At 41.9% G+C, this 72,089-nt stretch overlaps 3 long non-coding RNA genes across 4 annotated transcripts; 1 reads left to right on the top strand and 2 right to left on the bottom strand.

Moving 5' to 3' along the window:
* Nucleotides 1-18,860: 18,860 nt before the first annotated feature.
* LOC120881443 lies at nucleotides 18,861-48,651 on the bottom strand. The gene is made up of 3 exons (XR_005725309.1): nucleotides 48,607-48,651; nucleotides 36,305-36,388; nucleotides 18,861-18,897 (listed from the first exon to the last, which is right to left on the bottom strand). It is a non-coding gene; the product is annotated as an uncharacterized LOC120881443 (long non-coding RNA).
* On the top strand, nucleotides 46,625-54,299 carry LOC120881442. The gene is made up of 2 exons (XR_005725308.1): nucleotides 46,625-46,709; nucleotides 54,103-54,299. It is a non-coding gene; the product is annotated as an uncharacterized LOC120881442 (long non-coding RNA).
* On the bottom strand, nucleotides 50,127-65,660 carry LOC120881441. 2 transcript variants are annotated; one of them, XR_005725307.1, is made up of 4 exons: nucleotides 65,584-65,660; nucleotides 64,968-64,991; nucleotides 64,432-64,744; nucleotides 50,127-50,244 (listed from the first exon to the last, which is right to left on the bottom strand). It is a non-coding gene; the product is annotated as an uncharacterized LOC120881441 (long non-coding RNA). The 2 variants fall into 2 exon arrangements; XR_005725306.1 differs by having other exon boundaries at nucleotides 64,432-64,991.
* Between the last annotated feature and the right edge of the window lie 6,429 nt (nucleotides 65,661-72,089).

Below are 72,089 nucleotides of genomic sequence, written 5' to 3'. Positions count from 1 at the left end.
CTACCCTTAGGAAGTTCCAGGTAAGGTTGGAAACTCTTGGCATCATTTGTATTCAATAAGAGTGTTAATCATACACATGCTCAGAATGCAGATTTTCTGGCCAACATCAATACACTTTATGATTGCTCTACTCTATGAGCTACAGAGCAGAATAAAATCCTTCACTTTAGGACCAACTGTTTGGAGGAAATAGCCTTTGGAGGAAAATGAAGATGACAGCTGTATGCTCATTCTGTACAACTTGGAATGGTATGTTGCCCATTCTCCAAATAGTAATTAAAAACTCTAAGCAGGAAATTCAGTTCAACCTAGCAAATCTGGAACAAACGCCAAGTATAGCATGTGGCGGCTCCAGTTACGACTGCCATATTCTCTCTCCCTGTCTTAAGAAAACACATCTGTGGCTCCATCACAGTTCTCTTAAGAATTGGTAAGGGAATCTCACCTTTCTCTCTTGTGAAAGAGAAACCTTTCAGTACACACCCCACCCATTGCTTGCCCCTTGGGCACAGAAGCACAGAACATGCCATTTTGGAAAGGTTGCAGGCCTGTGCTCTTTTTCTTTGCAATTACTTTAATTCCCCCAAATAATCCTTTGACTTTCCAATTCTCAGAAGAGAAACTGAAAAGATGAGAGGGCAGAAACATCTAACCACACTGTCTCATACTATGCTTACGACCTCAAGCCCATATCTTCACAAAGTGAAGCTTTTGCAGAATTCATAATTGAGGGCCTTAAACAGGCTTTGAGAGAGTTTTAAAGCACTTCTTAAAATTCCCAGAAATAGGATTTACCAAATGTTCAAAAATAATTATGATGAATCACAATCGTGAAGAAACAGTTTTCCATCTTTATTACAAAGTTATTTTTAAAGTGTTTCTTCATGAATCATACAAAATAACTGATTGCAACACAAATTGTCATCTTCATAACTATTTCTGAGAGGGGGAAACTCTGGTTTAAAAAAAAAGGCAACCAATATTTTAATTGAAAAAACTAATTCTGAACCATAAAAAGTGTTACAGTAATGAAACAATGGACTCAAGTGTAAATTATCTCATTATTTAATGTTACTATTCTTAAATTTTGATGCAATTCTAATCCAGAGTAAATCACTAAACTCTCTTGGTAAAAAGGCAAATTCTTCCAGATTATTCAATTCTTTCAGGATCAGAGCAATACTGTATGTTAGTTTTTGAAACGGGAACTGTAAACAGAGAGATATATTGATGATAGTCTATGAATTCTCTGTCCAGACAGGTTTCTATTCGGAGTGAAGGGATGAGCACTAAATACTTTCACAGGGACTGACACTGCAAACCATTCTTTTGTGGGTTTTTTTTGTTTTGTTTTAAAAAAAAGGGGGAAGCATTTTAGTAAAAAGTGTGATCTCTACTCTTAGGTCCTTCTGTTCTCATCACTACTATGAATATCAAGCATCTGGTTGTACTGACACTCTTATTCTCAGGACACAATGTTCTGAATGAAGTGGAGGGTGTTCGGCGCTTATAGAACTGTACTGAGATGTTCTCCCTACTAGAGCCCTCTTCGTGTCAGCTGTTCCTCCCATCATGACCACTGGCATTTCTGAGAGCACCCATCAAATTTTATTATGACATAAATTATACATTGTATTTCCTATTAGACTGTGAACTTCCTGAAGGTAGGGATATGTCTTTTAAGTATTACCTTAAGTGTTTTCTAACACAATGCCTCAAACATTGTTATGATGATAATAACTCATTGTGCCCTTACTATGTGTTGTTGTTCAGCTGCTAAGTTGTGTCCAACTCTTTGTGACCCCATGGACTGCAGCACACCAGGCTCCTTTGTCCATCACTATCTCCCAGAGTCTGCTCAAACTCATGTCCATTGAGTTGATGATGCCATCCAACCATCTTATCCTCTGTCACCCACTGCTCCTCTTGCCCTCAATCTTTCCCAGCATCAGAATCTTTTCCAATGAGTCAGTTCTTTGCATCAAGTGGCCAAAGTATTGGAGCTTCAGCTTCAGCATCAGTTCTTCCAATGAATATTCAGGGTTGATTTCCTTTAGGATTCACTGGTTTGATCTCCTTGCTGTCCAAGGAACTCTCAAGAGTCTTCTCCAACACTACAATTCAAAAGCATTGATTCTTCAGTGTTCAGCCTTCTTTATGGTCAAACTCTCACATCCATACATGACTGACTACTGGAAAAACCATAGCTTTAACAAGACAGACCTTTGTCGTCAAAGTGATGTCTCTGCTTTTTAATATGCTGTCAAGGTTTGTCATAGCTTTTCTTCAAAGGAGTAAGTGTCTTTTAATTTTGTGGCTGCAGTCACCATCCGCAGTGATTTTGGAGCACAAGAAAATAAGCCCTTATTATGTACCAGGTCCTGCATTCTAAGCACTTTATGTGCTTAGATTAACTCAACTGATTTGTCACAGTGACCCTATGTGGGAAGGACTATCCTGATTTTACAAATGAGGAAACAACAGGTTGAGTAACTTGTCTAAGACTATACAGGTAACTTAGGTACAGACACAGGATTAGAACCCAAGCAGTCCAGCTCCAGAGTAATGCTCTTAACATCTAAATAGCATACTCTGCTCCCTAGAGTAGATGTTCAATAATTTTCAAGAGAAATATTTGAGTTTTCTCTAAACACATTTTCAACTCAAACATATAAATGAACTAGTCTTTCAAAGATACTGCCCTGGGACGCTTCTATTGCTCAAAACCTTTTGTAATTCCTTCTTTGGAATTGTTTTCAAAGCCAGTTTATGAATTTCAGAAGAAAAGTAATCAATACATTGTGATTACAGGTCATTTTAACTAAAGACAGTGTCATTCAGTATGATGAATACCTTATTTTCCCAACAAATAACACTGATCTAAGCAGGACTTGCTCTATTCTTGAGGCTTACCTGCCCTTAAAAACCAAACAACCCCAGGATCACACAAAACTGTCCTCAGAGAGAAAAAAGGGGGCTTAGGAGGTGGGTAAGTACTGCTCACCATGGGTGGGCTCAGTGCTTAAAGAAGATGAGAGATGGAGGAAAGTGCTATGGATACCCAAGTCACATGCCGAGGCAAGAGTCTGAAGGCTCTTTTCTCTGTAATGCTCATTGGCCAGGTGGCCTAACCCTAATTGTGTGAAACCTTTGAAGAATGCAAGATAAGGGACACATAATGAGGAAGCTCAGGTGAGGTATGCGATGCTGCCTAGGAAGAACAGGCCTTTCTGGGATTTGAGAGTGAAACCATCATGAGTCAGAGGACACAACAGGCACTCAGGAGACAGGACCACCTGCTCAGCAAAGGGCACCAAAGGCAAACTTGATCTGTTTCACAGGTCTGTCCAGAGCTGGGCCCAGTGAGCTCAAAGAGTAAGGGGCAAGAGATGGTAGGATGGAAAAAATATTTGCTCATGTACCATTTATTTATCCATTGAGCACATGAAATGTTTAAAGAACTGTGAGAGACAGCTGGAGGAGCTACAGAAAAGAAAGTAATACAGTTCCTGCCCTCAAGCAGTCTGTGATCCCAAGGGACTCCAGGGCTGTGCAGACCTTCTGTCTTGTTGCTAAGATATAGAACAGTGAGAGATGTCTTCTCTAGACTTGCCACATCCTCTCCCTAGCACTACCATCCCTGGGGCTGGAAGGTGAGAGAAATCTTCTCTGGAAAGTTCCCTCTCAGTCTTACAACTCTACTTAAGAGGCTGAGAATCAGTGGGGTTTTTTGGTGGCTTTTGTTTGTTTGTTTTGGCCGTACCACACTTCTTGCAAGATCTTAGTTCCCCAGCCCAGGATTGAACCCATGCCTTAGGCAGTGAAAGTACACAGTCCTAACCACTGGATCACCAGGGAATTCCCAGAACCTGCATTTTCAAGCATGGCCTCAGAATCCTTTAGATTTTACAAAGGATGTAGGAATAGTCTTTCAAAAGATTTCCCTATGTGTTCCTAGTTCATTGGAAAATTTATTATTTTTTTAAATATAAATTTATTTATTTTAATTGGAGGCTAGTTACTTTACAATATTGTATTGGTTTTGCCATACATCAACATGAATCAACTTACTGTGATGATTTAATTTATGTGTCAACTTGACTGACCTAAGGGGTGCTCAGATTAAACATCATTTCTGGGTGTGTCTATGAGGGTGTTTCTGGATGAGATTAACATTTGAATTGGTGGACTCAGGAAAGGAGACTGACCTCCCCAATGTGGGCATCATCAAATCCATCAAGGGCCTGAATAGAACACCAGGTAGAAGGAGGCACTCATCCCTTTTGCTTCTTGTATGCTTGACTGAGCTGGGACATTGATCTTCTGCCCTTGTACTGAGATTTACAGCACTGGCTTCCCTGGTTCTCAGGCCTTCGGACTTGGACTGGAATTCATCCATTCTCTAAGAATTACACCATTGGCTTTCCTGAGCCTCCAGTTTGCAGACAGCAGATCTTGTGACTTCTTACTTCCATAATATTGTGAACCAATTCCTCATTATATTATACACACACACATATCTATCTATCTATCTTATTGGTTCTATTTTTCTGGACTAATAGAATTTGCCTGACTAATACATTTGCCTATTGTATAAGGTAGTGTCATTCAAACTTTTTTTTCTTATTAGGAGTTGAATTCATTTTGTAAACACATTTCACAGAGAAAATCTACATTTAAAACATAAAACGGAACAACTCTGACTAAGGTAGGGTGAGGTCTAAAGCCTCTACTTCTCAGCTCTTTCATCTATTACTGATAATAACTCTCAGCAAGCTAGGAATACAAAGGAACTTCATCAACCTGATAAAGAGCATCTGTGAAGAACCTATACCTACCATCATACTTAATATTGAAAGACTGAGTTCTTCCCCTATAAGAAGATCAGTAATAAATCAAGATGTCCAGTCTCACTGTTTGTATTGGCACTGATTAGAGGTTCTGGTCAAAGCATTTGGGCAAGAAAAGATGTGCAAAACTTGTATGCTGAAAACGATAAAGGTTTGCTGGGAGAAACTAAAGAAAATCTAAAAAGTGCTTTATACCTTATTTATGGGTTAGAAGACTCAGTATTGTTCAGACAACAATTCTTCCCATATTGATTTATAGATTTAATACAATCCCTTTCAAATTCCCAATAGGAACTTTTATAGAAAATGACAAGTTGATTTGAAAATTCACATGTAAATGGAAATGACTAAGAACTGTCAAAGCAACTTTGAGGAAAGAACACATTCAGACGGTTTACACTACCTGAATTTAAAGTGTATTACAGGGACTTCCTAGAGTTTACTCAAACTCGTGTCCATTGAGTCAATGATGCCATCCAACCATCTCATCTTCTGTCACCCCCTTTTCCTCCTGCTTCAACCTTTCTTTTATGGACATCCATAGGCAAAGGTATTAAATATAATAATAAAACTAGACCTAAACCTCATACCTTACATATAAATTGACTCAAACTGGATCACAGATTTAAATATAAAATTATAAAATTTTAGAAGAAAACATAGCAGAAAATATTCACGACCTAGGGTTAGGCGAAGAGTTCTTACACATGACACTAAAAGCACAACCCATAAAAGAAAAAAAAGCAATAAATTGAACTTCCTCAAAATGAAAAACTTTTGCTCTGTGAAATACCCTGTTAGGAAGATAAAAAGACAAGCTATGGACTGGGAAAATATATTTGTAAATCACATCTCGAACAAAGGATTTGTATACAGAATATGTCAAGAACTCTTAAAACTCAACTGTGCCTTCACAAGAAATTGCAAAAAAAGCCAGAAAATACTACAGAGAGGTTGCATGTACTGACCATCTAGCGTCCCTCATCAGTGATATTTTCCATAATTAGAGTCATTGTCAAAACAAGACAATTAACTGGCACAATACAATTAAGTAGAGGCACAGTTATTTCCAAACAAAAATTAAAAATTGATACTCAATTAAATTGTTAGAAAACTTTGACATATGTTTGGAACAACTTGATTTGGTGTATATTTTCAACTGTAAATTTTATGAAATCTAAGTATAGATCAAATATTCCTGGTGAAATTTATCCTCCACATTGAAATCTGCTGTAAGTGTAAAAGACACACCAGATTTCAAAGACTTCATATAAAAATATCTCATTAATTTTACAGTGATCATATACTGAAATGAAAGCAGATTAGACTGATATACACGATACATCATTAAAACTAATTTCACCATTTTAAAAACTTTTAAACGTGGCTACTAGAAAATTAAAAACTAGTATTCACATTATATTTCTATTGGATAGTGTTTCTCTAAGGTATCACAAAGGTAAAAACTGCAGGGAGCAGCTATCACCCTGGAGCTTTGGGGGTGTGGGAAGAGAAGAGTTTGTAATTACTAGAACTTGGGAGAGAGGCTCCCTGGAGCTAAACCTCAGGATTCTGAAAAGGGGGTACTTGCCAACTGGTGCCAAGATGTCTGAGTTTGGAGGAAGGTGCCTGTGTTGCTGGAACCAAGACTTCTGAAGAGGGGGGACAGATTGTTGGTAGTGTCTCTGAGAAGACATGATGAGGCAGATTCTTCCAAGTGTTGGAAAAACTGCAACCAGATACAGCTGACGCTACAGGAAGGCACTGCTGTTTGCAGGGTGAAACACACAAGGCTGCAGTGAATCCATGGTAAGCAAATAGGCAGGAAGTTTCTACCTTCTCCAGCTTTGCGGTCTCCTTCTACTGCCCCCTATTGGCAGAACCTAACAAAGCTAAGAAATCAAGGAAAACAACAGAATGGGAAAGACTAGAGATCTCTTCAAGAAAATTAGAGATACCAAGGGAACATTTCATGCAAAGATGGGCTCGATAAAGGACAGAAATGGTATGGACCTAACAGAAGCAGAAGATATTAAGAAGAGGTGGCAAGAATACACAGAACAACTGTACAAAAAGATCTTCATGACCCAGATAATCATGATGATGTGATCACTAATCAAGAGCCAGACATCTTGGAATGTGAAGTCAAGTGGGCCTTAGAAAGCATCACTATAAACAAAGCTAGTGGACGTGATGGAATTCCAGTTGAGCTATTTCAAATCCTGAAAGATGATGCTGTGAAAGTGCTGTACTCAATATGCCAGCAAATTTGGAAAACTCAGCAGTGGCCACAGGACTGGAAAAGGTCAGTTTTCATTCCAATCCCTAAGAAAGGCAATGCCAAAGGATGCTCAAACTACCACACAATTGCACTCATCTCACATGCTAGTAAAGTAATGCTCAAAATTCTCCAAGCCAGGCTTCAGCAATACGTGAACCGTGAACTCCCTGATGTTCAAGCTGGTTTTAGAAAAGGCAGAGGAACCAGAGATCAAATTGCCAACATCCTCTGGATCATGGAAAAGGCAAGAGAGTTCCAGAAAAACATCTATTTCTGCTTTATTGACTATGCCAAAGCCTTTACCTGTGTGGATCACAATGAACTGTGGAAAATTCTGAGAGAGATGGGAATACCAGACCACCTAACCTGCCTCTTGAGAAATCTGTATGCAGGTCAGGAAGCAACAGTTAGAACTGGACATGGAACAACAGACTGGTTCCAAATAGGAAAAGGAGTACGTCAAGGCTGTATATTGTCACCCTGCTTATTTAACTTATATGCAGAGTACATCATGAGAAATGCTGGGCCGGAAGAAGCACAATCTGGAATCAGGATTGCCGGGAGAAATATCAATAACCTCAGATATGCAGATGACACCACCCTTATGGCAGAAAGTGAAGAGGAGCTAAAAAGCCTCTTGATGAAAGTGAAAGAGGAGAGTGAAAAAGTTGGCTTAAAGCTCAACATTCAGAAAACGAAGATCATGGCATCCGGTCCATTCACTTCACGGAAAATAGATGGGGAAACAGTGGAAACAGTGTCAGACTTTATTTTGGGGGGCTCCAAAATCACTGCAGATGGTGACTGCAGCCATGAAATTAAAAGACGCTTACTCCTTGGAAGAAAAGTTATGACCAACCTAGATAGCATATTCAAAAGCAGAGACATTACTTTGCTGACTAAGGTCCGTCTAGTCAAGGCTATGATTTTTCATGTGGTCATGTATGGATGTGAGAGCTGAGCGCCAAAGAATTGACGCTTTTGAACTGTGGTGCTGGAGAAGACTCTTGAGAGTCCCTTGGACTGCAAGGAGATCCAACCAGTCCATTCTGAAGGAGATCAACCCTGGGATTTCTTTGGAAGGAATGATGCTGAAGCTGAAACTCCAGTACTTTGGCCACCTCATGAGAAGAGTTGACTCATTAGAAAAGACTCTGATGCTGGGAGGGATTGGGGGCAGGAGGAGAAAGGGACGACCAAGGATGAGATGGCTGGATGGCATCACGGACTCGATGGACATGAGTCTGAGTGAACTCCGGGAGATGGTGATGGACAGGGAGGCCTGGCGTGCTGCAATTCATGGGGTAGCAAAGAGTCGGACACAACTGAGTGACTGAACTGAACTGAACTGAACTGAACTGAACAAAGCTACAGTTTTTCCAGTAGTCAAGAAGGGATGTGAGAGTTGGACCATAAAGAAGACTGAGAGCTAAAGAATTGATGGTTTTGAACTGTGGTGTTGGAGAAGACTCTTGAGAGTCCCTTGGACTGCAAGGAGGTCCAATCTGAAGGAGATCAGTCCTGTATAGTCATTGGAAGGACTGATGCTCAAGCTGAAGCTCCAATACTTTGGCCACCTGATGCAAAGAGCTGACTCATTTGAAAAGACCCTGATGCTGGGAAAGACTGAGGGCAGGAGGAGAAGCGGGCAACAGAGGATGAGATGGTTGGATGGCATCACTGACTCAATGGGCATGAATTTAAACAAACTCTGGGAGATAGTGATGGACAAGGAAGCCTGGCATCCATGAGGTCTCAAAGAGTCAGACACAACTGAGCAACTGAACAACAACATAGAGTTGGCCAACAAAGCAGAAATGTGGCTTGTAGTGCCTTACTGCTGGCATTACAAAGCAGAGTTTGAAGTTGAGATAAGAACTTGGTTACTACCATAGTACAACTTCGACAAAGTCACTTAGCTAGCCTCCAAATATCTGTATTGTCCTTCCATCATTCCTGAGATGTGACTGGGAAGTGACTCCACAGACAAGAACTACCATTTCTCAGTTCCCTTTGCATTTAGGTGGGGCCTTCCTGACAAGTCCTTGCCAATGGAATGCTGGTGGAAAGGGTGTGGGTGACAATTAGGCCAATCCAAAAAGCTCACCTCCCTTCTCTACTCTCTGTTTTTCCCATCTATTGGCTGGTTGTCAGCATCCAGGGTGACCTTGGATGTTGTATGTTGAAACGACAAAGTTAATGTTACCTTCAGTCGCTCAGTTCAGTCGCTCAGTCATGTCAGACTCTTTGTGACCCCATGAATCGCAGCACGCCAGGCCTCCCTGTCCATCACCAACTCACAGAGTTCACTCAAACTTACATGCATCGAGTCAGTGATGCCATCCAGCCATCTCATCCTCTGTCGTCCTCTTCTCCTCCTGCCCCCAATCCCTCCCAGCATTAGGGTCTTTTCCAATGAGTCAACTCTTCGCATGAGGTGACCAAAGTACTGGAGTTTCAGCTTTAGCATCAGTCCTTCCAATGAACACCTAGGGCTGATCTCCTTTAGAATGGACTGGTTGGATCTCCTTGCAGTCCAAGGGATGCTCAAGAGTCTTCTCCAATACCACAGTTCAAAAGCATTAATTCTTTGGCGCTCAGCTTTCTTCACAGTCCAACTCTCACATCCATACATGACCACTGGAAAAACCATAGCCTTGTTACCTTAATGGATACATAATTCTGCAGACACTCTTACTTTGGCACTAGGTAGAAATGGGCATAGTATCCCTAGTTGCCATGAAGTCACCAAGGAGGCATTTTAAAAAATCTTTAATTAGGGGATAAGTGCTTTACAATGTTGTGTTAGTTTCTGCTATACAACACCGTGAATCAGCTATAAGTATACATATATCCCCTCCCTCCTCAGCCTCCCTCCTACCCACCCCCCATCCCACCCCTCTAGGTCATCACAGAGCACTGAGCTGAGCTTGCCAAGGAGGTTTTTAAATCTACCAGCATGGAATTCACAAATGCTTATCAAAACTCTATTCCCATATATATCCCATTTCCATATAAGAAGAAATATTTCTTTTATCTTTTGAACTTAAAGATTGTTTAGCTGGGAAAATGCATACTCTTCTCAAGAGTTTTAGAGAATTTATTCATGTATTCTAAATTGGAGAGTACTTAGCATTGATAATGCTTCTGGTATTATATTGCAATTATGTTATAACAGCATACTATTAAACTTGTTAGAAAATCTGAGTAATTTTATGTAAAATGCACATTCAGGATGAGGGGATGAGGGTGAATTCTAGCACCTTTCTTCACCACAACAATAGTGTTTTGTTTTTCAAATGATTCATATGCCAAATTATTAACAAGGGGTCATCTTCAGTCTCTGATTAAAGTCATATGTTAACATGCATTTGAACTCCCACCAACCCTTTCATTTAACCCAGGTGTAAAAGGTGGGATTTTGCTATGGGAATGGCCCTTGGGCACCAGTGTTATGGTGCACCAGTGCTGTTGTGGCTCAGTCCCTAAGTTGTGTCCTACTTTTGCGACCCCATGGACTGCAGCACGCCAGGCCTCCCTGTCCATCACCAACTCCCGGAGCTTACTCAGACTCATGTCCATTGAGTTGGTGATGCCATCCAACCATCTCATTCTCTGTGGTCCCCTTCTCCTCTCACCCTCAATCTTTCCCAGCATCAAGATCTTTTCCAATGAATCAGTTCTTCACATCAGGTGGCCAATGTATTGGAGCTTCAACTTCAGCATCAGTCCTTCCAGTGAATATTCAGGGTTGATTTCCTTTAGGATTGACTGGTTTGATCTTGTTGTCCAAAGCACTCTCAAGAGTCTTCTCCAGCAACACAATTCGAAAGCATCAATTCTTTGGTGCTCAACCTTCTTTATGGCCCAACTCTCACATCTGTACATGACTACTGGAAAAACCATAGCTTTGATTACACCGACTTTTGTCAGCAAAGTGATGTCTCTGCTTTCTAATACCTTGCCTAGCGATCTCATAGCTTTCCTTCCAAGGGAGCAAGCATCGTTTAATTTCATGGCTGCGGTCACTGTCTGCAGTGATTGGAGCCCAACAAAATCTGTCACTGCTTCCACCTTTTCCCCTTCTATTTGTCATGAAGTGACGGGAGCAGATGCCGGTGTCACGTAAACTATAATCAGGATTCTCTCAGATATGCAGACTAGATTCAAGGAGATGGAGAAGGACTTCCTGGTGGTGCAGCAGGTGCAGGTTCAATCCCTAGATGGGGAGTGAAGATCCCACATGCCTTCCATCCTTAGGGCCTTTGTATTTGCTATTGCTATTGTCATGATATACCCATGACTGGCTTATATTTTCACTGCCAGTTCCTCTGGACTTTCCCAATCTTTTTTTTTTTAAGATAATTAATTAATTTTTATTTTTGATTGCACTAGGTTTTCATTGCTGTGCTCAGGCTTTCTCTAGTTGTGGTGAGCAGGGGCTGCTTTTTATTGTGGTGCTCAGGAAGACTATAAAAATGGTCCACATAAAAAAAAATCTTAAAAAACAGGAGATGGAGGAAGAGAACTTTTTGAGCTAGTCAAAGAGAACAGTTGCTTTAAAACCTTCCATGCATTACAAGAGGAAGCCTGGAACCTCCACAACAATGTCATAAGATTGCCCTAAATTCCTTTTTAGATGGTTATAAAGTTTAGAATTTCTACTTTCAGATTTTGAAATAACATGAAGAAACTGGTTAAATATGATTCTAGAAAGACAATCAGCAACCTCTCATGATATTCATGTTGAGTGTTGGCTAAAGAGGCCAGAGAAAATGGAAAGAGGATCTATACCAGTGTTTTCATGGAGTGGCCCAAAGGTCTTCCAGAACTGTACAACTCTGTTTTGGAAGATAATGAAAATGTCTCTGTCTTTCTCCCTCTCATCACTAGTGCCATGGACAGGCTCTCTTGTATAGACCTGAATTCCCACTCTGCTCATTGACCCACTGGAGTGCGGATCTTCTCCACGCCAGCTCACTTTCCTTTCACTTGCCTTCTCTCTGCCGAGACCTCACTTCAGAAATACTTACTGATTTAAAGGGATATTGCCACTTTTTTCAGTGTTATCAACTCCCAGTTCCTTCTTCCAAGTGAGGCTGAAAAGGAGTGATACATATTTCATACGTACTGCTGCTGCTACTAAGTCCCTTCAGTTGTGTCCGACTGTGTGTGACCCCATAGACGGCAGCTCACAAGGCTCCTCTGTCCCTGGGATTCTTCAGGCAAGAACACTGGAGTGGGTTGCCACTTCCTTCTCCAATGCATGAAAGTGAAAAGTGAAAGTGAAGTCCCTCAGTCGTGTCCCACTCTTTACGACCGATGGACTGCAGCCTACCAGGCTCCTCTGCCCATGGGATTTTCCAGGCAAGAGTACTGGAGTGGGGTGCCACTGCCTTCTCCGTCATACGTACTAGAGATCTATGAACCTCTAGTTCTAGGGGTCAGAGTGGATTAAGGCACACAAAAAGATTAAGCTACCTGTATCTGAGATCAGCTGCCAACCTCCAAAATACTGCCCTCACTAGTTCTCCACTATTCCTGAAATTCTCACCAATTCTCCCTCTTAAAGGGCCTGCCAAAGGAATCCAACTAGGTTTTCAGGCTCTGAAAACAAAGCAGTGAAGTAGTTCACTTTTGGCTTTAGCACAGTTCCTGCTCAATAACCGAGGAGTGATTTAACCTCTCTGAACTTTGGTTTCTTCATTTGTTAAAAAGAATTATTTCTCTTCAGTGCACCTGACACCTATTTCTTGGAGTCTCTGAGCAGCTGGCATTTATTATTCAATAACATGCAAGATGGCAAGGCTGAAAGTGGTCTCTCTTCCTGTGGTATCTACATTTTCATAGTAATATCTCAGTAACTTATATCTGATGGATATTTGTAAGTTTCCACTGAATCCTCCACCAGCTCTATTGTGATAGTCTGATTACATATCTATCTCTAATTAACTGTCAAGGAAATGGTCTAAAATGGGTTTATATGACCTGCCCACCATTACGGGACAAACTGGTGGTAGAAGCAGAATGAGAGACCATATCTCCTCATGTCTGGCCCAGTGCACTTTTCTAGAGATGAACATTTCTGATCTCTGTGTTTCTGGACCCTCCAGGATTTATTTCTGATCATTTGGACAGAAAAAGAGAGGGGAATCCCAGGTTTTGCTCTAAGCATAAAACTTCTAGCCTCCCCTCTAGTTTATTACATGCTCTGTGGTCTCTGACTCATGCCCAATGCCTTTTCCTCAACTTGGGAAGCCCCTGCCATCAGAAATCTACCAACCCTTCACCATCTGCCTGGAGACCTTCTTTGGGCAGGCTGCCGTGATCAAACCCACACTCCAGGCATTATTCCCTTAGCACCTAAGAATCCAGAATCCTCAGTTAGTTGCACATTTTTTGTGTTAATGGGTGAGGTTCTTCTAAAAAAGAGAAAAATGATAGTGTAACAATCAGAGATTTAATCAAACTGTAAGATTTTAGGTTATGACCAGGATTAATACTGATGAAATAAAAATTCACATTTTAAGGCAAATCAAGAAAAGCATAAACATAAAATTTTTCTCCGCCTTCTGACCTCCTCCCTCACATCTAGTGCATTATGCACCAACCAGATCTCCCCAGTGGCAGAAATACCTGTTCAACTGTAAAGAACAATGTTCTCCTGGTGTGGGCAAGATCACTTCTTAGGAGACCAGCATTCCTTCTTAATCTTGTAAGGGGTCATGATGACATATTACTTGATAACTCCTTTAGGAGATAATATTCCTTCTTAATGCTGGCAAAATCACTTTTTAGGAGACCAACATTCCTTCTTAATCTTGTAAGGGGTCATGATGACATATTACTCGATAACTCCTTTAGGGGATAATATTCCTTCTTAACACTGTAAGTGGTCACAGTAACCCAGTACTTAATAGGTACACATCCGAATTATGTAAACCATCAATACATCTGATGTATAACCCTTTGTCTCAAAAATGGATACAATTGTTCTTTGACCTCTAATGGGCAGAACAGTTCTCAGAGTTCTCTGAGAGAGATTGTCTCCCAGGTTATAATCCTCAGGTTGGCTTAAAATTTTCCATTCTGTTCATAGATTGACTATTGGATTTTTTCATCAACAATTCAAATCTCCGGGATACTGGGAAGGAAATTTACATAGGAATTTCAGAAGCCAAAAAGGTCAGAGATTTGACAAGAATGGATAGCCCTGGGAAGTTCTGAATCTCTTGGTCTTTTTCATTTTAATTTTTTAGCTGTACTGGGTTTTCATTGCTGCACACGAGCTTTCTCTAGTTGCCGTAAGGGCTACTCTCTAGTTGTGGTGTGCAGGCTTCTCATTGCGGTGGCTTCTCTTGTTACTGAACACAGGCTCTAGAGCATGCAGGCCTCACTAGTTGTAGTGCTTGGGCTTAGCTGCCCTGCAGCATGTGGGATCTTCCAGGACCAGAGATCAAATCCATATGCCCTGCATTGGCAGGCAGATTCTTATCTACTTGACCATCAGGGAACTCCTGAAGCCTTTTCTAAGAAAAGGAAATGAAATGGAGTTCTCTTTTCAGTTTGAAAGATGATGAGATGACTTAGGATAACAAGACTCACTTCAAGGTGATGAGCTATCCTATTTGAGCTTTAGCTACAATAAAACTGATGGTTGCAAGGACCAGAATGATATGCTTGTTCATTATATGACTGGAGAGTTCCAGGGCTATCTATCCTTTGGAGGTAAAACTCATAAGTTCCCTAGCAAAGTGAGATGGCACATTCTGTTTTAACTACAGGGGAGCAATTCTGAAGTCGTACACACAAGATATACTTCAGATATCTATGTCAGTCTACTGATTTCCATAATAGTTCAGTTCAACAAATATTTCTTAAATGTTTATTTTTCAGGCACTGTGCCAGTTGCTAGAGATGCAGAGATAATAACTATTTGTAATAGTTAAGCATTACCAAAAGTTTTTCTTTTTTTTTTTTTAAGCTATGTCAGACCCTGTGCTAGGTGCTTTAGAGATATCATCTCATTTCAATTTTTCCATTGCCCCGTGAGGTATTCTTATTCTCAATTTACAGATAAGGAAAAGGAAGCATAGAAAGGTTGAGTAAGGTTAGACAACTTAGTACAGAGCAGAGGTGGGACTCAACCCCAGGTATGGCTAATTCCAAACTTCATGATCTAACCCTACACCATACTTCAGAGACTATTAAGCTTTAAGGTCCTGATGGCAAAGCTGCAGGCACATACTCAAAGAAAGAACATCAAACTACTATGCTAAATGCTGAGATAGAGGTATGTATATGGTGCTATGAAAATACAGAGCATCGCTTATGGATTTCTACACACACAGACTCTGGAGCCAGACACCCTGGATTTGAAGTGTGACTTGCCACTCATCAATTATGTGAACTTGGACAAGTTAAACCTTCATCTGCCTCAGTTTCCTTATCTAAAAGGAGAGATAATAATAGAACCTAATTCACAGAGTTGTTTTGAGGTTGAAAAGTGCTTAGAATAGTTCCTGGCATATATAAGTGCTATTCAAATGTTAAATGCATGTGTGCATGCCAAGTCACTTCAGTTGTGTCCGGCTCTGTGCTTAACTCCATTAGGTTCCAGGGAAGACTTCTTATAAGGGCTAATTGCCTGAATTGAGTCATAGAGGATGAGTGAGAATTAGCCAGGTGAAGGAAGTGCGAAGGTGGGCTAGGCAGGTGGGGAGAGCATCATGGGTGGGGCTTCACTACAAGTGGCTTGGTAATTCTAGACTAGAGTGTAAAGTACAGAAAAGAAAGTGGTAGAGGGTTGTCTGGCAAGGCCTTGCATGTCTCTTGAAAGAGTTTGGACTTGATTTTATAGGCAACAGGGAACCATGAAAGGGAAGGGTTTTATGCAGGGGAACAATATGGACAGATGTCCACGGGAGGATAGATTTGTTATATAGCCTGAAATTTACCTTGAAAAAACTCAGCACAGGGACTTCCCTGGTGATCCAGAGGTTAAGACCACACTTCCACTGCAGGGGCTGTAGGTTTGATCCCTGGTTGGCGAAATAAGATCCCACATGCCATGCAGCCAAAAAACAAAACAAACAAAACAACAACAACAAAAACCTCAGCACAGACAATGCAAGATACACACACACCTATACATATACATCAACATATAGATAAACTCTAGGGACAGTTACTGTCTGAAGCACCTCAAAGAGGAACACATTCTAGCAGTGCTTAGTTTGCATCTGAAGGACTCTAATTATGAGTTCATGCTCCAGAAGCAGCTACTGAAAAGCTTCAACCACTCTACCTAAATCTACACTAGAGGGTTTGCTCATTACATACAGGATGGTGGAAATAAACTTTCACTTGTTAAATAAATAGTGTTTCAGATTTATGGACTGTTGCTTTTGTCTGCCCTTGCATCAAGGGGGCCTAAAACACTGGTACTTCCAGAGTAGCATTCTAGGTCTAGAAATCCATTCGGTCCTGGCTCCTGACACTTGATGGATGAGTCTGCTGCCTGATTTGACCAGAAGTTTAGCTAAAATGCTATTGCTGGAGAATTGCTCAATGTGCTTCAAATGAACCTTTCCTGCGTGGGGCTTCCTGGAGCTTATGAGGACAGGTTGCAGGGCTATGCCCAACTGCTAATAAATGTATGCTTGGCAGAATTGGGTCGAAGTCCTGTTTTCAGTGGAACATACCACCTGGTATGGAGGCTCTGGGGGATGAAGACTACAACCCACAGATAATTCTAGACATTGGAAACTACTGATATTCACTGAAAAGTACCTGATGGTGCTAGAGGCTAAACTGGCCTAGATCAATTTGCAATAGAATTAAATGAGGGCAAGAATGGAGGCAGGGAGACAAGTTAGGAGAAGGCTGCTGCAAGTGGTTCAATCAACAGATGATGAAGATCTCAACTAGGGCAGTGACAGTGAGTAAGAAGAAAAGAGAATGGAGTTTAGAAATATTTCAGAGGTAAAATCTGGAAGTCTTGGTGAGCCATTGGATGGTTAAGTTCCAGGAACAATTTGTGATAACCTCCAAGTTTCTTTGTTAATATTATTATTAAAGGATAATTGCTTTACAATGTTGTGTTAGTTTATGCCTTACAACAAAGTAAATCAGCTATTAGTATACATATATCCCCTACTTCTTAAGTCTCCATCCCACCTACCCCTTCCCACCCCTCTACAGGTTTCTTGTTTGAGTTATTGGGTAGACATTAGTGACATTCACTGATGAAGTGGCAGTATAATAACCAGAGGAAGAGAAAGTCTGGGTAAGGGCAGGGGCAAGCATTTTAATTATGCTCTGCATACAGTGAGCTTAACATCCACATGGAGATGTCCAGCAAGCATTTGGATAATATAAGCCTGAAGCTCAAGGGAAAGTGAGGGCTGGAAATATAGATGGGAAGTCATCAGCACACAAGGCCTAGAGAATACTTCAAGAGTGGATGGATCTTCAGCTACCATAACACAAAATCAGTAAATGATGTTTAAAAAGTGTTTGATAAGAAAACAGTAAAATGTGGAAAACAACACAGTGCTCCTCAGAAAAGCAAACACTGAATTACCATATGATCCAATAATTCCATTTCTGGAGATATGTATATATCGCAAAGAAATGCCAGCAGAGGCTCAAACGGATATTATACACTTGAGTTCATAGCAGCACATTTGTAATAGCCAAAGATGGAAATAGATCAAATGTCCATCAATGAATGAAAAGATAAATAAAATATGATGTTGTATGTATACAAAATAGAATATGTTTCAACCTTTAAAAAGGAATGAAATTCTGATATATATACTACAACATAGACAACCCTGGAAGACATTTTCTAAGTGAAATAAGTGTGACAACAGAGGACAAATATTGTATGATTCCATTTATATGATGTACCTAGAATAAAATTTATAGTGACATGACCTAGAAGAGTCATTACCAGGGGCTGGGCAGGAAGGGAATGAGAAGTTACTGTTTATTGGCTACAGAAGTTCAGTTTGAGAGAATGAAAAACTTCTGTAGATGGCTTGTGGTGATGACTGTACCACAACGCAACTGTACTTCATGCCACTGTACATATAAATTAGTCGAAATGGTAAATCTGTGCAATGTATATTTTACTGGAATAAAAATAAAGAAACAGTGGGATAATCATATTCTTTTCAATGACTGAGGTAAACACCATAAGGAATACTTCAAAGAGATATTGCTTTTGGGAAGCATGAAAGGGGTGGGCATAGGGTCTTCTGCTTATCACTTTGTATAAGCCTTTTGTATAAGCCTTTGGTATGCTTTTTTTTAAAAAAAAACTATATGCATTGAATAAAAACATTTTAAACTGAAAAAAGAGTGGAGGAGATCACTCAGTGTGAGGTTGAGGAAGTGGTGGAAGAGATTGTTGTTGTTGTTCAATTCCTAAGTCATGTCTGATTCTTTGAGACCTCATGGATCCCAGCACGCCAGGCTCCTCTATCCTCCGCTATCTCCCGGAGTTTGTCCAAGTTCATGCCCATTGAATCGGTGCTGCCATCCAACCATTTCATCCTCTGTGGTCCCCTTCTCCTCCTGCCTTCAATCTTTCCCAGCATCAGGGTCTTTTCCAGTGAGTCGGCTCTTCACATCAGGTGGCCAAAGTATTGAAGCTTCAGCTTCAGCTTCAGGATCAGTCCTTCCAATGAATATTCAGGGTTGATTTCCTTTAGGATTGACTGATTTGATCTCCTTGCAGTCCAAGGGACTCTCAAGAGTCTTCTCCAGCACCACAAAAGAAGAGGTACCTTAGGATAAAAGTGGCAAGAAACAAAACCCCACTAAAATAAGGTAGTGAAAAGAGAGAATCATTACAAGGATCCAGGGAGTCACATGGAAATGTAGTGCAGCCAGCACCACAGCCCCTCACGGAGAGTCAGAACTCCCCTGGGTGCCCTCTCCCACGTTTCCTCTCCTCACTCCCATCTCCCTCCTATTCCTGTCACCATGCTTCCCCTCTCTGCTCCTCTGCACCCCTTCCTGTTTCAGGATCTCTTCCCTGTTTCTAGGGCAGCGTTGCCTTTATTTCTCATGCTGCCTCCTCTGCCCAGAAGTGTCTTCTAGTCACTCATCCACTCACACAATCACAACCGTAGGGTCAGCCTCTGAGTCAGTGTGATCCCTCAGCTGAGCTCCCTACTGTCTGCTTCCTCTATCTCACCGCATTCTGGGGGAGAGACAATGGACTCCCACAGGTTCGGTATCCACCTCCCATTAGAGAGCCATCACTAGACCTATTGACTGTGTCGGGGGCTTTACCATCCCTTCCTGAGAGATGATGGCTTGGGAAGTACTGCAGTAAAGGAGATGTAAGCTGGGTGTGAACCCAAGATGTAACTACTATCGATTAAGACCCTTGAGGGACAGAGGAGTAGAAGAATCCAGAGAAGAAAAGTCAGAAAAAAGAGTTTCAGGCAGACAAATACAGTGAGAAATGCTGCAGAGCAAGATCCTGTAAAATAAAGACTTAAAAGGTACCCGTTGAATTTGGCACTGGGGTTAATGAAAAGGAAGGACTTAGAACATCAAATACAAGCCATTCTTTCAAGAGGTTTGGCTGGCAAGGCTTGGAGGGCAGAGAGACATAGGTTGAAAAGATTTTTGCTTGTTTTTATTCAAACAAAACAGAGGTTTTGTTGCAGTTGCAAGTACAGCAGGGTATAAGGGAAGAGCAGAAATTTGTAAAGAGATGGACAGGTGACAAGGTGGGTGTTGAACTGGAGAAGGGATGAGTTATTCACTGAGACAGGTAGAACAGCCTAAGAATTGCAGTAACATTTTACAGAAAACCCAAGTGAAACTTTTGGCCAACCCAACAGAAGACAAGCAGGCCAAGAACAGTATCTAGTACCTAGGGGAATGCCAACACAACACAAACGAGGGTCAACTCCAGATCTGATGGTCCAGGGTGAATGTTTAGTTTGAGTCTAGGTTTCCCTACCATCATACAGCTCTGTACCACTCCTTAACCTAATTGGCCTTGTGCCCCAGGAGTGCCTAATAATAACTTTTACAAATTATCATTAGAAAGGCAAGTATGGAGCACTAAAATCATATATCACATTCCAGAAAGAGGACAGAAGTGGGAATTATGACCCACCTTCCCTCTCTGGTTCTCTGTTTTCCCACCGTGAAAGTGAAGGGCTGGGACTTCCCTGGTGGTCCAGTGGTTAAGACTCTGAGCTACCACTGCAGGGGGTCAATTCCTGGTAGGGGAACTGAGATCCCACATAATGAACAGTGAAAGTGAAAGCAAGTTGCTCAATCATGTCTGATTATTTGCAACCCCATGGACTATAAAGTTCATGGAATTCTCCAGGCCAGAGTACTGGAGTAGGTAGCCTTTCCCTTCTCCAAGGGATCTTCCCAACCCAGGGATTGAACCCAGGTCTCTTGCACTGCAGGCAGTTTCTTTACCAACTGAGCTATGAGGGAAGAGTGGCAAAAAAAAAAAAAAAGCAAAAACAAAACAAAACACCACACATAAACAAGTGAAGGGCTGGTCTCAGTTGTTTCTATGGTTCCTCTGGCTGGAACACTCTGATTCTTTGACTTCTGGCTTATCTCTGCTTTTCTTGTAGCTGCATTAATATTCTGCTACATTCATACAAATAGGGGAAGCTGACCACATTCTTTTACAAGCTAATGATAACAGGGAAAAAAATCCAAGGAACCTGAACAATCACAAAATACAATCAGTAAAAGAAAAGGAGAGTCAAAAGGAAAAAAATTTGATTGGCTTCTTGCTACTAATGTCAGTGCCCAGCTGTGCAACAGTGAGGCTGTGTTCCCTGGAGATCAAATCAATGGCTCAAAAGTGGAAAACAAACCACCTTTTTTCTCTGGTCAAATCAAGATTTTCTACTCCAATATAAAATAAAATAAAAAATAAGTAAAAACAAAGAATAACTAAAACAAAAATCAAGACTTATTCCCTGTCCCTGCTAACTTTTGAGGAGACAGTGCGTATGTTCTTCTCTCTGTAACATCCCTCACAGTTGTCATCAGCGTTAAGAATGTTTTAACATATATAAAAGAATAGATGCTTCACTATTATTCTAACTCACCAATTATTCTCACCAAACTTTCAGAACTTCATGGGCAAGGGGAGATTAGACTAGGGACCGTATGCCCTGTCCACCTTCTTCCATGCTGCCTGCTTGCGACAATTTACCAGTATCAACGCCTGGGTTCCTCACTCCTATTCTGAAGTTTAAAAATACTGCGAGTGGAATTACAAAGAAAGATCATGCTGCCATTTCTACAAAAAGATGGTACAACTGATTTGTGTAGACATCAGATCCTTTCCGTTCTTTTCCCAGGGTCAAGGATGGGATTATTCAGGCTTGTCTACACCCTCAACCCTCTTGTGACCAGATGGCTTTTAATTGTGTCCAGGTGGCCAGGGAGAGAGGTAAAAGTGGTGGTCAAGAAATTCACTTGTTCATTTAGATCAGACCCAGGCCCATGAATCAATCACAGGTGCGTGGACCCACACAGGAAGGTAGTTTAGCCAAATATTTCACCGTAAGGCCCGTGTCACCTGCTCCACCACCCAGGCCACATGTACACACAGGCTGAGTCCCCCAACTTCAGTACTAAACATCATAGGCAAAGGCTCCAGTCTGGAGCATGGGTCAAGTTCTCAGTTTCTGCTTCAATCTGTGAAGCTGAGTCAGTCCCCTGAGTAGGGCACAGGGGACAGTACACTGCCTTCTGTTTCATGTACCAGGGCAGGTAGAGGCAAGAAGAGGGTAATGGCTCAGCTGCCAGCTTTTTCAGCAGATGGTATCACCACCATGAGATAATTAGTACGCAGTCCCACAGTGGGGCTGTGAATAGAGAATGAACAACTGAAATTGAAAATCAGATGAACAGAAATGTAGGGGCGATTGCTGGCCAGCTGTAAATGTTCATGCCTCAACATGAAAGGCTCCAATTGCATCAGCTCTAAAGACACAGAGCTTTTTCCATTGGCATTTGGGTCTCAAACACTTAACTAGCTTCCTTTTGTTGAGTCGCTAAGTCTTGTCTGACTCTGAGACCCCGTGAACTGTAGCCCGCCAGGCTCCTCTGTCCATGCGATTTCCCAGGCAAGAATGCTGGCGTGGGTTGCGATTTTGGTCTCCAGGAGATCTTCCTGACCCAGGGGTCGAAGCTGCACTTCCTGCATTGGCAGGCAGATTCTTTACCACTGAGTCACCAGGGACGCCCAACTAGCTTCCTAGGTCTACTTCATTTCTGCTCTTTCTCAGAAAGCACTGTCTCTGTGATTCTTTCTTTGCAAAGGTTTGAACCATCTTGCAACTCAGTTCTGCTCCCTGGGCAGCCCCTCAGCACAGCTGCCTAGAGACCCCGGTGCTATGGCCAGAAGCCCTTAGGAAGGAGCCTGCGCTTGCCCCAGCACTTCCACCCTCTGCCTGTGTGCTGCTTTGCTTATTTAACCAAGGGCTGCCATTGAATGCTACCAAGATGATAAACTGCGCTTTTGACTATTCCTTTGTTGTTTTAAACATCCTTTTGATGCACTAAGAGCCACTTATATATACATAAAATAAACAGCCCTCTGTTTTATGAACCGTTAGACTGAAAATGTGTCAGCTCAAGTGCAGTCTACCAATTTACTGATTGTTGGTTTACGACTAATCAACAGAAATGAGCTGTGTTACTGGCAGACACGCCAACAGTTACTTCACTAGTTGCACGTGTCTGCGTGGAGCAAGAGGTTGTAAAATAACTGTGGTGAAGAAGACCAAGGCCCCAGCTAACCCTCGGCTAAGGGAGCCCTGGCTTCCTAAATGGGTGTGTAAGGGTCGTCCTACTGCCCTCAGTTCACGGTAAGTCTGACCACTCGAGGCTGACTCCCCTCCCTCACAGGAAATGACTTGGTTTACCCTCCACCTAGAGTCTCTGATACTTGGCCATCGAGTTGCTTTTATTAATACAAGCAGGACTTTCAGAGTGACGCGCCTTTGGGGAGAAGGGGAAAAGACTATAAACACAAAAGAAAAGGAAACTGAATAAAAAAGGAAAGCCCTCCCGCAGTTGGAAGGTGGCTTCCTCCTTCACACTGGCTAAGTACCCTGGATTCATAAACACTCTTATTGAATTGGGTTTCAGAGCTTTGACTTCGTGTTGACTTAGTAGATAGATAAGACAGAAGCAAACACAGCATGTAGCAATCTGACTCCAGAGTGGGGCCACCAGGCCATGGCCTGGCTGTACCGAGGATACAGGCAATGTTTGTTCTCAGCATGTCCCACTGCCTCTTTGACACATTACCCCCACCCCTTTTCAGCCCACTTCCCTGGGTCCCAGTGTCTCCTGCTGTTAATGCAAGTTCGTGCACCTGACAGAGAGGTTAAACACACTGAGAAGGTGGAGTCTGGAACAGGGAAAGGTTTACTGCAGGGCCATGCCAGGAGGCAGGTGGCTCCTGCCCTAAAAAGCCTCGAGCTCTCTGAAGGGTTTCTGCAAAGCATTTTAAAAAGTCAGGTGGGGCAGGGGATTGATAGCTACGTGATCAACTCACACAGGATTCTCTGATGGTGAGGGAAGAGGGTAGTGTCACAGGGGTTACATCCTTAGGTTCCGGGAGGCCTGGGGCTATGTGCTCCTGGTCATCAGGTAGTTAACATTTTCAATTTGGTGGGGGGTTTTCACATCTGCGTGAAAAGGAGTCCATCAAGACTGTATACTGTCACCCTGCTTATTTCACTTCTGTGCAGAGTACATCATGAGAAACGCTGGACTGGAAGAAGCACAAGCTGGAATCAAGATTGCCGGGAGAAATATCAATAACCTCAGAGATGCAGACGACACCACCCTTATGGCAGAAAGGGAAGAGGAACTCAAAAGCCTCTTGATGAAAGTGAAAGAGAGTGAAAAAGTTGGCTTCAAGCTCAACATTCAGAAAACAAAGATCATGGCATCTGGTCCCATCACTTCATGGGGAATAGATGGGGAAACAGTGGAAACAGGGTCAGACTTTACTTTGGGGGGCTCCAAAATCACTGCAGATGGTGATTGCAGCCATGAAATTAAAAGACGCTTACTCCTTGGAAGGAAAGTTATGACCAATCTAGAAAGCATATTAAAAAGCAAAAACATTACTTCGCCAACAAAGGTCCGTCTAGTCAAGGCTATGGTTTTTCCAGTAGTCATGTATGGATGTGAGAGTTGGACTGTGAAGAAGGCTGAGCACCAAAGAATTGATGCTTTTGAACTGTGGTTCTGGAGAAGACTCTTGAGAGTTCCATGGACTGCAAGGAGATCCAACCAGTCCATCCTAAAGGAGATCAGTCCTGGGTGTTCATTGGAAGGACTGAGGCTAAAGCTGAAACTCCAGTACTTTGGCCATCTCATGCGAAGAGTTGACTCATTGGAAAAGACCCTGATGCTGGGAGGGGTTGGGGGTAGGAGGACAAGGGGACAACAGAGGATGAGATGGCTGGATGGCATCACTGACTCTATGGACATGAGTTTGAGTAAACTCCAGGAGTTGGTGACGGACAGGGAGGCCTGGCGTGCTGTGATTTATGGGGTCGCAAAGAGCCGGACACGATTGAGCGACTGAACTGAACTGAACTTTCACATCTGCAAAACAACTCAGGAAATTTGCGTCAAATCCTATCATCTAGGTACTTCAGAGAGGAGCTAAAGCAGAGGACATGGGGGAAGAGCTCTCCTGGGAAGGCCTCATAAAGCCCTGCTTGTTACACCACTGCCACTTGGCCTTGCAGAGTCATCTGACCTCACCTCTAATTTAAGCTGGGGTCCCAGCCCTTAGCACTGAGCTCCACTCCAAATCTGGCCTCTGCCTCAGATCAGAAGGTTTTGTTTCAGCCCTTTGAGGCCCAAATTCATAATGGGATATCCTCCTATGTGACATGTTTGCATTTTTTAAAGAGAGGTCTTCTGGAACTCCTTACCCTAAATGGGTGATTCTAATGGTAGAAGTTTCTGGTATGACAAATCTTTAGTAAAAGACATTTGGGGTTCCTCAGGAGGGCAGTTCAAGAATTTCTTAAAATGTCACCTTAGGGACTTCCCTGGCAGTCCAGTGGTTGAGAATCCATGATTTCACTGCAGCGGATGTGGGTGTGATCAGGAGGTATGGGTGTGATCTGTGGGTGGGTGGGTGGGGGGATGTTACTTTCTAGACAATTGTACTCATTCTTTTGTGTGAAGCTGGCTCGAGAATCAACAGGAAGGCTCCTGGGCAGGAGGCATATGTCTAGAAGTCCAGTGGCCACTGCTGTCCTGGTAGGTTTCTTAAGTGGTGAGAGAAGTGTTTTGAGAACAGTTCAGGCAGTCAGGGGTGCTGCTTGCTGGTTTTAGAACTCTATGATGCTTGTTTAGAAATTATTATCTACTTCTTGCCTCTCTGCTTTTTTTTTTTATCAGCAGAAACAGATGAAGAATTGGATAAGAAAAACCTTGGTAACTGTCAGTCATTTTACCAAAGGTGATTTCATTGCACACAGATTATACTGTTGCTACACTATTACAAAGCCTGCTTAGAAAACTAATTAATGAAATTGGGGAGTAATTCTTAAGTAAAAAAGGATCTTAAATGAACTACTGATAGATACACCAATGTGATGAATCCTGAAGACATGATGCTGAGAGAAGCCAGTTTTAAAGTTCTCTACTGTATGATTCCATTTCTATGACTTTCTCAAAGAGAGAAAACTACAGTGATGAAAAACACACCAGTGGTCACCAGGGTTGGGGGGGTGTAACTACAAAGGGGCAGCATGAGGGAGTTTGGGGGGAATCCTGATATAGGGTTTCCCTGGGGGCTCAGATAGTAAAGAATCTGCCTGCAATGCAGGAGACCCAGGTTCAACCCCTGGGTCAGGAAGATCCCCTGGAGAAGTGAATGGTTACCCACTCCAGTATTCTTGCCTCAGAACCTAAAACCTTAAGGAAGGTCAAGGTTTTTAACCTGGCCAATATAGTAATTTAGATATTAAATCATAAAACCAAAGCATACTTCCAAATGACCTCTTTTGCAGACAAAAAATTTGTGAGGACATTTTTTTTAAAGCCAACTTTGACAAGATTAAATTTGAGTCACTAAAGGAAAAAAACTAATATTAAGGGGAAATGTGCTTTCCCCATTGTTTGTTTAGTCGTCTGTGAAATCAAGTTTCTCTTTGATCAAAGCAAGTGATAAGTTCAAGATGTTCCAGGTCTGAAGAACAAGCAGGAAAAGAGCTTTTAGGAAAAGATCATAAAAACCCTCTAAGCTCCTCTTAAGGAAGATGTTGAATCTAAAGGTGGTGCATCCTTTTGGAGCCCTTGGCCGAACAATGGAATGGGGTTTGCAGCCAATCGTCCACAGCCTCTCATTCCCCCTCAGTGTTTCTCAATGGTCTGAGCCTTCTGGTTGCCCAGGGTTAGGGGTGACAGCTGTTCACCATACAGACTTAACAGGCCCATTCAGATCTCAGACATTGACTGTATGAAGAACGATCAGGCTGGTGATTCCTGTTTTGGAAGGGCCAAGGTGTGGAGAGGTTAGAGATACCCTATTTTGATTTTCTAGTGTGGTTCTCTGAGGTGACGATTTATATAGCAAATGTTTGTTATTTCATGAAAGTGATTTTCAATTAAATTTGGTTATTGAGAATTTCCAGAAGGTGAACAATACCTCTTTGGATTATTACAGGCTCCCAAAGGGGCTGCATCCCCAAGTTGGGGGAGTCACTGTTCTTTATAACTATCTACTTTGTAGTCAGATGGTCAACCAGTTTCATGCCCACAAATGAGCCAGATTCCATAGTTCAGCTTCTGGGAAAATATTCAAGGCCCCAATTGTTTTTCTTTTTTAAAAAAATTGAACTTTGTATTTTGAGATCATTGTAGAGTCACATGCAATTGTAAGAAATAATGCAGTGATATACCATGTATACTTTACCCAGTTTCCCAAAGTGGGAACATTTTATAAAACTGTAGTACAATACCACAACCATGGCACCAATACTGCTCATGAACCATTGATCTTGCCTAGATATCCCCAGCTTTACCTGTAATCATTTGTTTGTATATGTCTGTGGATTGAGTTGTTTGCAATTCTATCACATGTGTAGGTTCATGAATCCACCAATAAGATCAGAACTGTATGATCATAAGGATCCTTCCAGCTGCTCCCTATGCATTCATACTTACCTTCCATCTGCTCCATTTTCTAACCCCTGTGGCACCCACTAACTGTCCTCCATCACTATACATTTTGTCATTTCATTAGTATTATATAAACAACTTTTTATGTATGTAACTTTTTAAGACGTATTTTTCTCACTGAGGAGGATTCCTGGGAGATTCATTCAAGTTATTACATGAACGGATACCCTATTTCTTTTTATCGCTGAGTAGTATTCCATGGCACGTATGTCCTACAGTTTATTTAAACATTAATATGTTGAATACACGTATGAATGATCCAGTTTCTCTGCATCCTCTCCAGCATTTGGTGTCAATATTTTTTATTTTAGCTGTTCTGATAGGTGTGTCCGTCTAGTCAAAGCTATGGTTTTTCCAGTAGTCATGTACTGATGTGAGAGTTGGACCATAAAAAAGGCTGAGCACCAAAGAATTGATGCTTTTGAACTGTGGTGTTGGAGAAGACTCTTGAGAGTCCTTTGGACTGCAAAGAGATCAAACCAGTCAGTTATAAAGGAAATCAGTCCAGAATAATCATTGAAAGGAATGATGCTGAAGCTGAAGCTCCAATACTTTGGCCACCTGATGCGAAGAACTGACTCTTTTGAAAAGACCCTGATGCTGGGAAAGATTGAAGGCAGGAGGACAAGGGGATGACAGAGGATGAGATGGCTGGATGGCATCACCGACCCAATGGGCATGAGTTTGAGCAAGCTTTGGGAATTGGTGATGGACAGGGAAGCCTGGCGTGCTGCAGTCCATGGGATCGCAAAGAGTCGGACACGACTGAGTAACTGAACTGAACTGATAGGTGTGTAGTAATATCTCACTATGGTTGTGATTTACACTTTCCTGATGACTAATGAGGACTTCCCTGGTGGCTCAGAGGTTAAAGTGACTAATGATGTTGAATATCTTTTCATGTGTTATGTGTCATCTGTATATCCTCTTTAGTGAAAAGTTTGTTTATATCTTCTGCCCATTTTCTAACAGGATTGTTTGATTTTTGAGAGTTCTTTATATATTCTGGATAAAAATCCTTTCACAGATGAATAGAACAGTCTTTTGGACTCTGTGGGAGAGGGTGAGGGTGGGATGGTTTGGGAGAATGGCATTGAAACATGTATATTATCATATGTGAAACGGATCGCCAGTCCAGGTTTGATACATGATACAGGGTGCTCAGGGCTGGTGCACTGGGATGACCCAGAGGGATGGGATGGGGAGGGAGGTGGGAGAGGGGTTCAGGATGGGGAACACATGTGCACCTGTGGCAGATTCATGTCAATGTATGGCAAAACCAATACAATATTGTAATTAGCTTCCAAAAAATAAATAAATAAATTTAAAAAATCATTTTCAGATAGTACTTTGCAAATAATTTCTCTAGTTTGTAGCTCATATCAATAGGATCTTTCATAGAACAAAACTTTGTTATTTTGATGAAATACAATTAATAGTTTTTCCTTTTATGGATCATGCTTGTGGTATTGAGTCTAAGAACACTTTGTTGAGACCTAGATCATGAAGATTTTCTCCTGTGGCTTTTGTTCTACAAGTTTTATAGTTTTACACTTTAAGTCTGTGATCCATATTGAATTAATCTTTATATACAGTGTGATGTTTAGGTCAAAATTCACTTATTTTTCCCATGGATGTCAATTGCTCCTGCACTATTTGTTTAAAAGGCTATCCTTCCTCCACTGAACTGATTTTACAACTTTCAAAAATCAATTGAACAAATGTGTGTGGGTGTGTTTCTGGGTTCTCTATTCTGTTCCATTTACCTGTGTGTTTACCTTCCACTTTTATCATACTGGCTTAATTACTGTAGCTATATAGTAAACCTTTACATTGGTTTATTCTTTATAAAAGTTTGCTCTTTATAAAAATCATTTTTAGCTATTCTAGGTCCTTTGCTATTTCATATAATTTGGGGGGCGGTTTGCACAAAGTGGCTTGTGGGATCTCAGTACCCTGGTCAGGTATTGAATCCAAATCACAGCAGTAAAAGCACGGAATCCTAACCACTAGGCAATCAAGGAATTTCTTCCATATAAATTTTATAATAAGCCTATCTCTATCTACAAAAATCCTTGCTGGGGTTCTGATAGAGATTTCATTAACCTATAAATCAATTTGGGGAGAACCGACATCTTTAGTATGTTGAATCTTCCAGTCCATGAACAGTCAATCTCAAGTTCTTTCATTAGTGTTTTGTAATTTTCAGCATACAAATCCTGTACCAGCTTTGTTAAGTTTATGCCTAAATACTGATATCTCATTTTCTTTGGAGCAATTGTAAATGGTGTTATTTTATATTTCCAGTTATTATATAGAAATGCAATTGATTTTTGTGTTAATTTTATATCATATGGCCTTGCTGAGTTCAATTATTAGTTCTAGGTTTTTTTTTTAAGATTTCTTGTGATTTGTTGTGCAGATGGTCAAATTTTCTGTGAGACAATTTTCCTTGATTATTTCTAATCTGTATTTTTAAAATTTCTTTTTCTTATCTTGTTATACTTCCCAGAACTTCCAGCACAATGTTGACTAGAAATGATAAGAACAGACATGCTTCCCTCGTTCCAATCTTAAGAGGGAAAGCATTCAGTCTTTTACCATTAAGTATAATGTTAGCTGTTATGTTTAGATGTTCTTTATGAAGTTAAGGAAGTTGCCCTCTACTCCTAGTATACTGAGGGTTTTTATCATGAATAAGTGTTGAATTTTATCAAATGTGTTTTTCTTTGCTAATTGATATGGGCATATGGATGGGGCTTCCCTGGTGGCTCAGGAGGTAAAGAATCCTCCTGCAATGCAGGAGACCTGGGTTCAATCCCTGGTTCAGGAAGATGCCCTGGAGAAGGGAAGGGCAACCCACTCCAGTATTCTTGCCTGGAGAATACCATGAAAGAGGAGCCTGGTGGGCTACAGTTCATGGGGTTGCAAAGAGTCAGATATCTATGGTAGCCTATGTTGACTGTTTTTTTTCAAGTTTTTATATGTTGATTTTAAAAATATTGAACCAGATTTGCATACCTTAATAAATCTCACTTGGTCGTGGTGTATAATTCTTTTATACATTGTTGGTTTCATTTTGCTAATGTTTTGTTGAACATTTTTCTAAGTTCATGAGATATTTGACTATAGCTTTCTCCCTTTTCTGCACTGTCTTTGATTTTGGTATGCTTCTGGGACTCTGATATGGATCTTTTGTAATTTCCCACAGGTTTCAGAGGCTCTATTTTTTTTTTTCCAGTCTATTTTTTTCTGTGTTGCTCAGACTGAGTAAATTCTATTGGTGTATCCTCAAGTTCACTGATTCTATCCTCTGTCATCTCCACTACACTATTGAGCCTAACCAGCAAGTTTTTAATTTCTGCTATTGTATCCTTCAGTTTTATAATTGCTGTTTCTTTTTTATAACTTGTTGTTTCTTTGCTCTGACTTCCTCTTTTTTTCCTTCATTTTTTGGAAGAGACATGGCAATTGCTTATTGAAGCATTTTTGTGGTGCTGCATTAAAATCTTTGTCAGATAATTCTCAGTATGGTACTGGCACAAAAACAGAAATATAGACCAATGGAACAAGATAGAAAGCCCAGAAATAAACCCATGCACCTATGGGTACCTTATTTTTTACAAAGGAGGCAAGAATATACAATGGGGCAAAGACAGCCTCTTCAATAAATGGTCCTGGGAAAACTGGACAGCTACATGTAAAAGAATGAAATCAGAACACTTCCTAACACCATACACAAAGATAAACTCAAAATGGATTAAAGACCTAAATGTAAGACCAGAAACTATAAAACCCTTAGAGGAAAATAGGCAGAATACTCAATGACATAAATCAAAGCAAGATCCTCTATGACCCACCTCCTAGAGTAATGGAAATAAAAACAAAAGTAAACAAGTGGGACCTGATTAAATTTAAAAGCTTTTGCACAGCAAAGGAAACTATAAGCAAGGTGAAAAGACAACCCTCAGAATGGGAGAAAATAATAGCTAATGAAACAACTGACAAAGGATTAATTTCCAAAATATACAAGCAGCTTGTACAATTCAATACCAGAAAAACAAACAACCCAATCAAAAAGTGGGAAAAAGACCTAAACAGACATTTCTCCAAAGAAGACATACAGATGTCTAACAAACACATGAAAAGATGCTTTACATCACTGATTAGTGAAATGCAAATCAAAACTACAATGAGATATCACCTCACACCAGTCAGAATGGCCATCATCAAAAAGTCTACAAAAATAAATGCTAGAGACGGTGTGGAGGAAAGGGCCCCCTCTTGCACTGTTGGTGGAAATGTAAACTGACACAGCCACTATGGAAGACAGTATGGAGATTCCTTAAAAAACTAGGAATAAAACCACCATATGACCCAGCAATCCCACTCCTAGGCATATACCCTGAGGAAACCAAAATTGAAAAAGACACATGTATCTCACTGTTCATTGCAGTACTATTTACAATAGCTAGAACATGGAAGCAACCTAACTGTCCATCAACAGATGAATGGATAAAGAAGTTGTGGTATATATACACAATGGAATATTACTCAGAAATAGAAAGCAATGCATTTGAGTCAGTTCTAGTGAGGTGGATGAAGCTAGACCTATTATACAGAGTGAAGTGAGTCAGAAAGAGAAAGATAAATATTGTATTCTAACACACATATACAGAATCTAGAAAAATGGTACTGAAGAATTTGTTTGCAGGGCAGCATGGAGAAACAGACATAGAGAATAGACTTACAGACATGGGGAGAGGTGGAGAAGGCAATGGCACCCCACTCCAGTACTCTTGCCTGGAAAATTCCATGGACGGAGGAGCCTGGTAGGCTGCAGTCCATGAGGTTGCTAAGAGTTGGGCACGACTGAGCGACTTCACTGTCACTTTTCACTTTCATGCATTGGAGAAAGAAATGGCAACCCACTCCAGTGTTCTTGCCTGGAGAATCCCAGGGACGGGGGAGCCTGGTGGGCTGCCGTCTATGGGGTCTTACAGAGTCGGACACGACTGAAGTGACTTAGCGGCAGACTTAGCAGCATGGGGAGAGGGGAGGGGAGGGTGAGATTATGGAAAGAGTAACATGGAAACTTACATTACCATATGTAAAACAGATAGCCGAAGGGAATTTGCTGTATGGCTCAGGAAACTCAAACGGGCTCTGTATCAACCTAGAGGGGTGGGATGGGGAGGGAGATGGGAGGGGGTTTCAAAAGGGAGGGGACAAATGTATACCTATGGCTGATTCATGTTGAGGTTTGACAGAAAACAACAAAATTCTGTAAAGCAATTATTCAATAAAAAAATAAATCCTTGTCAGATAATTCTAACATCTGATTCATCTTGGTAGTGATGTCGGTTGTCTTTTCTCACTCTAGTTGTGATTCTATGGTTCTTGGTATGATGGGTGATTTTTCATTGTATTCTGGACATTTGGCTACTATGTTAGGAGACAATTTAAATCTTTTATTTTAGTGGACAATGTTTAGTTTTAGCACACAATTCCTAACCTACTTTTGCAGGCTGCGGTTTCAATGACAATTTACTTTTCAGAGCCTCTGTGGTGCAATTTTGTTCGGCTTGGTTAACATGGTGCTGACCGTGCCCTCACTGGTACCTGCTGGTGCTGCCTGAGGGAGCAGAAGGTGCTTCACCAGGCTGGGCTGCCCCATGTCTCTAGGTGGAGGAGGTGAGTCTCTAGTCTTTAAAAACAGCACATCTTACCTGGCTTTGCTTACTCTGGTGGCAAGTCCCCCACCCCTTGCCAGTGCTGTATGCCTGGTATATCTTTTGGGGAGAGGGGAATCCTTAAGATCACAAGGACAAAAGGCTTCCTGAGCCAGACTGCTTGTTGCAATAGCATTTCCCCTTGATGGTGCCCTGTTTGCACAGTATCTTTTCATGGGCTAGGGGAGTCTCTGGCCTGGTGGGAAAGGAAAGCACTTCTCCTGATTGCTTATTGTCAGTGGGGCTCCCTGTGACATTTCCTTGCTGGAGTTGCCATGCTCACTTGTCATTGTCAGCAGGACTCCCATTCAATCCAGAGGAGCCTACCTGAGCAACCATCTGTTGCTAGGTTGGGAGCTGGGAAATGCTGGGCCTGTGTTGCCTTCTGTTGGGTGGTAAGTCATAAGGCTACCACGGTGTTCCTCCAGTCCTGGAATTTCCAGCCACTCTGCCTTCCTCTTTACCTCTTTCAGAATTCTTTGGTTGCCTCTTGAATTATTTCTAGGATTCATAATTATACTCAGCTGAGAGGAATAGGGAGCAGTGAGTCTATGCCATCTTGTCCAGACTGAAAGTAGAAGTCCAATTTCACGTTGGTTTCTGCTGCTGCTTCTCCTAGGAATGATGCTGGCTTTCATCTGCCACCCTTCTCTTGGTAAAGAGATGTTCAGGAGGCTTTGCTTTGGGTAATATAACAAGTTCTCAATTCAAGAGGCTTTTTTCTGTTTATGTCTGTGGTCTGCTTGTTTTTTAGAAGAAAGGCTGGCAGAGACCAGCCCTGAAACAGCAACTGTGTTACCATGGGGAAACACTCTTGATTGGAGGCTGAGTCAGCGGTGGATCTGTCTGGCCTATATGACACTCCAGTGGACCTGTACTCACAGATCATATTTTGAGGAGTCAGAACAACCAAAATTTGGCATTACTATTTCCAGACAGGATGTAGGCAGAAAATCAGAAAATAAGATTTTAAAATATTCCCCTTTCTCTGCAGCAAACCAGTGTGCAGTGTACTCTGTGCAGCACTGACCTTCAAGGAAAACAAGAGGCCACTGGAGAAGACTGCCTGTCCCAGTATGCTGAATCGTGATCCCCCCGAGATGCCCACGTCCTAATCATTGGGATCTGTGAAGATGTTACCTTACATGGATTTTGCAGGTGTGATTAAGTTAAGGATTTAAGATGGGGACATTATCCTGGATTATCCACGTAGGCCTAATCTATTTACAGAGTCCACAGAAGGGAGAAACAGCAAGGTTAGAATTAGAGAAGGCAATGTGAAGCAGGGGTCAGACACCGAGAGAGAGGTTTGAAGATGCTAGGTGCTGGCTTTGAAGATGGAGGAAGGGGCCATGAGCCAAGGAATGCCCGTGGCTTCTGGAAGCTGAGAAATGGATGATTTTAGACTTTTGATCTCCAGAAGTGTAAGATAATAAATTTATGTTGTTTTAAGCCATGAAGTTTGTGGTAATTTATTATAGTAGCAAGAGGAAGTAATACACTGACGGAGGGCAAGAAAGGGTCATGATGGGGGTGGAAGGTCAGAGAGTACTGTAGAGTAGTAGGAACATGGCTGCTGTTTAAATGTTTGCTGCATAAGTTTCATGTTTAAAACTCCAGTCTGAGAGGAGACTGATTCAAAGTCTAGACCACGGCTGAAAATTAGAACTTTTTATGATGCTGGGAAGGTTGTGTATCTGGACTCTCCAATACAATAGCCATTATTAGGCACATGTGACTACTGAGAACCTGAAATGTGGCTAGGGCTAATGAGGAAATGAATTTTTAATCTGATTTACTTAATTAACTTACATTTAAATTTCAAAAGTTTCATGTAGCTAATGGCTGCTTGTATTGGACTAAGCAGGTCTCTACCATTAAAAAGAGTTTGGATAAGGTAAATACAAACTTATTCGTTCAATTCTTCAATGCAAGAAAACTAGCTTGCCAAAAACAGCTTGTATCAAATTAAAGAAGCACCAACACTTCTCTGGAGATCAGATTTCTCATAACCTCTGCCATAATACAAGCACAAACCTAGAAGAGGAAAAATCATCTAAACAGCCTGTCAAACTGCTATCATAAAATCTATGAACTTCACAGGAGATATATGAGGTCAGCCCTTGGTGAAACATCTGTACATTAGAAGAACCTAGAATACACTGGTCTCGGCCTCTGACACCAAAAAGAGTAAAGCTGGAAACTAAACAAGATAGAATTTCAAAAGCACAGAAATCTGGGACCCATTTAATAGGGAAAGACATATTACTACATGCCTCAGAGGTCCAGGGCAAAAGCAGATGGTCATAATGGCCACTCTGAGTCACAAAGCAAGGTTATATTATGTTCTGAGCCATCTGTTTAAGAAGGCAAACAGTGAATGATGCAATTGAAAAAAGAAAGAAAACCTCAACAAAGAAAATGGGTAAATGCAAAATAAAACAAAAAACTATGTTTCCAGTGTCATGCAAAACCCCTACTTTTTTTCTTAAACTTTTAATTTTGTACTGGAGTATAGCTGATTAACAACATTGTGATAGTTTCCGGTGAGTGCCAAAGGGACTCAGCCATACATATACATGTATCCATTCTCTTCCAAACCCCTCTCCCATCCAGGCTGCCACATAATACTGAGCAGAGTCCCATGTGCTATACAGTCAGTCCTTGCTGGTTATCCATTTTGAGTACAGCAGTGTGTACATGTCCATCCCAAACTCTCTAACTATCCCCCCTCTTTCTCCTAGTAACCATACGTTCATTCTCTGTCTGTGAGTCTCTAATTTTGTAGGTTTATTTGTATCATTGTTTTTTAGATTCCATGTATAAGTGATATCATATAATTTCTGTGTCTGACTTACTTCACTCTGTATGGCAATTTCTAGGTCCATCCATGTTGTTGAAAATGGCATTTGTTGTGTTCTTTTTTATGGCTGAATACTATTCCACCACCGCCCGCCACACCCCCCCCCACATCTTCTTAATCCATTCCCCCATTGATGGACATTTAGGTTGCTTCCATGTTTGGCTATTGTCAACAGTGTTGCAATGAACATGGGCAGAACCCCTACTTTTAAGGTACCGACCACTGTGCTATGTCACCCATTCCAGCTCTTTGTCACTGTGGCTGTCACCATCATGATATGCACCAGGGTTGGTAACTCACTTCAAGCATTCTCTCACCATTACCACAATACCATTCTCACCTTATCCTTCTGCTTTAATAACTTCCAAATCTGCATCAATGCAATCAGCCACCACTGCTCTTTCTGTGTCCATGCTGCTGAGCCCTGGGGGAGGAAAGAGCACAGTGGTACAGGACAGGATCATCTTGAAAAGGATGGTCTCTGTGGAATATTACATGGTGGTTATATATGCAAGAAATCTATAAGTGCTGATATGGACAAATATTCAAGGCACCTTAAATTAAAAAGCAAGTGATATCACACCCTGAGTATGGCAATCATCGAAAAGACAGATAACAAATGTCGGTGAAGATATGGAGAACCTGCAGTCCTCTTGGGTTGCTGGTGGGAATGTAAAATGGTGCAGCCACTTTGAAAATGTGTGGCAGTTTCTCAAAATTTCAAACATAGAGATACTGTATGATCCAGTGTTAGGGAAATTAAATGAACATTCTTATATAGGCTTCAGAGACAAAGCAGAGCAGGCCTCTGACCTTGCTTTTAACCTGCCTGGACACTGCCCTGACTGGGAGTGACTGCCTGCTATGAGTGCAAGACTTGCAGCACCACAGATAAGATGGGGGAGGCATCTTAAGATTGTTGAGAACCTGGAGTGGGGGCCTGGCCTACCAAGCCCCAGGCTTAGCAGTTCAGTTCAGTTCAGTTGCTCAGCCGTGTCCAACTCTTTGTGACCCCATGGACTGCAGAATGCCAGGCTTCCCTGTCCATCACCAACTCCCACAGCTTACTCAAACTCATGCCCATGGAATCGGTGACGCCATCCAACCATCTCATCCTCTGTTGCCCACTTCTCCTCCTGCCTTCAATCTTTCCCAGCATCAGGGTCTCTTCCAGTGAGTCAGTTCTTCACATCAGGTGGCCAAAGTATTGAAGTTTCAGCTTCAGCATCAGTCCTTCCAATGAATATTCAGGACTGATTTCCTTTAGGATTGACTGCTTGGATCTCCTTGCAGTCCAAGGGACTCTCAAGAGTCTTCTCCAACACCACAGTTCAAAAGCATCAATTCTTCAGCACTCAGCTTTCTTTATAGAAATGTTGCTACAGGCTTAGGAACATTCCAAGTTTTACAAGACAAAACAAACAGCATTAACAGGAAACTAGGCTTGCAATTTGGTCACAGATTGATAATGATATCAGTTTGCATCCATCCTAGGACTATAAGTGGGAACCCTGAACTACAATCTTTGACGTCTCACCCACGGAGTGGACACACTGCCTGGGACTCTTTTCCCAACTGGGACTCCAGATGTGCTGTGACACAGGACTTTAAGTCTGGATGTTGATCAAAATCCAGTGTTGTGATGTATTCTCCGCTCTTTCTAGTTCTCTTTTCTTTTAATGCTAGTATGTTGAAAGTAAGCTAGATAATTCTCTAATAAATATCTGTATTACTTATTTGTATATGACGAGTGGCTTATTTTGTTAACAACTCCTTTGAACCTGAGACAAAAGTTAAAACTTTCAGCAAAACACCAGCGATTCCACTGCTTGGTATATATTCAAGAGATATGAAAATAAACATCCACACAAAAACTTGTACTTGATTGTTCATAACAGTATTATTCATGACAGCTAGCAATACGTGAACCGTGAACTTCCAGATGCTCAAGCTGGTTTTAGAAAAGGCAGAGGAACCAGAGGTCAAATTACCAACATCCGCTGGATCATCAAAAAGCAAGAGAGTTCCAGAAAAACATCTATTTCTGCTTTATTGACTATGCCAAAGCCTTTGACTGTGTGGATCACAACAAACTGTGGAAAATTCTGAAAGAGATGGGAATACCAGACCACCTGATCTGCCTCTTGAGAAATCTGTATGCAGGTCAGGAAGCAACAGTTAGAACTGGACATGGAACAACAGACTGGTTCCAAATAGGAAAAGGAGTACGTCAAGGCTGTATATTGTCACCCTGCTTATTTAACTTCTATGCAGAGTACATCATGAGAAACACTGGGCTGGAAGAAGCACAAGCTGGAATCAAGACTGTTGGGAGAAATATCAATAACCTCAGATATGCAGATGACACCACCCTTATGGCAGAAAGTGAAGAGGAGCTAAAAAGCCTCTTGATGAAAGTGAAAGAGGAGAGTGAAAAAGTTGGCTTAAAGCTCAACATTCAGAAAACAAAGATCATGGCATCTGGTCCCATCACTTCATGGGAAATAGATGGGGAAATGGTGGAAACAATGTCAGAATTTATTTTGACGGGCTCCAAAATCACTGCATATGGTGATTTCAGCCAATAAGTTAAAAGACGCTTACTCCTCAGAAGGAAAGTTATGACCAACCTAGATAGCATATTAAAAAGCAGAGATATTACTTTGCCAACAAATTTCCATCTAGTCAAGGCTATGGTTTTTCCAGTGATCATGTATGGATGTGAGAGTTGGACTGTGAAGAAAGCTGAGCGCCAAAGAATTGAGGGTTTTGAACTGTGGTGTTGGAAAAGACTCTTGAGAGTCCCTTGAACTGCAAGGAGATCCAACCAGTCCATCCTAAAGGAGATTAGTCCTGGGTGTTCTTTGGAAGGACTGATGCTAAAGCTGAAACTCCAATACTTTGGCCACGAAGAGTTGACTCATTGGAAAAGACTCTGATGCTGGGAGGGATTGGGGGCAGGAGGAGAAGGGGATGACAGAGGATGAGATGGCTGGATGGCATCACTGACTTGATGGACATGAGTTTGGGTGAACTCCGGGAGTTGGTGATGGACAGGGAGGCCTGGCGTGCTGCAATTAATGGGGTCGCAAAGAATCGGACACGATTGAGCGACTGAACTGAACTGAACTGAAAATGTGGAAACAACCCAGTGTCCACTAACTGATGAACTGATTAAAAAAAATGTGGTGTACATGTACAATGGAACGTTATTCAGCAGTAAAAAGAATGAAGCTCTGATTCATGCTATAACATAGATAAGGCTCGAAAACATGTGCTAAGAGAAATAGGCCCGTCACAAAAGACCATGGATTACATGCTTCCATTTATAGGCAAGTCCAAAATAGGCTAATCTATAGAGACGGAAAGGAGATTAGTGGTGTCTTCGGGCTGTGGGTGGGCATTGGGGATAAGTGAGTAACAGATAAAGGGCTCAGGGTTTCGTTTTGAGGTGATGAACATGTTCCAAAAACTGACTATGAAGGTGGTTGTATATATCCATGAATATACTAAAGACCACTGAATTGTACAGTTTTAATGTCTGAATTGTATGGTGTGTGAAGTACAGCTCAATTCAATAAAGCTGTTATTTTTTTTAAAAAGCAAGTGCTAGAATAATGCATGTACTATGAGTTCATTTACATAAAACCCCAAACTACATATGCATGCAATATAAACATTTCTGAATGTATGTAAATATATAGAAGATGATTTGGAAGGCTCCCCACCCATCTGTTAGCATTGGTTACTTCTGGAGAGGGAAGCAGGACTGCCTTCTGTACTCTCACACTTTCTGGCTTCTCCTCCTACCACCCTAGTTGTTCCTTCAAGTTGCTTTTGTAAGCATCCCTTCCTCTGCACATCTCTTTAGAATCTCATTTTACTCTTCAGGCTCTCCTTGAAGTGATCCTAAGATCACACATTTCCCACAGCTTCAACTTCCATCCATATCCCGACCCATTCATTCAGCAAATATTCATTGAGCACCTACCAGGTACTGTACGAGTAACTTTGATCCTTCCTTTCCCTCACCTCCCATCCTTCACCCAGCAAATTCCACCGGTCCCCTCTCCAATAAACATACAGTAAGACCCCTACCTATGAATGAATTCCATTCCAAGAATACATTCATAAGTCCAGTTTGTTCCTAAGTCCATTTGTTGGACTAAGAGGAACGAATTCTTTCAAAGGCAACTTGAAGGAACAACCAGAGTGTCTGACCCTTAGGTTTTTCACTGAAGTAAATAGACAGACGGTGGGTGCCACTGAGACTGGAAGACAAGGGGAGGAACAAGCGAGTTCTGGATATATTAAATTTGAGATGTGTGTGAGTCATCCCACTGGAGATCCTAAGTAGATGGCTGGTTATAGAAGTCTAGATAGACCTCAGTGAAGTGGTCAGGGCTAGAGATGGAAGTTTAGAAACTGAACTTATCAATATAGATATAGTATTTAAAGCCCTGGGAATAAATAACCTAGGAAGAAAGTGGAGAATGAGAAAAAAAGGGGCCTGATGCAGAGTTCTAATGTCTCCCATATTTGTATGTCCAGTGCTAACCTCCTTCTTCCATGAGTTCCAAATGCCTTACATAAACCTGATATGGCCCCAAATGATTCCATCGACTTCCTCTTCAAAACTGGTCCTCCTTCTGTATTCATCAGTCAGTTCAATCTCTAGTACTATTCCCCACCTTTCCATCCCCATGACAGTTACTTTAGGTCATCAACCTCATCATCTTATGCCTGGATGACTACAGTAGTTTCTTAGCTTGGCATCTCTGCCTCTAGTATTTCCCCCCAACTGATGCCAGTAGGGTCCTTCTAAAATGCCCAATCATGGTATTTCCCTACTTAAAACCTTTTGATGATTTTCCATTGTTCAAGATAAAGTACAAATTCTTAAACCTAATGTATAAGGTCTTTTAGGATTTGTTTCCTGCTGACCTTTTCAACCTTATCTTCCATTTACTCCCTCTCCCTTACATCCTAGGCATACCAATTGATCAACTGCCTTTAGTTCTCTGGACACATCATTCTTATTTATTTCTTTTTTTCATTCGTATTTATTTCTACAAACATGTACCTACCTGCAATGCACCCCACCACTAACTGTTCTCCAGCTCTATGAAAAGTTTTCAGATTGCCCTCTAAGCCAACTTGAATCTCTTCTTTCTTGATGTCCCCTCAGTATCCTAAGCATGCTTCCATCTTTATTGTCTGTATTTTATTATATTTCTATGTCCATGTAGCTTTCTCCCTCTACTAGCCGATAACCTTAAGCAGTGATGGTTACTTGTTTTACCAGCACTTAATATGGTGCCGAGCATATAGTTAATTACATCAGCCAATATTTATCAAGTGCTTATTATTCAGTTCAGTTCAGTCAGTCACGTCCGACTCTTTGTGACCCCTTGAATCACAGCACGCCAGGCCTCCCTGTCCATCACCAACTCCCAGAGTTCACCCAAACTCATGTCCATTGAGTCGGTGATGCCATCCAACCATCTTATCCTCTGTTGTCCCCTTCTCCTCCTGCCCCCAATCCCTCCCAGCATCAGGATCTTTTCCAATGAGTCAACTCTTCGCATGAGGTGGCCAAAGTATTGGAGTTTCAGCCTCAGCATCAGTCCTTCCAATGAACAGCCAGGACTGGTCTCCTTTAGGATGGACTGGTTGGATCTCCTTGCAGTCCAAGGGACTCTCAAGAGTCTTCTCCAGCACCACAGTTCAAAAGTATCAATTCTTCAGCACTCAGCTTTCTTCACAGTTTATTATTAGTGCTAAGTAATTTGATAAGTGCTTTACACGCACTGATTCATTTAATCTTTAAAAAAATTTTATTGGAGTATAGTTGATTTACAATAATGTGTTAGTTTCAGGTGTATAGCAAGTCAATCAGTTATACATAGATATACATCCACTCTTTTTTAGATTCTTTTCCCATTAGGCCACTACGGAGTATTGTGTAGATTCTTATTAGTTATCTATTTTATATACAGTAGTGTATGGGGCTTCCCAGGTGGCTCAGTGATAAAGAATCAGTCTGCCAATGCAGGAGTCTTGAGTTCGATCCCTAGGTCAGGAAGATCCCCTGGAGAAGGAAATGGCAACCCACTCCAGTATTCTTGCCTGGAGAATCCCATGGAGATTTCAAAAGGAGCCTCACGGGGTCACAAAAGAGTCAGACATGACTGAGTGAATGAACACACACATACGCCACCCCAGTTCCCCGCTGGTAACCATAATTTTCTACATCTGTGACTCTATTTGTTTTGCAAATAAGTTCATTTATACCACTTTTTTAGATTCCATGTATACGTATTGTCATATGATATTTGTCTCTCTCTGACTTCATCCAGTATGACAATCTCTAGGTCCATCCATGTTGCTGCAAATGGCATTATTTCACTTTTTATGGTAGAGCAATATTCCATTGTATGATTCATTTAATATGTACAACAACCCTGTGAGGCAGGTACTATTACTATGCTCAACTGAGAAGTAGGAAATAGACACGGAGAGGTTAAGTAACTTTGTCCAAGTCACACAGTTAGTAAGACATGGATACAAGCCCAGTCAGTCTAGCTCCAATGTCTGTGCTTGTAATCACTAGTCTCTCAGAAAATAAATGCCTGTTCAATGAATGGAAAATTGGGAACGTGGGACATGTGATTTTTTTTTCATGTTATTATTTTGACCTTGACAGTTTCATCTTTTCTTTCATTAAAAAATCTCATTTCATTCAGAGCTCAGACTCAATAAAGCTACAAAATCAAATAACAGATCCTGTGCTGTGGAGCTCAAGGGAGCCAATAAGGGCAAATGTCATCATCCTCACACCTCCAGGCACTTAGCAAGTCAGGCTGATTTACTGATGTTCAATGACTAGGGCCAAAGCACAGAAAAATAAGATAGGTCTAAACATCATTACATCTTAACATCAAAACATCCTGACAGTAACCATTTAGTGAGCACGTCACAGATATCAGGCACTTTGCTGAGAGTTTTACATGAATTACCTCATTCAGTCTTTCCAACAGCCTTCTGTGGTTTCTGCACTGCTAGACTCTCCATCTTACAGATGAGAAAATAGGCTCAAAGAGGTTGGGTAACTTCTGCAAGGTTACAAAGGCAGTAAATGGCAAACCAGGATTTATGCCAGGGCTGTCGGCTGTAGTCAGTACTTTACAGCTCTGCAGTGGACTGCCCCATTTGCCTGAGTCAACTGTGACTCTAGGGCTGTGATGCCCCACTGGACAAACACTAACCACATGCAGCTAGGTCAATTTATGTATTTATTTTTTAAATTTTATTGAGGTACAATTTATTTACAATATTGTGTTAACTTCTGCTGTACAGCAAAGGGAGTCATTTATACATACATTATATATATACATACACACACACGCATACGTATACACACATTCTTTTTCATATTCTTTTCTAGCATGGTTTATCACAGGACATTGAATATAGTTCCCTGTGCTCTACAGTGGGACCTTTCTGTTTATCCATCCTGTACGTAATAGTTTGTATTTGCTAATCCCAAACTCCCAATCCTTCTCCCCCCGACTCCCTTGCCCCTTTGGTGAGCAGAAATTTGCTTTCTATGTCCGTGGGTCTATTTTGTAAATAAGTTCATTTGTGTCATATTTTAGATTTCACATATATTTTGGGGCTCCAAAATCACTGCAGATGGTGACTGCGGCCAGGAAATTAAAAGACGCTTACTCCTTGGAAGAAAAGTTATGACCAACCTAGACAGCATATGCAAAAGCAGAGACATTACTTTGCCGACTAAGGTCCGTCTAGTCAAGGCTATGGTTTTTCCTGTGGTCACGTATGGATGTGAGAGTTGGACTGTGAAGAAGGCTGAGCGCCAAAGAATTGATGCTTTTGAACTGTGGTGTTGGAGAAGACTCTTGCAAGTCCATTGGACTGCAAGGAGATCCAACCAGTCCATTCTGAAGGAGATCAGCCCTGGGATTTCTTTGGAAGGAATGATGCATAAGCTGAAACTCCAGTACTTTGGCCACCTCATTGGAAAAGACTCTGAGGCTGGGAGGGATTGGGGGCAAGAGGAGAAGGGGACGACAGAGGATGAGATGGCTGGATGGCATCACTGACTCAATGGATGTGAGTTTGAGTGAATTCTGGGAGTTGGTGATGGACAAGGAGGCCTGGCGTGCTGCGATTCATGGGGTCGCAAAGAGTTGGACACGACTGAGCGACTGAACTGAACTGAACTGATAAGTGGTATCATGGTATTTGTCTTCACAATTTACTTCACTTAGTGTAATAATCTTCTGATGCGTTCAACAGCTGCATATGACATTATTTCCTTCTTTTTATGGTTGAGTAATATTCCACTGTAAATATACACCAAATCTTTATCCATTCCTCTGTCAATGGACATTTAGGTTTATTCCCATGTCTTGGCTTTTGTGAATAGTGCTACTACAAATATAAGAGTGCATGTTATCTTTTCAGATTAGAGTTTTGTCTGGATATATTCCCAGGAGTGAGATTGCTGGATCAGATGGTAATTCTATTTTTAGTCTTCTGAGGAACTGCCATACTGTTTTCCATAGTGGCCATACTAACCTATACTTTCATCAACAGTGTAGGAGGGTTAGCTTTTCTTTATACCCTCTCCAACATTTATTAGACTTTTTAATGATGGCCATTCTGACTGGTGTGAGGTGACACCTCACTGTAGTTTCGATTTGCATTTCCCTAATAATTAGTGATGATGAGCATCTTTTCATGTAGGTCAATTTAATTAAAATTAACCACAACTAAAAATTCAGTTCCTCAGTCACACCAGCCACTTTTTATGTGCTCAAAAGCCACATGTGGCTATTGACCACCATATTAGAGAGCACAAAGAAACACTGCCCTCATCACAGAAGATCTCCTAGGTCAGTAAGGCACCAAAGTGTGCTGCCTATGACAAGATAGGCTCTGCAAGCTTCTTCCAAGTGTTGTGTCCTTCTCTCTACCCTGCCAATCTGGCTCTTCTCACTTCAGAGTCTTGAGGAAACTCTGAGGTATCCTTTAAGGTAATAACTTTCATTATCATCCCTTCCATCATTCACCTCTTCAGTAACATCACCCTTTCTATCCAATGCCCACAGTTCATCCCAGTTGCCCCCTCCCCTCTCCAGTCATGGAGAGACAGAGATCCTGTTGTTATTCATTCTCATTTTGCCTCCAATCAACCCAGATGGTTGGGTGGGGGGACAGACACTTCACAGCCACAACTAGGAAAGGTCCCCCAAAAGCAGAGATCCCCAACTGTTGTCTGCAACTATGCCCTGTTTCCTCACCTGCTGCTGGCTCAGCTCTCCGAGGGGAGGGCTCACCCCACCCCTGGCCCAGCTGGCTGCCGAGGTGCAGGAACCTGTGGCTACCATGACTCTAATATGATTTTGGAGCTGGTGAAAAAGACCTGTAATCTTTTTCAAACCACATGTTACCCAATGTCAATGACATCTGATAGGATGCTAGAAGACAGGCTGGTTGTATATAATCTGCTATGCACACAGGGACAAGTTGGGAAGAAAGGAGACAAACCAGCCAGGAATAGAGGAGCTAAATAAGATCCATTTGATTATCTACAGTCATGGAGAATAGACATGGCAGCTTATTAAAGCCCCTTGATAATCCCAAAGGCACTCTGGAATTCATTATATGACGTAGCCCCACCCTACCTCTGAACCCCAGCAGACTTATCCACCTAATTGATTTTTCTCAGACTGATATTAAAATGGGCATATATTTTCCAAGCTGATTTTAACTGATGGCTAGAGGAAATGGGCAATGGCATGCAGACTGGGAAGTGTAAAGACAGCTTAAAATGATCAATTTGCCACTAAAAATCTCAATGGAGGGTATTGCACAGTCACCTGTGTACACTGTCCAAAGAATGATTCTGCTTGTCAAGGCAACTACAGAGTTGAGCCACCTGAGCCACTTTTCAGAGGCCCAAGCCAAAGATGTAGGAAATGGTCAAGCTGGATATCTCTTAGTTCATCATGCTACCAGTCACAAAATCAGAGACACCCTGCAGATCTCCAAAAGGTTCTCATGCAGAAGCAAGCTCACTACATACAGCACATGGCACTTAACAGCGGGGGCTATACTAGGGAAAGAAAGGGTGGTGGAACTTCCCTGGTGGTTCATTGGTTAAGAATCTGCCTTGCAATGCAAGGGACACAGGTTCGATTCCTGGTTGAGAAACTAATACCCAACATGCTATGAGGCAACTGAGCCCACGCAACACAACTGGAGAGTCCATGCATGGCAAGGGAAGATCTCAAATGACACAGTGGAGATCTCATGCATCACAGCTAAGACCCAACACAGCTCAATAAATAAATTTTTTTTTTTTAAAGAAGAAAAAAGAAAGGAAGGAAAGGTGGGCAGGCTCTGTCCCCATCCCTGTGATATATGGGCCATGCTGCCTCTGAAAATACAGCCGTAAAATGGGGACAGCAAGCAACACTCAGGGTTTTTCTCCAGTCATGCTTGAAGTAGGCACAGCAGAGTGATAACAGAGCAGGGAAAGGATGAGGGCCCAGAAGACAGTCACCATTCCTGAGAGCAAGAGTTCTCGCGAGACATTTATTGGTTTCTGTCTTCCCTCTGAAGGGGAGAAAGTAGGTCAACACACTCACAGAACTGTGACCAGGAACAGTGGGACTGAGAGGGAGCTGCTGGCTGAGCCCTGCCAAGATGAAGCGGTGAGAGACACGCCTTTCGTTTTCAGGCCCTTGGCTGAGGTCACTCCTGGCCTTGGGGAAAACTTGGGCTGTGGAGCCCTTGGTGTGTATTCTCTGCAGACCCTCGGAGTTGGGTGCAAGGGGAGCCTCACATTTTAAAACCGATATCTAAATGGTTGGCTGGCATGAGCTGGCAGGCACAGAATGTTTATAAGCAAACTGCCTGCTTTGGCTTTCAGTCAAGGTGGACAAGGCTCGGGGCAGCTCGGCTAAATATAGACAGCACAGGGGGCCCAGGAAGCCAGAGAGCTCAGTTTCATGCCCAGGTCTCTCGGCTAACCTGGGGCAGACTCCCAGAATGTCTTTCTTTCATGGACCGATTTGTTTTTCGTAAGGCAGGAGCACTGAGTAAGTCTTCCCAGGTCTAGAGAAAGGTGGGGGGTGGTGGGTGTCACACTGAGTCTGTTGCATTTTCTGGCCTCATCTTCTCTTAAAAGATCCCAGTTTAGGGAAAATACCAATTGTGGTAAGGAGGAAGGTGGAGTAGCGGACACACGCATAGAAATAGGACAAAGTGGTGATGACCCACTGGCGGCCACATGAAGCCCCCTAAACAAGGTTGTTGGTTAGTCAGAGCCAGAAGGAGGCTGCCTGAGCCCTGGTCTAAGGGTAGAGGTGGTAGAGAAGCATACCAAAGGTGCCAAGTTAGAACTCCTGTTACATAGGGCACACCTACGAGGCAAGCAGTGTGAGACACAGGAATTCAGGGAGGCAATTTTAGTAGGAAATTAAAAAAGCAGGCCGTTCCTGCCCTTTGTCTCTGCCCATATGCTATTCCTTTCCTCAGCAAGACTCTACTTGTACAGAAGCAAAGAACCCAGACCAAGGTGGGTGCCTGTCCAGTCCAGTGAAGGGGCAGTGTTCCCAGGAAAAGTGTGGACTAGCCATGGAGCTGGGGAGGCCGAGCCACAGGGAACTCTTCAGTATTTCCCGTCCCAAGGCCCTTGGCCCTACCTTTGCCCCTAGACACTTCTGCCAGAAGTCAGTATATCCTTGGGTGGCAGGAATACCTGGGAGAAGCTGCTATTTTTTTCTGATTATAAAATTGATAAGTGATGGCTGTATAAAATTAAGAGTATAAAAGAAAATTTAAAGTAGAAAAAATAATCACTATAATCCTATCACTTAAAGATTATTACTATTAACAGCCTATATGTAAATCTAGAGTATTCAGGCCTGGATGCAAGCTCTGGCTCTACTGCTACTTACAGTGTGACTTTGGGCAAGTTACATAACTTTCTGAACCTCAGTTTTCTTATCTGCAAAATGTGAATAATCATAGTACTCACCTCAAAGCACTGCTGTGACGACACAAGAATTCATTTAAAGAGGTATAGTCATCCCTGGCAAATAGTAAGTGATTAATAAACCCTGGCCACCACCACCATCAGCATTATTATTCTATGTGTCAATATTCAAAACCATCCACACTGATGGCTGCATAATATTCCATCGTGTGATGATACTATTTCCTGAGTGTTAAGCATCTTTGTTATTTCCAAGATTTCAGTATTACAAAATTGTTGCAAGGTACATTCTTGCATGTAATCTCTGATCATTTCCTTCACATAAATCTCCTAGAATTGAGCTTACTGGGAAAAAGAATATGAACATTTTCAGGCCCTTGTTCCAAACTACAAACTGGGTTTCTAGAAAGGTTGTATTCATTTACATCTCTACCAGCATGGCATATAAGTACCTGTATCTTCATACTTTGGCCAACACTGAGTAATAACATTTTTGAAAAGTCTCTGCCAATTTGATAAGGGAAATGATGTTTTGTTTTAATTTGTAAGACTCTGACTATAAGCGATGATACATACTTTAAACTCTCTGTTAAACTCATACTAGAACTCACATGTTCCCAGAGACAAAATCCATAAGGAAGTCTTCAGGGATCCTGAAATGAAAACACACAAGGGGTATCTGCATTAAAATAATTTACATTTGAATAGTTGATATACATATTTGTAATTACTTTAAATTATCAAGTATAACATATAAAACACTGCACATCTTAATAGAGCCTTATAAAGTCAATACCTTCTTATTCTCATCTAGGTCAAGAAATAGAACCTTGCCAGCTACCTCAGAAACCTGATATATATCCCATCCCAATCCTTCTTTGCATTCTTTTAGTTTTCTTTTTTAATTTGTACCCAAGTTGCAACCTTAAGCACTAAACTTTAGTTTTACTTTAAAAAAATATATTAAGTCTCTTTTTCTTAGTAACTGACATACTTATAATAAAAGTTACACTGGATTATATCAGCACATAACTGAAAGAAACAAATGTTTTTTTTTTTTTTAAATGGAGTTTTGATGTTGTCATTTAGTTATCGTGTCCAGCTCTTTGCAACCCCCTGGACAGTAGCCTGCCAGGCTCCTCTCTCCATGGGATTTTCCAGGCAAGAATACTGGAGTGGGTAGGCCATTACCTACTCCAGCGGATCTTCCCAGATCAGGGATTGAATCTGTGTCTCCTGTATCTCCCGCACTGGCAGGCAGATTCTTTACCACTGAGCCATCAGGGAAGTCCAAGCAGATGAGTATTTCAGATGAAAGACGATGGTGGTTTGAACTAGGCTAGTTGAAAGAATGAGAGGTGGTCACATTTGAGATACACCTCAGAGTGAGAATCAATAGTAATTACAGGGACTTCCCTGGTGGTCCAGTGGCTAAGACTTCACACTCCCAATGCAGGGGGCCCGGGTTTGATCCCTGGTCAGGGAACTAAATCCCACATGCTGCAACTTAGAGTTATGCCGCAACTAAAAATCCTCAGTGCTGCAGCTAAGACCTGGCGCACCAAAAGAAATAAATAAATATTTAAAAAATAGGAATTATGGATTGACTGTGGATGAGGGGGTAAAAGGAAGAGAAGAATCAAGGATGATGCCCAGGTATGGGGCTTGAGCAATAGAGTAAATGACGCTGACAGTTATTGAGATGGGAAAGAGTGGTGGCAGGGTGGGGGGTGTTCGGGTTCAGATTTTGACATGTTCAAAAGCCAGTGTCTAGGGGACTGGAGGAGACAAGTAGATAGTGATGTGTATCTGAGTGGAGCTCAAAGAAGAGGCCAGGTCTTGTGTAGCCCCACGCTGGGCACTCTGAGAGGGGACATGAACTGTATCAGACACAGTTGGAAGAAAGAGTTAATACAGAAGGTCTCGTGGATCAGTCCTTGTATGTCTCCAAGGGACCCTGGCATCATAACTGACCCCTGACCTATACCCCTGGGACAATGGCCCTCAGCAGGTTCTTTATGTCTCTGATTGACCATGCTGTCCAGAGAAATGGTGTGTTGTACCAGCTCAGGAGGTCCTCTCAGGAGCGTTCAAGAAGAGTTATGATGTACCTGGCTTTAAGTATCTTTCATTTGAGACTTGAGTTTTGTTTCATAAATGCCTCAGACCTGAAGACTTGGTGGACTTCCCTGGGCACAGACCTGTCATGAGTGTCCCTGTAGTTCGCTGTGAGTTGTTCTTGTGTGGCCCTGGGTAGGGAAAAATTCAGAAGGTTATCCTCGAGCGATGTGTGTTTTTTTCCTGCTGCCTTCCTCTGTATCCTTTGCTGTAAGACCTCAGCTGTGACTAAAACCGGCTGTTGCATCTTGTGAGTCGTCCTTCTAGTGAATCACCCAACTTGAAGTGGTTGTTGTTCAGTCGCTAAGTCATGTCAGATACTTTGCGACCCCATGGACTGCAGCATGCCAGGCTTCTCTGTCCATCACCAACTTCCGGAGCTTGCACAAACTCATGTCCGTTGAGTCAGTGATACCATTCAACCATCTCATCCTCTGTTGCCCCCTTATCCTCTTGCCCTCAATCTTTCCCAGCATCAGGGTCTTTTCAAATGAGTTGGCTATTTGCATCAGGTGGCCAAAGTACTAGAGCTTCAGCTTCAGCATCAGTGCTTCCAATGAATGTTCAGGGTTGATTTCCTTTAGGATTAACTGGTTGGATCTCCTTGCTGTCCAAGGGACTCTCAAGAGTCTTCTCCAACACCACAGTTCAAAAGCATCAATTCTTCAGTGCTCAGCTTTCTTTATAGTCCAACTCTCACATCCATACCTGATTATTGGAAAAGCCATAGCTTTGACTAAATGAACCTTTGTTGGCAAAGTAATGTCTCTGCTTTTTAATACACTGTCTAGGTTTGTCATAGCTATTCTTCCAAGGAGCAAGCCTCTTTTAATTTTGTGGCTGCAGTCACCATCCACATTGATTTTGGAGTCCAAGAAAATGAAATCTAACACTGTTTCTATATTTCCCCCATCTATTTGCCATTGTGGAGCCCCCAAAGTATAGCCTCTGCCCTCAAGGGGCTTCAGTTTTAGCTGGAGAGAAGAAAGGAAGAAATATGAAGCCACCGTGACCCAAGCAGGAAAATATACACAGCACAGTCTGCCTGAGGAAAGGGACTACATATGTATTCATCTTTGTATCCCCCAAACAGGGCTGGGGAATGGCGAGGTCCTCAGTAAAAGGTTGCTGAACTTCAGGCAAGAGGTGGAACTTGCTGGATGGTGGGGATTTTCAATAAGCTAAGAAGAGAGGAAGGGCATGCCAAATGGAGAAAACAACTTGATGCAGGCCCAAAAGCCAAGAACAGGCAGGGTTTGTTTGTCAAAAGCTGCCTTCTTAGTCTCCCCACTCCACAATCCCTGGCTCAGTTACCAGACAGTAGGCATTTAATAAAGTCGGCCATTTGTCAGGTATCCATGACCAAGCTTGTTGCCACACCCTCTCCAGCCTTCCCTCTCCTTTCTGGGAAGTGCTGAGGATGAGAGGGAAGGGCACAGCCTAGTCCTCCTGCACCTGCTCAAGTCACGTGCAAGAGTAAACTGAGGCTGAGATGTTGAGTTCCAAACCTCACTGTGACATAGACAGGTAGCTGCGCTGGTCTGCCTGCTGTTCAGAGATAAACTTTCAGATGGCACTACCATATCTGGATTAATCCTGGATTCCACATCAGTTCCAAAATAAAAACTCCCAGAACTCAGGCATCAATAATACAATCTTGCCATACTCCCTGGCCAGCTTTTGAAAGAAATAGATTCAGAATTTCTTCCCACAAGAGAAGCTCAGGTGAAGGGAGATACGGAGATGGAGGGAAAGAGAAGGTATGCTCAAAATTGGCCCATTTCTGTCTGTATGAACAGGACAGAGAATAGAAGAGTGAGCACTTGGACCTTTGAGATCATTGCATGCAACCACTGCCCCTCCCCCTCAGGGGAGTAAGAGCTCTAAGACCTCACAGCTGATCCAGGACCAGAACCTAGCTTTCCTGCTTTCCAGTCCAGGGCTTTACCACATTTGACTGCCCCATTCAGTAGTCCTACTGCCGTGAGAATCATCCCCAAACAAGGAGGATGGGGTAAATTGACCAATTAGCAAGCACCCCTTGGTGAAGTGCATTAAGGGGCAGAACAGGGAGGAGGCAAAGGGCGGCCAACGCATCATGCTGGCAAGGGCTAAGGGAGCCACATTTCTGCCTGCTGCATGGACTCTTCAGCCTCACTCTTCCTGTGCTTTAAGCTGGGGCAATCACGCTCTGTGTCATAGGGTGGGGAGTCAGGCAGTGAGAGGTGTGAACAAAAGACTTTCCTGCCAGCAGAGGTGAGTGCCCAGACTATTAATCAACCAGCAAAAGGAGGGGGGTGATTGCACATGGCTTAAAACTCAACATTCAGAAAACGAAGACCATGGCATCTGGTCCCATCACTTCATGGCAAATGGATGAAATAATGAAAACAGTGACAGACTTTTTATTTTGGGGGGCTCCAAAATCACTGCAGATGGTGACTGCAGCCATGAAATTAAAAGAGGCTTGCTCCTTGGAAGAAAAGTTATGAACAACCTAGATAGCATATTAAAAAGCAGAGACATTACTTTGCCAACAAAGGTCCATCTAGTCAAGGCTATGGTTTTTCCAGTGGTCATGTATGGATGTTGAGAGTTGGACTGTGAAGAAAGCTGAGAGCTGAAGAATTGATGCGTTTGAACTGTGGTGCTGGAGAAGACTCTTGAGAGTCCCTTGGACTGCAAGAGATCCAGCCAGTCCATCCTAAAGGAGATCAGTCCTGAATATTCATTGGAAGGACTGATGCTGAAGCTAAAGCTCCAATAGTTTGGCCACCTGATGAGAAGAGCTGACTCATTTGAAAAGACCCTGATGCTGGGAAAGACTGAAGGCGGGAGGAGAAGGGGACGACAGAGGATGAGATGGTTGGATGGCATCACCAACCCAATGGACATGAGTTTGAGTAAGCTCCGGGAGTTGATGATGGACAGGGAAGCCTGGAGTGCTGCAGTCCATGGGGTCGCAAAGAGTTGGACACGACTGAGTGACTGAACTGAACTGATCACAGATGCCTCTGACAGCAGCAGAAAGCCCTGGCCCAACCAGTGTCCCTCCCACCCAAGGCCTGCCAGTTCACAGCAGCTGGGCAGAGAGCTCTAGGCCATGAGAACGGGATAGGCTGCCAGAGTGGAGTCTGCACATTAGCCTCTGCACCCTGCCCAGACTTCTGACTCAGAGGTGGTGACAACGAGGCCGGGCTGGTTCACTGGCACAGTGAACCCAGGCAACAGGCTGGCAGTGACTCCTTTGAGGCCTGAGGTCACTTCCTGTTTGGTTGGGCCTCCATGCAGGATCACAGGCAGCTCCTAGGCCAATTGCCAAAATGTGAGCAAAAGCCTAGAGGTAGCTGAAGGAGCCTCAGATGAAGTCTGAAATGAGATGCCTCTACTGAGGACCAAATCTGAGAATGAATGAATTTAAGATTCAAATCACATTCTTGCTCAATGCCTGAATCACTCTCATAAAACAAAACAATTTCAGCTCTGCTCAGGGCTTCAAATCTTACTATCAAAAAGCATTAAATTGTCATTGCAAGAAATAGTTCATAATTCTGGCTTAGGCAAGGTATAGCAGTTAGAAACAACTGGATTTGTACAGATAAACAAATCATATCCTTTAACACCAAAATATTTAAAGATTATCTCTGATGACATGAAATATACATGTATATATTACATGCTTCCCAGAGTTCTTAATTCACTTGAATCTTTTCTCAGCTAACTCAGGGTAATCAGAATCAACATGCTTTAAGTTGTGCTATTTTGTCAGTATGACTTCCCATCAGTATATCTGAGCTTCTTCCCCCCCATCCCCCACTCCAATATCTCCTCCTGTTGCTTTTAATCTGTACAGCTAAGAACCAGATGACAACATTCTTTAGAGCTATGTTGTAAGCAAGGCACTAGAAAAAGCCTGGGGAATAAAGTTGGTGACTCCAGTGCTATCGCTCTGTGTTTGAGGGAGTTTATGTCTATTTCCTTCTTTCTAGGTTTAGAGCAAAATTCCAGAGGACAGAAGTTGCCAGAAGCCTGACCTGGGGTTAAGTGCTATGCTACTGGATATCTGCCTGGAATCAGGCCAGGCCTCAAAATCCCCTGTCCCCATACCAACTCCCTGGCTCAGACAGCTCTGAGTGACAGTAAATTGGGAAGAATAACCAAGAATAAACATGAAGTTGTGCCAGATTCTTCTTTCAGAGAGCAAAGTGCCCAATGCAATACTGTAGAGCAATTATCCTTCAATTAAAAACAAATAAATTGAAAAAATAAGAAAGGGAAGTGCCAACAAAGTGGGGGTAACATGGGCTTGGAGAATCTGCTCTAACCTGCAACTGAGGAACATCTCTGCCTTTTCCTCAAAACTGTGGAATGCTGAGGAAATTAAAAAGGTGATGTCTTGACCTTAGGCATATCCAGAGAGAAACCAGATGATGTAAAAAAAAGTGCACTGATCAATTTTTAAGCCTGTGATACCTTATTGCATTCCAGTCCCAAAGAAAGGCAATTCCAAAGAATGTTCAAACTACCACACAACTGCACTCATCTCACACGCTAGCAAAGTAATGCTCAAAATTTTCCAAGCTAGGCTTCAACAGTACATGAACCGAGAACTTCCAGGTGTTCAAGCAGAATGTAGAAAAGGCAGAGGAACTGGAGATCAAATTGCCAACGTCTGTTTGATCATAGAAAAAGCAAGAGAGTTCCAGAAAAACATCTACTTCTGCTTTATTGACTATGCCAAAGCCTTTGACTGTGTGGATCACAACAAACTGTGGAAAATTCTTCAAGAGATGGGAATACCAGACCACTTGACCTGCCTCCTGCGAAACCTATATATATGAAGGTCAAGAAGCAACAATTAGAACCACACATGGAACAACAGGCTGGTTCCAAATTGGGAAAAGAGTATGTCAAGGCTGTATATTGTCACCCTGCTTATTTAACTTATATGCAGAGTATATCAGGCAAAATGCCAGGCTGGATGAATCACAAGCTGGAATCAAAATTGCTGGGAGAAGTATCAATAAACTCAGATATGCAGATGACATTACCCTTATGACAGAAAGTGAAGAAGAACTGAGGAGCCTCTTGATAAAAGTGAAAGAGGAGAGTGAAAAAGTTGGCTTAAAACTCAACATTAAAAAAATGAAGATTATGGCATCTGGTCCCATCATTTCATGGCAAATAGATGGGAAACAATTGAAACAGTGAGAGACTTTCTTTTCTTGTGCCTGAAAATCACTACAGATGTTGACTGTAGCCATGAAACTAAAAGATGTTTGTTCCTTGGAAGAAAAGCTATGACCAACCTAGGCAGCATATTAAAAAGCAGAGACATTACTTTGCCAACAAAGGTCCATCTAGTCAAAGCTATGGCTTTCCCAGTAGTCATGTATGGATGTGAGAGTTGGACCATAAAGAAAGCTGAGTGCCAAAGAATTGATGCTTTTGAACTGTGGTGTTGGAGAAGACTCCCAAGAGTCCCTTGGACTGCAAGGAGATCAAACCAGTCAATCCTAAAGGAAATCAGTCTTGAATATTCACTGGAAGCACTGATGCTGAAGCTGAAGCTCCAATGCTTTGGCCACCTGATGTGAAGATCTGACTCACTGGAAAAGACCCTGATGCTGGGAGGGATTGGGGGCAAGAGGAGAAGGGGACGACAGAGGATGAGATGGTTGGATGGCATCACTGACTCGATAGACATGAGTTTGAGCAGGCTCTGGGAGTTGATGATGGACAGGGAAGCCTGGCGTGCTGCAGTCCATGGGGTCGCAAAGAGTCAGACATGACTGAGCAACTGAACTGAACCTTATTGTTAACTGTAAACACTATTTGTAATTCAGGTCTCTGGAACGTTCTCATCTTATACTGTATAGCTGTAACTTTCTATCCATTGAATACCAACCCTTCCCCCATACCCTCATCCTCCCACCCCCTGGCAACCACCATCCTTACTTTTGACTATTTCAGAGGTCTCATCTAAGAGGAATCTCATGTCGTATTTGTCCTTCTGTGACTGACTTATCTCACTTAGCCTAATGTCTTCTAGGTCCATTCATGTGTCCAAACTCACCAGATTATATATATTAATTATATGCAGTTTTTGGCATACAATTATACCTCAGTGAAGCTGGAGAAAAAATAACTCAGCCATGGGCTCTACGTTCAAGCAAAACAAAAATGCCCTAATCAGAAGGTAAGCAAAGTGAATTTTGAAGTTTCTTAACCTGCCTCTTGAGAAATCTGTATGCAGGTCAGGAAGCAACAGTTAGAACTGGACATGGAAAAACGGACTGGTTCCAAATAGGAAAAGGAGTACGTCAAGGCTGTATATTGTCACCCTGCTTATTTAACTTATATGAAGAGTACATCATGAGAAACACTGGGCTGGATGAAGCACAATCGGGAATCAAGATCGCCAGGAGAAATATCAATAATCTCAGATATGCAGATGACACCACCCTTATGGCAGAAAGTGAAGAAGAACTAAAGAGCCTCTTGATGAAAGTGAAAGAGGAGAGTGAAAAACTTGGCTTAAAGCTCAACATTCAGAAAATGAAGATCATGGCATCTGGTCCCAACACTTCATGGCAAATAGATGGAGAAACAGTGGAAACAGTGTCAGACTTTATTTTGGGGGGCTCCAAAATCACTGCAGATGGCCATCTGATGCGAAGAGCTGACTCATTGGAAAAGACCCTGATGCTGGGAAAGATTAAGGGCAGGAGGAGAAGGGGACGACAGAGGATGAGATGATTGGGTGGCATCACCGACTCAATGGACATGAGTTTGGGTAAACTCCGGGAGTTGGTGATGGACAGGGAGGCCTGGCGTGCTGCGATTCAAGGGGTCGCAAAGAGTCGGACACGACTGAGCGACTGAACTGAACTGAACTGAACTACATCAATACTTGAGATCTTTGATGTCCTTCTTTAAAATCTTGGCAGAAAAGCAACTCATGCAATTTCTAATGCAATACCAATGGCCATCATGTGTTTCATACTTTGACAATTTAGAAACCATTTCACACTTGACACTTCGTTTGATAAGCTGCCAAGAAGGTCATTCTCCCTTGCACCCTCAGCCATCACTTGTTACTTTAAGAAGCAACACTTGAAATTTTCTACTGTCTATAATATTATTGACAGCTAAATCCCCACTGTGTCCACATCCTCTGTAGAAAAGTATGACCACAGGATTCTGCTGGGAGAGCTGGGTCAGGCCCCAAAGACCCAGCTACGCACAAAATATGAAAGGAGGGTTGCCTAGATGCTGGGGTCCCTATCTTCTGTGGGCCTCTAAATCCAGAGTCCTGCCTCTGCCAGACCATTAACCCACACATGATGGAAAGCAGTCTCCGTCAGCCTGTCTTAGCATCATTTTTAGCTTACAATGGAGGGAATAATGCAGAATCCATAGGCTAGCAATTCCTTACTTTGGAAACAACAATCAGGATGATGACAACGGAAAAGTTATCACCTCTGCACCTTGATTTGACCATTCTTGAGAGAGAAGGAAGGGACTTCCATGGTGGTCCAGTGGCTAAGACTCTGTTCTCCAAATGCAGGGGGCCCAGGTTTGATCCCTGGTCAGGGAACTAGATCCCACATGCTTCGTCTAAGAGTTTGCATGCCACAAATAATGATCCCGCATCCAGCATGCTGCAGTGAAGATCAAAGATCCCACATGCCTTAACTAAGACCCCACAAGGATAAATAGACAGATAGTCTTAGCATTTAATGATGCTATGTTCATTGAACATGGTATTAAACACATTTAAAAAAAAAAAAAACTAACAACAACAAAAAGAAAGACAGAAGGGATAAAATGTGCCCCTACCTAGTTCCTAGATAGAGATGATAAATACAGTACTACAATGGACTATTTTAGTTTTTAAGGTGAATTACTTTGAAGTCCTTAGAAAGATCACATAAGTCTGTGAGATTCTAACTGGCTCAAAGTTAAATATCTTTGCTCACTTAAAAAGTTTTATTAGAATTCATACACAACGTCTCAAACTGAAGACACAGAAAAGAGAAGAAGGCTTAGGTTTCGATGTTGGGAAGGAGGAGAAAACTTAGTGAGGAGAGTGGCAATCAACAGCAGGAATATGAAACACGAAGAGGAAGACATGAAAATGTCAAAGTGAAGAATTAAAATTTTGTTACTGGGAAAGAAAGAGAGGAATATAAACAACCATTGAATGATATTTTCCCATAAAGAAAACACAAAGAAATGTTTAAAAGTGGTTCAATCTGGAATAACTGTGAAACAGTGAAAAACATAAAGGACATAATGCTCATATGTATGAAGTACATTTAAATGGTAGACTCTAACCCAGGTGAGTGCTGTACCTGGTCTTAGAAATCTTTTAACCATAATGAGCTTGGCAGTTACTCGAGAAGGTAAGGGGATGTGATTTGTATCTAAGAACTATTTGGGTGAGTCTCGCCCAGATTCAAGCTAATAGGACCCACACAGAATATCACAATGAAGCCAAAGAAGAGAAAGGAAAAACTCATCATCATGACTCTTTCAGATACAGCCATGCCAACCCCTGCCTCATTACATTGCTGACCCTCCTATCCTTCAAAGCCAACCAGGTCATCAGCCACCCAGCTACCCTGTGGATAACTTCCATCGGGTCCAGGGCTCATTCTGCAGAGAGATACAAATGCCAGAAACAAGGAAGATGGGCTGCAACTCTGGCAAATATACACTCCTTAGATTGGTCTACACTGACCCCAGCCACCCCTCTCCACTGGAAGACACTAAAAGCAAGAAGAGTCGATTATTTCCTTAGTTTGCTTGCACCTGAGATTCCAAGGGAAAACAACAAGAAAAGAAGCAAACTGTTCCAAGGGCTGGGCAACTAAAATCACCAAGCACCACAGGATTGATTTTTACACACACACACTCTAATATACTCTCGTGGTTATGGTTCAGCTACACACAATAAGTCAGGTCAGGAGCAGCCAACCACTTTTTAGCTCTCAGGTCCCTTCTGGGAATTTGGTCTTCACTTCTAGAGAGAAATCTGGAAATGGCTCCATTGGTCATCCTCCTCCTGGGAGAAGGGCCACCATAACTAAAGAGAACACGGCATTGGGAGGGGAGTAAGTCCCCTCTCTCAGTGATACTCATGGACACTGGGGAACTCTGCTCCCTCAATCTCGTCAGAGGGTTTGCTGTAGATTAATTTATGGTGCTTCCACTCTGGGGCCTGAGGACCACTAGAGACAGGGACTGCCTGCCCAACCTTGTGAGAACTTCGGAAAGAGCAGCTCTTCCACTTTCTCACTTAACACTCCCACAGCTCCAGTCAGACCTGGAACCTGGGGCCAGAGTGACAAAGGTATCTGAGCTGGGAGCCACTGTTACATTCACACAAGTGTGAGTCTTAAGACAGAAGCAGAAGGAGGATGTGAGCTTCATGGTGAGTGATGAGGGAGGACAAGGAAAAGGATTGCAGCTGCCAAAGAGGTAAGCACTACCTGTCCTAAAACTAGCGCTGTCTGTCAGGTTGGAGAGCTGGTTTGGTGTTTGCAGAATTAGGAAATCAACATCACTCATACATTCCCTGAGAGTGGGGTGGGAAGTTAAGGGTCAGTTGGTCCCCAGAGGATATAGGAGAGACTTTTCACAGCCACCAGATAGACCAGGTATGCTTCTACATGACCCTGGCATTAGACCGGGCAAAGTGATGAGTTCCTGCCACTGAAATGTGTGCAGAAGTGATGTGTCAATGCTGGGGTGAAGCAATTAAGGCCTGTGGGCTTCCAGCTGTCTTTTCCTCTCCTACAGTGCCCTTGGAGGTCATGTGTGCCAGATGGCACTACTACAAGATTAAAGACAGCCAACCAGTCTGCATCAAATCTTATTTATGTGAGCAACGTATGTGTTATTATTTGTTACTGCATCAGAGTCTGGGGCTTCCCAGGTGGCTCAGTGGTAAAGAGTCCGCCTGCCAGTGCAGGAGATGTAGAAGATTCGGGTTTGATTCCCAGATTGGGAAGATCCCCTGAAGCAGGACATGACCACCCACTCCAGTATTCTTGCTTGGAGAATCCCATGCATAGAGGAGCCTGGTGGGTTACACTCCATGGGGTTGCAAAGAGTCAGATATGACTGAACCACTGAGCAGGGGTCCCTGCAGAATCTAGCTTATCCTGACTAATTCAGAAGCCAAAGTCGTGGGCCATCCCCGATGCTGGAGACTTCAGTGCATGAAATTAACCTAGTCACACTCATAAACTCTATGAGGATGACTGTTTCTCACATGTTTTCCAAGACTTTCTTCAACAAAACCTTGTCTCTGAGAAAGGAGGGTTCATCCTGAAACAGTAACTTCAAGTGTAAAGGCCACCTCTCCCAAGACATGTGTCTTCAAAATATCATAAAGCATCTACAACTCCTTCAATAGCTCATGAAACCTCTACCCAGGCACCTATAATCTCCTGCTGTCTCCCACTGTACTAATATGACCAGACACAAACGCTGGCTTATAGCCTCTATAAACACAACATCCTCATAAATTCAGGTTGCCATAAAAATCAAACAAGAGAAAAGTGAAAAAAAAGAGCCATGACTAAGTTTTCCTCTATCAAGACCATCGCAGTTTCTTGAGAGCCTTGGCTCATTTCCCTAAAGTTTGGAACAGGAGAAAGAAGAACTTCCCTCATTCACTGTCTCTAAAATGTCTGGATCTTTCTCAGGGAGCCAGTAAGACCAGCAGGAGATAGGAGGTACATGCTTTAACGTTAGAACCAAAAGGACTGGGGACAATTTGGGCTGGGCACTCTTCAAAGTCCTACCTTTCAGAGCATCTACCTACTGAGATGCCAGGGACCTTGTATATGCCTGTCTGTTGCAAATGACCACAGTGTGTCTTTAAAAACATGTCTTTCAAAGGCAGGTCATGTTATCAGTGTGAGTTGGATAAATTACACACACATCTATTTTTCTGGGGCTGGGACTTAATGGAAATGTTCAACTCCTAAGGAGAAGGCCTGTCTGGTGGTTAGGGGTTGCAGGAAAGCCATGGCTTGGGTTCGTACTCTGCACTGGAATCTGCTTCTGGCAGGAGGAGACAGAGCAGCCCTTACTCCCTGACCCAGAAGGCCTCTTCTGAGCATTGCCCAATGCTCCTGTTATACAACATGCAAAATAAATAACCAACCTTAAAAGTCAGGCAGCCAAAGCTCCACTCAATAATAAGTCCTTTTACAAGCTGCTTATCACTTGCCAAAATCAGCTCCAGAGGAACACCAGGAACTCTGAATTCTATTGTTCTTATGAATTACTTGGGGACTATAGACAAGCGTCACTGGCTTTATTGGTTTTCTAAGAGAGAAAAGACCAACATTTTCATCTACCCCTACCCTGTCCTTGATCTCAAAAATGTTAATATAGCGCCATCCCACCATCTCGGAGAGATCTCTATGAGAGGTGGGAGTGAGAAAAGGGTCCCGGCCTTTTCTTAGAAAACATGTGTCTCTCTGCTTTGCCTGTCACCTGGTGGTGGGGATGACAAAGGGAAGAGAGTGCCAACCTTTTCAGAAAGTCCACTGGGAGTAGGGTGAAGGCAGGACAGAGGCCTGTGGGATGCACTCCTCCGCCCATGCGGGCCCGCTGGCTTCACGACAAAAGGAAAGAGGAGTTTTGCTCAAGGAAAACTGTTCAGAACTATTTTTGGTGCACTTAGGTTGGCACTGTTGTTGGCCCAGAACAGTTTCTCTCGGTTTCAAAATAGAGGGTGGGACCTCTCATGAAGGGGTCTTAATTCAGGAAATCGATGGGAGACGTCTGTTCTAAAACTCATTTCCAATGAACCACAAGAAGGATTTTGATACCTATTTGACATTCTTATTCCAGGATCCACAACCCACAGATTTCAAAGCTCAGGATTTACCTGCTCCAAAAGCCTTGCAAAAGCCTCCAAAGTCGCTCAGTCGTGTCTAACTCTTTACTACCCTATGGACTGCAGCCCATTAGGCTCCTCTGTCCATGGGATTCTCCCGGCAAGAATATTGGAGTTTGCTGCTATTTCCTACTCCAGAGGATCTTCCCGACCCAGGGATCAAATCCACGTCTCCTGCATCTCCTGCATTGCAGGCAGATTCTGTACCACTGAGCCATCAGGGAAAACCCTATAAAAACCTTATGACCCTCCCTTTTCCCTTCACTCGTCCCTCTCAAAAAGTTGCTCCCTTCCTCTGCTAGGCTCTATACCTACTGACTTGCTGCCTTCCCTGGCAGAGGGGTTTTCTTAGAGCAGGAACCAAGCCTTACTCATTTCTGCATCTCTATTGTCCAACACAGTCCATAGAACATCAGAGGTGTATATTAAGTCACTTAATTAATAAGATTAGAAATAGATATAGTTAACATTTGAATGTTCAGTAACTGTTTAACTTCCTATATTTGTTTTCTCATTTTCCAGATGAGGAAGCTGAGGCAATAGAGGCTAGCAAGCTAGTGAGTGACTAAGCAACAGCACAGACCAAGGCTTCAGGTTCTAGAACCTTCATTCTTAACCACTACACAGAGTGGAACACAGCAATAAATAAGTGAGTGATGAAAGGGCCATACACATATGAAACTGTTAAATACGAACTTGAATTTGATTTAGAATCCTGTTGAGTCACACAAATATGTATTAAGCACCTAGTACTCTGTGCCAAGCTCAGTGCTAACAAAAGGGCGTGGTCTTATTCCTCAAGGAGAATAAAGACAAATAACAAAAGCTTATACTGCTGTACACCTAAAAGTAACACCACATTGTAAATCAACTCTACTCCTATAAAAATATTTTTTAAAGCTTATTGAGCACTTACTACATGCTGGGCACTGTTCTAAGTACTTTACATGTATTAACTGCTTTCATCTTACTACTATTCTATTCAGATGAGACAGAGGAGAAACTGAGGCACAAGGAGATGCAGCCAGGACTTCCCCGGTGGTCCAGTGGCTAAGACTCAACACTCCCAATGCAGGGGACCTGGGTTCAATCTCTGGTCAAGAAACTAGATCCCACATGCTGCAACTAAAGATCTCATGTGCTGCAACTAAGACTTGGTACAGCCATATATATATATATACATATATGCTGCTAAGTCGCTTCAGTTGTGTCCGACTCCGTGTGACACCATAGACAGAAGCCCACCAGGCTCCCGTCCCTGGGATTCTCTAGGCAAGAACACTGGAGTGGGTTGCCATTTCCTTCTCCAATGCATGAAAGCGAAAAGTGAAAGTGAAGTCGCTCAGTCGTGTCCCACTCTTCTCGACCAATGGACTGCAGCCTACCAGGCTCCTCCGCCCATGAGATTTTCCAGGCAAGAGTACTGGAGTGGGGTGCCACTGCCTTCTCCGTCATACGTACTAGAGGTCTATGAACCTCTAGTTCTAGGGGTCAGAGTGGATTAAGGCACACAAAAAGATTAAGCTACCTGTATCTGAGATCAGCTGCCAACCTCCAAAATACTGCCCTCATTGTCAGTCTCCTTTGCCAGTTCCTCATCATCTTCCTAATCCCTAGCTGTCAGAGTGCCCCAGGGAAGGGTCCGTGGTCCCCTCCTCTTAACTATCCTCACTCCTGGAGATTTCATCCATCTGAGAGCTTGAAATACTATCTAGACATCTGTGACTTCAGAACATTTATCTCCTGCCCTAACCACGCCTGTGAGTGCCATGCTCCTGTACCCCACAGCTCACTCATCAACTCCACTTAGATGTCTGACTGGCATCTCAAATTCAACACATCCTCAATTTAACTTCTTTTACACTCCCAACACTGTTTTTCCCAGTCTTTACCACTGCAGTTAGTGGTAACTCCATCATTTCGGCTACTCAGGATGAAAACCTTGGCATTGTCTCAAACAGAAACACTGTGTTATGTCACTCCAGAGAGCACCAGCCACATTTTAGGCTATGCTATTGGTGTTATGCAACAAGGTGACTCTGTTTTCCTTGATTCCTCTTTCATATCCCACATTTGATCTGTCAGCAAATCCAACTTCAAGATGCACCTTCAAATCCAACAACTTATCCCAACTTTCACTGATACCAGTCTGGCCCAAGCTTATCTTCTTAAATATAATGTATTATACAGAAAACAATAGTAATCCTTTTAAAACGTGTCAGATCACACCATTCCCACTCAGAATTCCCCAATGCTTCCCATCTCATTTATAGTAAAAATCAAAGTTCTTACAATGGCCTATTAGACCTTGCATTGTCTTTCCCCTTTAGCGCTTATCCCCATCTAATATACTACACATTGTATCTATCTATCTTACATATTATCTGTTACCCACCTGAGTCCACATCATGAGTTCCATGAGGTCAGAGACTCGGTAGGTTTTGTTCGCAGATGAAGCTCAGCATCTGCAATACTTGACAGAAAGTACATGATTAATATATATCTGTTGATGAAATAAATGACTGGGGAGAGGGAAATCTTTACACGTGGGCCAGAATCATACCAAAACCCAATATGACAAGTGAATGGCATTTGGGCCAACTGGTGCTGGAACCAAATCAAGTCCCAAGTTGCAAGTTCCTACTTCCTATTTTTTGTATTCCCATTGCTTCAATATTTTACCTGATGAAGTCTCCTTTCTTTTGCCTCTAAAGAAAAAGAAATTGACCTAGATATAGTAAGGAGCTCCCCCTGGTGGAAGTAGTTCCATCAACACCATGGCAAAGAAAATCATAGAAAACAGGCTCTAAGTTACAAAGAAGATTGCTGGGGACAAAGGAAATTACTAGTATTTCACAGGAAAAGTCCTCACTAGAAACAAGAGAAATTAAAGATTAGATTCCAAGTACACTGGGGAACTTATCAACTTACCTCACTGTTGAACCTCTTTTGTACCTGATGATGAGAAAGAAAATTATTCATTTAAAGTTGAACAACCTAAGTACCTTCCCTCAAGGAATTTAAAATCAGGTAGGGAATATAAGTCATGAATATGAACAAGTACAGGGACTTCCCTGGCAGGGGAACTAAGATCCCACATGCCCAAAACAAACAAAGCCAAATAAGCACAGAGCAAAGGGTATGATTGTAAAAAAGTGAATGGGGTCTAAATAAAACAAATAAACCAAGAGCAATGAGAATCCCTTGGACAGCAAGGAGATCAATTCAGTTAATCCTAAAAGAAATCAACCCTGAATATTCACTGGAAGGACTGATGCTCAAGCTGAAGCTCTAATATTTTGGCCACCTGATATGAAGAGCTGACTCACTGGAAAAGACCCTGATGCTGGGGAAGATTGAGGGCAGGACGAGAAGGGGGTGACAGAGGATGAAATGGTTGGATGGCATCACCAATTCAATGGACATGAACTTGGGCAAACTCCAGGAGATGGTGATGGACAGGGAGGCCAGGCATGCTGCAGTCCATGGGGTCGCAAAGAGCTGGACACGACTTAGCAACTGAACAATAGCAAGATTTATAACTTACCTCAGAAAAAGAAGGATTACTTTGGGCTGAGAAAATCCAGGAAGACAGCTCGGAGTGGGCGGTTCTTGAACTGAGCCTTGAAAAACAGACAAAATTTTATTGAGTGTATTCCAGGTAAAGACCTAAATGTAGAGAAAGGCGCATCACAAGGAAACCCAAACTAACCAATGGGGCTCTGTAAAGGTCACAGTTTGAGTGAGAACACAGAATTCAAACCCTTTCATAAAAAAAGCAGAGAGAGGGTTTCCCTGGTGGCTTGGTGGTAAAGAATCTGCCTGCCAATGGAGAAGACACAGGATCAATCCGTGGTCCAGGAAGATCCTGCATGCCATAGACCAGCTAAGTAAGCCTGTGCACCACAACTACTGAGCCTGGGCTCTAGAGCCCAGGAGCCACGACTAGTGAAGCCTGCGTGCCCTGGAGCCCAAGCTCCGTAACAAAAGAAGCCACCACAATGAGAAGCCCACGCAGCACAACTAGAGAGCAGCCAGCACCTCACTGCAACTCCAGAAAAGCAGCAACTAAGACCCAGCACAACCATAAATAAATAAATAAAATCACTGAAGAAAAAGATATAGTCCTAAGTTTAAACAAAGAGCAGAGAGGGATTCTCAAGAGAAAAGTCCTTGGCAGAAGCAAACACAGGAGGGAACCAAAGAAAGCTTCTTTCCTAGTTTTCCCTTGGATGAGAGGAACACTATTGAAAACCATAGAGGAAAAAAAGATAAAATATAGTTTCCATACTCAAGAATTTAGAATCCAGAAAATAAACAACAACAAAAAGAACCCATATGGATACGCAGGGTCTCCTCTGCTCTACATTTTATCTGAAGATAATGCCCAGAGAACATCCTTTTCAAAGGAGATGGTTCTCCCTTCTATTCCTTCCTGCTCAATGTCCTTCCGGTGGAGATGCCAACAAGTATCCTGAATCCATCCACCCCTCTCGATCTCCACTGCCATCCCGTCTGAGCCATCATCATCTTTCTCCTGGTCTATTGCCACTGTCTCCTGGCTGATCCCCCACTTATACTCTGGCTCCCCTATAAGCCACACTGCAGATTGCAGTCAGATCACCTACGGCTATTCAGGGGTGTGGGAAATGACTCCCATTTCACTTTCACCTTTTCACTTTGAAACTACAGAAAACAAAAAACAGTTGCAAAATAGCCCAAAGAATCCTCATATATCTTCACCCAGATTCTCCAAATGTTAACATCTGCCATAATCACAAAATAATACTATTAATATAAATCAAGAAATTAACATTCATACAACACAATTATCGAATCAATAGACTGTATTCAGTTTCCTCCAACTGCCCCAACAATGTCCTTTTTCTGGTCTAGGATCATACCTGTCCCTTTCAGCTCCTTTAATCTGGCATAGTTCCCTAGTCTTTTTGTTTGTTTGTTTTTTGGTCTTTCATTACCATGACACTTTTGAAAAATAGTGGCTGTTTCAATTTTGGGTTTCTCTGATGGTTCATCATGACTCAATTTAGACAATTTGTTTTGGCAAGAATACTATAGATGTGACACTGTATCCTTTTCAGTGCATACTATCAAGAGACACATGATATCAGTTTGTTCCATAACTATTAATCTTCATTGATCATTTGGTTAAGGTGATGTCTGCCAGGTTTCTCCACAGTGAAGTTACTAGGTTGCCCTTTCTAATGAATAAGCATTTTGTGGGGAGTACCTAAAAAATTACCAGTAGAACTGCCATATGGCCCAGGAATTCACTTCTGAGTATTTATATGAAGAAAACAAAAACACTAATTTGAAAAGATATACGCACCCCAATTTTCAATGCAGCCCTATTTATTAAAACAAAAGCCAAGATATGGAAGCAAGCTAAAGGGTCCTTTGATACATGAATGGCTAAAGAAGATACGGTATAAACACACATGCACACACGATGGAGTATTACTCAGCCATAAAAGTTCTCCCATTTGCAGCAATGTGGATGAGCCTGGAGAACATTATGCTAAGTGAAATAAGTCAGACAGAGAAAGACAAATACTGTAAGCTCTCACTCATATGTAGAATCTTAAAAAACAAACAAAATGAAAACAGACTCACAGATACAGAAAACAAATGGGTAGCTACCAGAGGGGAGGAGGGTGGTGGGAGTAAAATAGATGAAGGGAATAAATAGGTGCAAACCTCCAGTTATAAATAAGTCACATGAATGTAATACACAGTATAAGGAATATGGTTCATAATACATAATAACTGCATGGGAACAGATGGTTTACTAGACTTAACCATGGCGATCATTTCTTAAGGCATGCAAATATCAAATCACTATATAGTACAACTGAAACTAACATAATATTTCATGTCAATTATATTTCAATTTGAAAAAAAAGAAATCCAATCTAATGAGTAATCTAGAGTCATCTGAAGCTGGGAATACTGACACATGCTAATAAAGCTTAGAAGAGAATGAAGTTTATAAATTAGAACATCAATTTATTAATTTAACTGTAAAATGGGCATTCTCTCCTCCACAGGCTCACCTACTAAGACAGCTTTCTTATGAGCCTAGAACAGGGATCCATAAACTTGTTCTTTTTTAAAGGGCCAGATGGTAAATTTTTTTTGTGTGTAGGTCATATACTTATATCTGTCACAACTACTCAACTCTAGCATGGCGAGGCAAAAGCAGTAATAGACAATATATAAAGTGTTGCAGTAAGATTTTATTTACAAAAATAGCTGTCAGGGCCTATGAATCCTTGGCCTAGAATAAAAGGAGTAGGAGTTACATGATTCAAATGCTTGATCATATCTGGCTTCAGTATCCCGATGCGTGCATCAATGGAGGAGATAAACCTGTATCCACTATCAGATTAGGCATGGTGCTTAGCTGAACATAGTCAACACTGGCCTTGCTAGTCCTTCTTTTTTAATGCCAGCCATCCTACAGAATCCCACCCCATTTTAAAGCTCAGGTTATAAAAAAGCTCTACTTATCAGTAGGGAAATGCCAGGAGCCTCTGTTTATATTCTACAGCCATTTCACAGAGAAAGACTTGACCCTTTGTTAGCTTCTAGGGGGAAGAGCATCCTCCATTCTTACTTGTGTTTCCCTAGGGAAAAAAATGACAGATTTGGCAGTACTAATACTTAAAGGAGCACTAGCAGGTAAGCAGAGAAGGCAATGGCACCCCACTCCAGTACTTTTGCCTGGAAAATCCCATGGACGGAGGAGCCTGGTAGGCTGCAGTCCATGGGGTCTCGAAGAGTCAGACACGACTGAGAGACTTCACTTTCACTTTTCACTTTCGTGCATTGGAGAAGGAAACGGCAACCCACTCCAGAATTCTTGGCTGTAGAATCCCAGGGACAGGGGAGCCTGGTGGGCTGCTGTCTCTGGGGTCGCACAGAGTTGGACACGACTGAAGCGACTTAGCAGCAGCAGCAGCAGCAGCAGCAGCAGCAGCAGTAGGTAAGCACCATGAAGAGAGATTATGTTTTAAATTAGAATGTTTTATTTTTACAAAAGCAGTGTATATTTGTTCATTGTGGAAAATTAGAAAATAAAAAGATTAAAAACAAGAACAGACTTGTGGACACAGTGGGGGAAGGAGAAGGTGGGATGAATTCAGAGAGTAGCATTGAAACATATATATTACCATAGGTAAAACAGATAGCCAGTGGGTATTTGCTATATGATGCAGGAAGCTCAAACTGGTGCTCAGTGGGTGGGGAGGGGAGGGAGGTGAGCGGGAGGTTCAGGAGGGAGGGGACATATGTATACCTGTGGCTGATTCATATTGCTATATGGCAGAAACCAATACAATATTATAAACAATTATCCTCCAATTAAAAACAAATAAATTTAAATTAAAAATAACAAACTTTCTATTTCTATCACCCAGAAATTGTCACTATTAACAGCTAAGAATATATCCTTTCAGATCTTTTTCTAAGTATATGTAATATATATATGTATTTTCTACCAAAATGACATAACACATGCACACAATGCTTTGTAACTCTATAACTGCTTTTTCTCAATTGTCAACCTCTACCATTCCATGTTAAGAAGCTTCCACTGCAGTGAACCTAAGATCCCACATGCCGTGAGGCGTAGTCAAAACACTTTAAAAAAAAAGTTTTCATCTCATCTAAGACCCATCCATACTTATATTTGCCTACTTTCCCCCAAAATTCCCTATAAAGCTAGTTTATTCAAATTAAAGATTCAATTTCAGATCACACATTGCAACCTAAATCTCCTTTCATTTAGAATAGTATCCTTCTTCAGGACAAGAACATTGCTTTCTGCTGTATCCTCAATAACTCTTAACAGTTCTTAGAACACAGTAGTATCTCAAATATTTGCATAACTAAATCATTTATAAAAATTTAGGGGATGGGGGTTTTCACCTTAGAGCTTATCTCATCCACCCATAACCCTTTATCTCTATTTTATAGCTAATAAAAATCAATTCCAGAGAAGTAAAGTGACTTCCCAAGGTCACCCAACAAGTACATGGCAACTGCTTTCTATGTCTGTTTATTCTACTAAACCAGGAGTTGGCAAACTTTTTCTGTGAAGGTCAGGTAGTAAATATTTTAGGCTATATGGGCCAAGAAGCAAAATCGAGAATATTATGTAGGTACTTATATAACAACATAAAAAAATGAATTTCCATAATTTTTTATTGATGAAACCCAAAATGTAATAATAATTGATTACATGGTTTTGTAATGTGGTCTACTAATGAAAAAAAATGGAATTGAAGAATTACACTTTGTTTCATTATGGTTGAGCTTGGGATGAACAGATACACACTACTATATATCGAATAGATAAACAACAAGGACTTATTGTACAATGCAGGGAACTATATCCATATCTTGTATTATTCAATACCTACAATGGAAAAGAATCTGAAAATATATGTATATAACTGAATCACTTTGTTGTACACCTGAAACTAACACAATATTGTAAACCAACTATATTTCAATTAAAAAAAATTAATACTTTCCTCCATCCTCTCCCCAGCCTACGTTAGGTTTCTTCTGCTCCCCACAGCACCCCGTGCTCAACTCCTTCACAGCATTTAACACACTGTAACTGTAATTATCTGTTCCTCTACCTGTCTCCCTGAAGGAACTATATATTAGCTCCTTGCAAAGAGTGACCATGTATTATTCATTTCAGCTCCTTCATTAAAATATTAAAACAGGTATTCATTAAAATGAAGTGAAACTAGCTAAACCAACTACCACTCAGTCTAGTCAAATTAACATCACAATGAGATACTGACAATAAGACAAAACAAGTGTTGGTGAGTATATGGAGAAATTGGAACCTTCATACATTTACCAATGGGAATATTAAATGGCAGCCACTTTAGAAAAGTCTGGAAATTTCTAAAGAAGTTAAACATGCAGTTACCTTATGATCCAGAAATACCACTCCTAGACCAGGGAACAAGTGAACATGGTCCTTGCCCTCTCTAGAGGAGAGACAGAAAATGAACCCAAGCTTACTCCGCAGTGTGTTAAGTGTTATAACAAGGGTTTGCTAAGGGTGATACGGCAGCACCGGAGCAGAGCAGTGAAATCAAGAGAACTGAAAACATATGTCGTCATACGTGTTCACAATAGGATTATTCACGATAACCAAAAAGTGGAAATAAATGTCCTTCAGTCAATAGATGGGTAACAAATGTGGTATATCCATACCATGGAATACTATTCAGCTATAAAAAGCAATGAGGTACTGATATATGTTACAACATGGATGAACCTGAAAAACATTATGTTAAGTGAAAGAAGTAATTCACAAAAGACTACATATTGTATGATTCCATTCACATGAACTGTTCAGAAAAAGCAACTACAGAGACAGAAGGCAGTTTACATGGCTGCTCAGGACTGGAGGTAGGAGGAGAGATCAACTACAAATACTCTTTTGTGAATTTAGGGGGTGGGGTGATAAAAATGCTCTAAAACTGGACTGTAGTGACAATTACTAAAGTTTACTAAAAACAAGTGTACACTCAAAATGAGCGAATTTAATGGTATGCAAAATATAAGGCTCTCATACCACTAATCTATTACATTATTTCATTTTTATCTAAATTAACTTTTGTCCTCCATGGCAAGACCTGGTAAGAATTGTGGTGAATGAAATTTCGGATGCATTTTTGTCGACTGGGGCTTTGGGTTTTGCTGACAGAAACAGCAAAGTCAGTATCTCTGAATACTGCACGATGAGGTGTAGAATCCATTTCTGATTGGGTGATCCCAGTGTGTACTCTGGACAATCCGTGGCCTGCCAGTTTAAGTGTGAGTGTGCCTAGGCCCCTACTCCAAGCAATAAACTGTAGTCAGGTAACAAGTTCATTTCTTGCAACTCTCAAGCCCTGTTCATAAATGGTGAATTGTTCTATTCTAGCATATCTGTTAAAATGTTAATGATTTTTCTTCGTTTGTTTGGGGGTTTTCTAGCAATTTGGTTAATGCTTACAGGGC

The sequence above is a fragment of the Oryx dammah genome, unplaced genomic scaffold (genome assembly GCF_014754425.2).
Source record: "Oryx dammah isolate SB20612 unplaced genomic scaffold, SCBI_Odam_1.1 HiC_scaffold_23, whole genome shotgun sequence".
NCBI classification, from domain to species: domain Eukaryota; kingdom Metazoa; phylum Chordata; class Mammalia; order Artiodactyla; family Bovidae; genus Oryx; species Oryx dammah.
The sequence above is the reverse complement of the archived record's forward strand: the minus strand, read 5'-3'. Positions and strand labels throughout refer to the sequence as shown.